This window comes from Gymnoscopelus braueri (genome assembly GCF_963280865.1).
Source record: "Gymnoscopelus braueri genome assembly, chromosome: 2".
NCBI classification, from domain to species: Eukaryota; Metazoa; Chordata; class Actinopteri; order Myctophiformes; family Myctophidae; genus Gymnoscopelus; species Gymnoscopelus braueri.
In genome coordinates, this window is record NC_137604.1 from 57992103 (window position 1) to 58064191 (window position 72089).

Genomic DNA, 72089 nt, shown 5'->3' on the forward strand with positions numbered 1-72089 from the left:
ACGCACGCACGCACGCACGCACGCACGCACGCACGCACGCACGCACGCACGCACGCACGCACGCACGCACGCACGCACACAAACATTCATTTTACTTCTATATAACAGACTTGGCCACACAGTTCTTCATTGTATGTGGTTATTTACATGTAACACTGACATATCTGCAAATTGTTGCTGTCGGGCAACAGAAACCTTTTATCTTCATATTTCAACTTTTTGTGGGTCTCGTGTCAAAAGTAGCGAAAATAGCCGACCGACAAGCTCACAATTGCTATTTTTGAAAACTTTTGAAAGTGACAGTGGTTAAGTCTGTCTTTGGGTGTTCAAAATATGCGCTCACACGCACAATATGTGCGTGTGAGTGTGTGTGCACGACGTGCACATCTCCACGCACGTACCTAAGCGCGTGAGGGGTGGCCCAGTCTCTGTCGTCTTTCCAGGTCCATGTCGTCGTTCAAGAGGATCCGAATGGCAAACAACTGTATCAATGCTTGCTGCTATTCCTTCCCCTGTGTGTGTGTGTGTGTGTGTGTGTGTGTGTGTGTATAGGTCGTGAGTGCGGACCATGCGTGTCTTCTAGTTCCTCTGCAGCTGGAGTCCTCTCTGTGGCGTCTGGTTCCAGGGGAAGAGACCCTCCTGACCCACCCCCTCCACTGGATGGTCCGGAGGGTCAACCTGGAGTACTTCCCTCGAGGACGCAGCTATTGGGACAGGTACGTGTGAAACCAGCCCCGTCTGTCTGTAAACAGTAACACCGCTCTGTCATGAAGCACGGTTTGTTGTAACCGTTGCCCTTGGAAACTGGTAACTACATACTATCAGAGAAACAGTTCAGTGTTATTATATCATTCATATTGTTGTCGTTGTCAAGGCAGAAACCTAGCTCCATATTTAAATGCATTATTAAACGGGTTATTTTTTTTCCATTTCCTGACAAGTATGTATTTTTTACATGAAAGGTTTCTACCCAACAGAGACGATGTATGTTGTCGCTGTCGGGCAGGAACCTCCAAAATCCATATTCCAACCTTTTTTGTTTCTTTTCGTCAAACATCAAAAGCAGCAGATCTACAAGCTCGAAACGCAGAGCGTTTCGAGCTTGTAGATCTGCTACTTTTGCCATTTTTTTTTTATTTGAATCCCGAAAAGTTACGGTTTTGGACATGAGGTTCCCACCCAACAGACAATATATATCTGCTAGTGGATGTTGAAACAAGGATGTTTGCATGTCTCCTAGCAACAGATGAATCCCTAAAAATCCAAAATGTGGTGTACAGTAGCGGCCCAAAAAGTTGAGCTTCACTGAGATTCTCTTGTGTATTTCCTCTGCGTTTTGTTGTGTGTTGCGTACAGATTCCTGGTGGGGGGTTACCTGTCTTCAGAGGCCCTGGTGAACATGTTGAACAAGGCTATCATACAGACCATGAACTGGCCGTGTATCAGCAGCACCATGGACTGTCTGGTCAGACCCGTACCTGGAGTGCCAGAGCTTCACCTTGAGATACAGTATGTATTATTATTAATGTGCTTCTGTTTGTGTTGTCAGAGGTAGGCAAGTAACAATTTATCGTAAATCGATTCAAATCAATTCAAATTGGTGACAATTTAAATCGATTTAATTAAAAAAATATCGCGATGCAAACAGCAGAGGACATGTAAAAAAGAGAAGAAAATATAGGATCTTTGTAAGAGAATTGATAAAAAAAAAAATGTCAGTCATTTGCTACTGTATTTAAAAGAGGATATGAGAACACAGTATTGTCAAGAAATAAAAGAGAAGAAAATACTGGATTTGTGTAAGAGAAATAATAATTCAATTGTCTGGAAAATAATTTAGTGTTTTAATCATATTGAAAAATTGTATCATGAACCTAGTATTGTGATTCGCATCGTATCGTTGGGTGACTCGTTACATGCCTAGTCAGAGGGGAGTGCATTTGGCTTGTTTTACATGCCTAACAAAATACCTCTCAGAGTTATGATGGTCCTTGAAATTAAAAATATATACCCACAGGTATTGCATTTGTGTAGTCCACATACCAGCTCTGACAGTGTAGATAAAACCGCTTCCAGAAACGTCTTTTTTTTTTGGGATGGAACAGATTCCGTGTTCTTAACTGCCAGAGTAATAGTGTTACACTACTGTCAGCGAAAACGAGCGATTTTATCAACCTTTGATGAAAAATCATGGAATATTTTCTGTGAATGCTATCCGCACGGTGATCCCCTCATTACACACACAGGGGTCTCGTAGAATGGGGGAAAGATTTTCCGATAACGGTAATCCGTTCCATAGTTGTGGCAAGTTGAAAATAGCAGGTTTTGCCAAAAAATATATACCGGTAGTGTAAAAAAAAAGTACACAGGAGCCGTTTTTTAGGAGCAATTTTAAGCAATAAGTTAACCAGGGAGTGAATGGAGCAGCACATCTTTGGATTGTGTTATCTCTGGTTCTGTGTGAAAATAAATAAATAAAAATAAAAAAAGCAGAATTTGACGAATTAATTTGTACATGGCAGGCAATGAGTTAATGTTGGGATCCAGTTCCGGATCCCAACCCTAAGCCGTACTGTACTCATGGGTTAAAGTTCTCAGTCGCCACGACTGATTTCAGTCATTTGGATTCCATAGAAGCCAGCATGTCTTCTATGGAAGCATGTTGCGCAGCGAAAATAGCCGATCTACAAGCTCTCAATGCGCTTGTTGATAGGCTATTTTCAGTTATAATTTTAAGAGAGCATTTGAAGTGGTCAAACTAGCAATATGTTCAGAAACATCTTTCATAAAAAATTAATAGTCTCGCTTTTATATTTAATATAAAAGCAAAGGTTAAAGCCTCAATCTGTGATTTCTTCACCTGGTTGGCAGTATGTAGAACAGCAAGAACAATATTACTAAAACATCATCATTTTACATATTGTGTTAACCCATTTTGGGCGGTAACTCCTATACGTAACTATACCTTTCAAGACGGGAACCGCTTTTCGGGTTGTTGCTATGTACAGTATATAGCAACATAATATTTTATTTTTTTTGAATAAATATTTGTGTTTTTCAGAAAAGTTAGGTCAGGATTTAGAAGGCGTTTTTAGAATTGGCCTCAGGTCTAAATGGGTTAATTGTTAACACATCCACCGCCAGAGGTTAATCTCATAATGTACTCACCAGTGCCAAGGTGTTTTTGTTGTTTTTTTGTTTTTTTCATGTCGCCATAGATCTTGTTAAAATCCTTAAGATTGAGCCGTGAACGGTCTGTTTACATCCGCGAGATCTCCCTGTATCTCCCAGTGAAGACCGCATGTCAAACGGACTTCCATGACTGTAGTTAGAGCGGATTACGTTAAACAGTGAAATGCGAGGAGAAAAAACTACAGGAAGAGAATTGAGTTTCAGTTTCGTCTGTAGAATGGGAGCGGGCGTGATCGTCGAAACCGGATCCCAAATAATTCTATTTCCTGTCATCAAACCGGAAACGGAAGTGGATCAAAAAAATTCCGAAAGTGCACCCGGACCGCGCATGCGCGAAAAGACCGCAGCCCGTAGGACTACGGGCTCGGCGCTTAACCGTTGGATTTAACGGCCCGTAGAACTACGGGCCCGGCGGTAAAGGTGTTAAGGAATCGGCGCTCATACAAACATTTTCAGTCGTGAGATTTTATTTTGCTTAGTTTAATGATCCATGTTATGGGGCGGCCATAGCTGAGTGGTTAGTGAGCCCGCCTAGGGAGCCAGAGGCCCTGGTTGCCCCAGGTACGATTCCAGGCCAGGCCAGCAAATGTGTCGATGAAATGAAATTTGTCCCTGAGCAAGACTCTTAACCCCTAATTGCTCACAGGCCCCCATTGGAAACAAGACCGCGAGGACTTTCATGAACGGACCTGTTAAAGGAATTATCCTTATCCTTGTTGTATACTGTGGTTTGTCTTCTAGGCCCGGAGAGGAAGGGAGCGGCGAGCAGCCACTGTTCATCTCCATCCTGCCCCTGATCAGAGAGGGTGACGTGGTGCTGACGGGCCAGCCCGAGCTCACCTCGCCCTGGGTCAACGCGTGGCACCTGTCCCTCTACCCGTGGGAGACCCAGCGCCTGGCCCAGCTGGACGCCGCCGACGACCACAGCGGCTGCCGCCAGCACGTGCTCAAAACCCTCAAAGCGGTGTGCCGCCTGAACCCCGCGCTGCGCCCGCTCCCCGCCGCTCCACTGGCCAACCTCATCCTGCACCTCAGCGACAGCGAGAGCGACTGGTCCCGCGGCGCCGTGGACGTGCGCTTCCAGCAGTGCATCACGGAGCTGATTGGCTACCTGGAGCAAGGCGCCATGCACAGCTACTTCAAGCCGGCCGTCAATCTGTTGAGCGGCCTCTCGGAAGAGCAGGTGGACCAGATAGGCTTTATGCTCTACTGCGCCGTGTCGGAGCCCGAAGTACTGCTCATATAAACACATACACAACACACACACACACACACACATCAACATATCACGCAAAGTAACGTGTACACACACACACCTGAGATCAAGTAAAAAAGGGAGTTTTGTGTTAACCACTTTCAAGTTAAACCTGGTGTCCATATTTTGGGACACCCTTAAGTGGTAAATAAGTGTCATCAGAAGATTTGTGTTAAACAAAATTATTCAATATTTTTCAAAACTTCTCAAAAATAGATGATTTACAAGTGACGCGCTTCAAGCTTGTAGATTTGCTATTTCTGAATAGCCAACACATAAATGGATAAAGTGGTTAAAATGATTGTGGGGACTGAAGATTGCATATTTGCTATATACCAGAAGAGACGTGACTCTCTTCTTATTAAAGACACTTGAATGTGGTTTTTATTTTCTCTATGCTTTTCGATGGCCTCCTCCTTGCTTTTCCTTCTCCCCTCCCACTCTGATCTGAGGGTGCAGGATGCAGCAAGGTTATAAAAGGGTGAGAAGAGAATGGCAGTCGCACCGTGCACTTTACTCTACCCTCCCAGTTGGAGGAGGGGAACACAAGGGAGACCGGGAAGGCATTTTATTTTACCTAATAATATTGGGATACAGCTCGAGGTTGGTGACACTGATAAGCAAACTGGACTGAGGAAAGTCAAACACGTGCCAATGGGAAGGAGGTGAGGAAGGGTTTATTATATAACCCAAGTTGTTGGAAATGCTGTCTTTTTGTTTCTTCTTTTTTTTTTCTTCTGCAGGATGTGCAAAATGATAATTCCTCCCACACACACACGGACAACCTTCTGGGTCTGTTTTATACGGACTGTGGTGAGAAGAAGAACACTTGTGTGGGATTATTGTGATGGATATAATATATAGTGTATTGATTGCTAGCGGGTAAATGTTTTTGCGTGGAGTTCATTGAAGGTCCACAAGGCCATATTACTGTATGTACTTGCAAATGGAAGCGGATAAGTAACAGAATTTGATGATGCAAAATAAAGTTCTCGCACCAGCCAACAAGTTTGTCTCAAGCCTATTACAGTATACTCTGTGTGTGTGTGTGTGTATGGGGGGGAAATGGGGAGGGCGCATGCTGGTGCCCAATACCGCAATACTAACCTTGTGTCACCAGCCTTTCAACCGCGCAGGAAAGCCTGGTATTTGTTGTAAATTGGCCTGTGTGATCCGGTTTAGAAAAAAGGAAAAAAATTATAATGTTCCGGTTGGCGTCGCATTATTTTTGTTCCCCACATAATGCGAATCAATTAGTTCAGTCTCGCTATAGTCGTGCCACGAGTTAGAATAAAAGATGGACATACCAAACGATTATTTTACCAAACGAAACGATTATACCAAACTAAATGCATTTTAAACTACTGGCGAATCATTTTGGAGGTGCACGGCACCGCAGGTTCCGGTCGTCGGTTCCGGCCGCCTGATGACGTAAAGTTATTTCCACTCCAACCGGATCAGAAACCCAAAAATGGTATTGATCCCCAGGCTACCACAATACTTCTGATTCCTTCTCTTCTTGGAGTTTCAGCACCTCGGTTTTATTTAGTAATTACGGGGGCAATTTTTTTTGATTTTTTTTTTATCAACAGCAGCTGAAGTCCTTGTCATGTCTGTCTATCAGTCCCACCTGGTACACTCAACACCACTGACCACTCTCTTAACACGCTGAGGAAGGCTTGACGCCGAAATGCTATTAACTCATTCACTGCCACGGTCGACTTTTAAGGCTTTTTTTCCCCAAAGGCCCAGACTGCCAAATACTAAGGTAAGGAAAACCAAAAATGGCTGTAGGTGGGTAATTTATTTATTTATTCTGGCAGTGAAAGAGTTTATTAAAAAGTACCAGAAGTTTTTTTTTTTTAAACTGGCAGTCTTGACTTAGGGGCTGAGAAGGTGCCGCCCGTGACGCCGGGCCTGGACTGAGAACGTGAGTGGTTGACTACTAGGTGGGCCCTGCTGGTGATTGGCTCCTGTGACCAGGCTGTGGACTATAAAGCAGTGGTTCTCAAACTTTTTCATGTCAAGGACCCCCAAATTGATACTTATTAGCCCGCGGACCCCCATTTGAAAAGATATGCCAGGACCCCCATAAGAGAAGAGTTATTATGGCTCTAGCAGTGATTCTCAATCATTGTAATTTAGGACCCCCCCCAGTTTGACATGCATTAGGCTACGGACCCCCATTTAATGGCATTTCTATCTCTGGGACCCCAATTCATATTGTAAAATCAATGTTAATTTAACTCTGAGAGTGTACAAATGGAACCAAATTGACCCTCTCAGAGTTACAGACCCATAAGGGTCCATTTGGTTCCTATAAATCATTTAGCTGGGGACCCCCTGGTATCCCCTCAAGTACCCCTGGGGGTCCCCGGACCCCACTTTGAGAACCAATGCTATAAAGAAGGCTGTCACCAGTCCTCAGACGTCTTCCTCCTAGCAGCCAGCCTCCAACCACACCAGTTATCACTGTGTGCCACGGCCCACGGTTTTTAGATTTGATAGTTTGATGTCAGTGTTAACATGGGTTACAGTCCTGGTTGGGTAGGGGTGGGTGGCCTTTCTTTTGTTCATTACATTACATTACATTACAGTCATTTAGCAGACGCTTTTATCCAAAGCGACTTACAATAAGTGTATTCAACATAGGTAGGGAACGAAAACTACTAATCACCAGAAGTCTTTAGTGCATTATCTGCAAAAACAAGCAACCAAGAGTATACCTAGCGCTAAGGTAAAAGTGCAATATATCAGCTACCTATTTCCTTAAACAGATGAGACAAAATAGCTAAATCAAATGAGCATGAGCTAAAACAAATAAGTGAATCGACTAAACAAGATCCAATAAACAATCCAATAATCCAATAAACAATACAGCAATAGAAAACAAGCGTTCGTACAACTAGTTAACAACAAGTAGGTCAGGCAGAGAGGAAGGGTAGTGTTTCCTGAAGAGGTGAGTTTTCAGCCTGCGGCGAAATATGGGCAGTGACTCTGCTGTCCTAACATCAGTAGGAAGTTCATTCCACCACTGTGGGGCCAGAACAGAAAAGAGTCGTGACCGTGTGGATCGGCCAGAAGGACCCTTGAGTGACGAGGCAATCAGTCGCCCCGAGGTGGCAGACCGAAGTGGTCGGGCAGGGGTGTAGGCATCGACCATAGCCCGGAGGTAGGAAGGAGCTGTTCCTTTCACTGCCCTATAGGCTAGCACCAGGGTTTTGAACTGGATGCGAGCCGCTACGGGGAGCCAGTGTAGAGAGCGGAGAAGGATGGTTGTGTGGGAGAACTTGGGGCGGTTGAACACCAGACGAGCCGCAGCTTTCTGAACAAGCTCCAGGGGTTTGATGGCAGATGCCGGAGCACCAGCAAGGAGGGAGTTGCAGTAGTCCAGGCGGGAGATGACGAGAGCCTGGATGAGCACCTGGGCTGCCTTCTCCGTGAGGAAGGGGCGAATCCTCCTGATGTTGTAGAGCATGTTGTTCGTGTTGTCCTTTAGTTAAGAATAGGTAAGATCTATGTACTATTATTTGTGTTAAAATTAGGTAATTTTTTACATGAATGTTCTCTTCTGGGGGTCCCTGCCTGGCACAAAACCTTTTCAGATGGTTGTCCTCGGCCTTAATTTATATATTAATTTGGGGGTCCTTGACTTGAAAAAGTTTCATAACCACTGCTCTAGACTTGGTGAACTGGACCCTGAGTTGGCTCTGTAATGCGTTGTACCAAAGTGTCGCTCTCTACTGGAAATAGTGATGCACTGTATGTGAGCTTGCTTGTATATCGGCTGTGAGCTTAATAATAGATAGGCTATATTCGGCACCACGTGTGACACCGTGGTACGTGGATGTATAGCCTAAGCATAATCTTGGAAAGATGCCCAGACTTACACACACAACAGGACATGTGATGCTGTGAGGCAGCAGCCAGACTTAAATCAATGCATAGTCACAGATCAGCTGATGCAATGGATTTACAGTGCTAGTAGAAATGAAAGGATTGTTGATTCCCTTTTCTCATTGCTTTTTGATATCAAGTGTTATTAACACTAAAATCCTACATTTTCAGCGTGTAGTGTCAGGAACCCACAAGTTAAAACAGTCTCATATTCTTTAATGTTGGCTGACGATACAATCAGTGACATTTCATTACACAACAACTGCTATTTAAAAAATAATAATCATTATGATAATATTAATATATATTAATATAATAACAATAATACAAGTTCATGCATGTTTCTCTTTACGTAATGCACGGCACATTAGCTATAGTTTATAATTGTAATGGCATTTTTACCATGTGTTTTACTTAAGTAAAAGTATCAATAATGCAATGTAGAAGTACTGTTTAAGTAAAAGTCCTGAATTCAAAATGAGTAAAAGTACAAAAGTATTGGTATCAAAATGTACTTAAAGTAACAAAAGTAGAAAGTACTCATTATGCAGAATGTTAAAATACAAAATGTATAAGATCTTTTGAAAATAGCAGATCTACAAGCTCACAATTGCATCACAACACATTGTGAGCTTGTAGATCATATTTTCAAATGGCCTATAGGCTGAAGTGGTTAATGTATGTTTTGTAATAATAATCAAAATACCTCAATTGTACTTAAGTACAGTACTTGAGTAAATGTACTTAGTTACTTTACACCACTGCGTTTATCACTAAATAACCGTGACGGTAGTTTACTGACGGCTGAGGAATTCATTCATAACTTAACCCGCCCACTTTGGTTGTAGAGCGAACTGTTACACCCAGATCGGTGACCTATCTAATACTGTGGAGTCAAGTTTAGTTTAGTTTAGTTTAATTGTTACAAGGTAACTATTGGCTGAAAAGGTATGGGCTGAAGCCAAATCTTATTATGCCATCCTTGTTATTTAAATTCATTGTCACAATAGAAATAAGGAAACAAAGAGCAAAATTCAAGAAAACCAAGTATCAACGAAGCTGCAATTAAGTCTTAAACTTCAGAACAAACTAAACAGAATGAATAGAAACATTTGGCTTTGCATCAATTACACAGAGAAAATAGCCTTATACTAATTATATTATTACTTATATAGCATGTATACATCACTTTTTTGGTGTACTATTTATAATCAATACTAATTAATGTTTTGATTATTTATAATAACTATCATTAGTCCCAGTTATCGTTGCTTTACCTAATAAGAAAATAATGTTTCTCACAGGATAAAAGGCCTTGAGAAATAACTGCTGTCACTCTCACTTCCTCGATGACAAAATTGAGGAAAATCAAAGCAAACCACGAGAGCTTTGGAAGCTATTCAACAACCTACTAGGCTGCAGCAAGAAATTGAAAACCAGGTTTACAAACATAAGCCTCAAGGTGAATGACACTCTCATCACATCCAAACATGAAGTGAGTAAAATCCTCAACATATTCTTCACGACCATAACCTCAGATTTGGTTGAAAAACTACCCCCTCACTCTGGGTGCTATGGTGAAGAGTATGTTGACTCATTTTACGAAAAACAGGGTGTACGCAAAGATGATTTTAAACTCTCCCCTGTGAAAACAGAAGAGGTGTTTAAAAAATGTAGTGCTCTTCATCAACACAAAGCCACAGGCCTCGACAATATCCCCGCCAAATTTCTAAAAGACTCAGCCGCCTCCATTGCTCCAATCATTACCCACATAATAAACCTCTCCATCATACAGGGACGGGTCCCTAACGATTTCAAAAAAGCAAGGGTGACCCCTCTGTACAAAAAAGGAAACAAATTAGACCCTGGCAACTACCGCCCTATTTCTATTCTTAGCTCCATCTCGAAAGTCATGGAAAAAATAGTCTATGAACAGGTCGATAAGTATCTTGCCGAGAAAAATCTAATCTACAAATTCCAATCTGGTTTCAGAACAAACCACTCCACTGACACATGCCTTCTCTATTTGAACGACTCTATCAAACAAGATGTCGACAAGGGCAAATATTGCGGCATGGTCATGCTCGACCTCCAGAAGGCCTTTGACACCGTTAATCACCCAATTATGATCAATAAGCTCAAAGCAATAGGATTTGATGATACGTCAGTGAACTGGATGAGATCCTACCTGGAAGGGAGGGAGCAGGTGGTGGAAGTAAACGGCACCAAGTCCCCCCCCTCCCTGTGACTTGTGGTGTCCCACAAGGAAGTATACTAGGACCTTTACTGTTCCTGATATATGTGAATGATATGTCATCAGCCTGCGACTGCAAACTGTTCCTGTTCGCAGATGACTCGGCCCTGCTAGTCTCGGACAGGGATAGGCTGCAGGTTGAGAAAACTCTCAGCTCCGAACTCGACAAGATCTGCATCTGGCTCTCTGACAAACTTTCATTACACCTGGGTAAAACTGAATCCATCCTCTTTGGGTCCAGTCCTAACCTTAGCAAGCCAGAGAGTTTCACGATCAAAGTGGGTGATGATGTCATCAAAAGAAAGGATGAAATTACCTACCTGGGCTCCATCTTGGAGGCAAACCTCTCTGGCAACAAAAACGCAGAAAAAGTGATCAAAAATGTCAACCAAACAACACGCTATTTGTGGAGGATTGATCGTCTAGTCAGTAAGAATACTCTGAAGATTCTTGCAGGGGCCCTCATTCAAGGTCATTATGATTATGCATGCACTTCATGGTATCACAACACCTCCAAGGCCTTAAAAACAAGGCTCCAAACATCCCAAAACAAACTTGTTTGACAATGTTAATGAAGTCCATGATCATAACACCAGAGGCAGCTCCACAAATCATGTTCAACCCAGATTTGGCTCAACTAAGGGAATGAACTCGTTCTCATGCTATTCATCAAAAATGTGGAATGCCCTACCAAAAGGAGTAAAGGAGTGTAAAACCCTACTCACTTTCAAAACTGCCCTAAAGATACACCTTCAGGAGGCTGCAATTCGAAAGTGGCCCCTGTCCAAGTCTTAACCTACCCCCCCTCCTTCATTTTCCTCTTTTGTATATATATATATATTTTGGGCGGTGAAACCGCCCCTATATGTGAGGTTTGGACATCGACATCGATTGCACCCCCCCAACCCTGCGCTGTGATTGGCCACCAGTGTACCCCCCTAACCCTGCACCGTGATTGGCCAATCACAGTCTATTCAGGACTGTGATTGGCTAGTGAAACATGACACATGTGCATAGCCCTATAAATAGGACTATGCACTTAAAAAAAAACACATTTATGGTTTTAAAAAAAAAAAAAAACACATTTATGGTTTTTTTTAAGTTAGGGGTGTACAATGGTTGGTCCACAATATTACTTTTCTTTAAGTGAACTTCCATCACTGTGATGACCACTGTGACCACACCGCCCACTTCACACTGGGTGTGATTTTTTTCTCTTTTCATACCAGTAACCTGAAAGCTGATTGTATGACATTCTGTATAGTAGTGTGTATATCTGTCTGCCTCTTATATATCATCATGATTTGTGTGCATGGGGTTCTCATCTTAAAGGTATCATGACATTCATGTTTACACCACATTCAGAGTCTTTGTCCTGGTCCTTCAAACGTGTACAAAAAGTTTTAACTGAAAATTCCACTCCAGTGATTCACTGTAGGTGTTTTTGTCTCACATTTCTAAAGCCTTTTCAACTGCAATGAAAAAATAAATCTTTGCCTGCGGGTGTCGCTGGTGAGGGATTTTGCCTGTCAATCATCGCCTCTGCTCCGCCCCCCCCAAAGGAAAGGATAGGGGAGGGGAGGGGCGAGGAGGAGAGTGGGCGGGATTAATCGACTGTGACCTCACTGTCGAAGGGCCAAGCTCAGATTACTTTTCAGCCTAATTATTCAGAAAACCCCAGACCACAGAAAATCCACTGAATGTTCAAAGTTCAGATTTTTTGGGTGTAATTGAGGTCATAAAACCCCCAAAAAAACATAACAAATTAAAAAAGTGAAAATGAATGTCATCGAACCTTAAAACAAGCTTAGTGCTTAATGAGAGTTCCAGTTTAGTAGACCTTGTATTGTGAATTTGTACTTCCATGTACTGTCATGTACTATTCTCATGTCTTACTAAATAAACTACATCAATCAATCAAACTCTGTTGAAAGAAAACAAACAGTGACCCACAGAGTCACCCAATTCTCCAGTCCACCAATGTCGGCGTAATACACCAAAGCACCTCTTGAAGATAGCCGAAGCAAGTGTGTGTGTGTGTTTGACCACACCATGTCTTCAGCGGACGGACGGACGGACGGACCACCACGGACCCCCAGCCAGCCAGCTGTCTGTCACATGGCTAAATATGGGTGTAGAGGTGGTCTCTGACTTGCCGGTCGGACTCACATAATATTGGAAGAAACTGTTGTTTTGTCCAGTTGAAGGTTTATATTTATAATGGACAGAGTGGAAACTAAAAGAGGAAACTAAAGCCCGTGTGACCGTGTGGTCTGATCTGGTGACGGTGGACTTTCTCTACTCGGATTACTTTAAGTCCGCATTGTTTACGACTTATTGGCTGTTGTTACACTTCTTGGAAGATCAGTTCAAATGAGCCACAAGGTTTGTATTCTATTGATTATAGTTACTTGGGGGGGGGGGGGGGGGTAGATCTTTACTTTGCTGAAGTGGATTACAAACTAAAGTGATCTTATAACAAGGTCCATAGTGAACTGAACTGAACTGCGCAACAAGTTTAATTCTCTATTCTATGTTATAGCGCGGTTGTAAACAGCTGACTCACTACAGGATCAGTGGACTGACTGTAAACTGTACATTTAACTTGAGTATCCTACTACTCAGCCTACTACTTACTCCGTAATAGGCCTACTTTTTTGGAGTTTTGTAGCCTATTAAATATGTTTTTCAACTAGAAATATTGTACATTTGACTACATTTGCAGGGATGCACCCATGGGACCTAAACTTAAAGAATGTTGTGAATTCGCCAATTTAAGCCCCTCTTAATTCACTATTATAATTGTTTTACCATTACTATCTTTCAACATTGTTTTTGGAAATGTTCTAAATTTCAATACAGCAATCTATTGACATATTTATATATATATATTTTTAATGTAAATTGTACTTCTGAATACTCTTTTCCACCACTATACAGGAGCTGTGTGAACAGAACAGAAGCTGCCAGGACACACACAGGACCACCAACACCCCCACATGGTACTGAGTCACAGCCCACAGGAAATGATCAAATGAGTTGGTTTCACTCCATCATCACTCAATTCTTTTTTTTTTTTTAAACCAAAATCTTAAACCGGCTGTGGTGGGTTTAGATCAACGGGATTGATCTAATATCCTAAAATCAAACTCTAGATGCTCCAAAAGCTTCACCAAAGAGGCCTCCATGTGTAACACTCAGGATTTGAACCCTGGTCTCCTGTGTGGAAAGCCAGCGTCTTATCCACTAGCCTAAAGGGCAATTCCCCCTTTGCTGGGGGAGATATTAGGCTTTTGGTCATCAGGCACATGGATTGACCCTTCATCATCATCACTCTGACTGAAGAAGGATGATCGGGTCGCCGGACCTGCTGGCGTTCACCGGTACAGAGGGGTTTGGGGACGACGTGGTGGTGGTGGATGACGCTCTGCCAGAGGAGCTGTCCGTCCCTCTGTTCCCCCCGGGGGACCCCTGGAGCACCGCCTCTCAGTTCCACAGAGACTTCATTCTGGTGGCCGAGTTCTCAGAACAGGTGATGGAAGAAGTACTCATATGTTTTATTTAAGTAAAAGTATCAATACCCTATATTGTAGAAATACTCTGTCACAAGTTAAGTACAAGTCCGGTATTCAAATGTACTTGAGTAAAAGTACAAAAGTATTTGCATCAAAAAAAATTTGCACCCCAAAATGACTTTTTTCTATTGATTAGTCACCCCATGGAGACTTGAATTCATGGATATTTTTTTAGTTTTTGTCGCATTCCTAAGCCAATAACTTGATGACCAGCGGACCAGTAGGCAGCGGTTCCGGTAGGAGACACAAAGGAGACTCTTTGTGTCTCCTACCGGAACCACTGCTGGTCATCAAAGTATTGGCTTAGGAATGCGACAAAAACAAAACAATATCCATGAATTCAAGTCTCCATGGGGTGACTAATCGATAAAATAAAAGTCATTTTGGGGGTGAACTATCCCTTTAAAGTACCAAAAGTAAAAGTAGCAGATCGACAAGCTCAAAACCTGTCGTTTCGTGCTACGTTTCAAGCTTGCGTACCTGCCACTTTTTACGCTTTTGTGTGACGCTGTAGTATGATCAAATAGGGCGTTAATTTACCCCCAAAAACGCAAAAAGTTATAATATGTAGATACTGTAGGAGGTTTCTGCCCCGACCTCTAAAACGGTCATTGTGTGTGTGTGTCCCTACTACCAGGTGGGACCCCAGCCGGTGCTGACCATCCCGGACGACCCCAGGGTCCTCGGCGACTTCGACCTCAATCACTTCTCCGTGCGCCTCATGTCCGTGGACTACCAGGCGTCCTGCCCCGGTCCCACCTCCCACTACTCCACGTCGTCGTGCACGGGGGGCCCCCGCCTCAACTTCAGCGAGGACTCCCGGGTGGTGCTGGGAGACTCTGCCGACGGCGCCTTCGCCTACGTCCACCACCTGACCCTGTACGACCTGGAGGCGCGCGGCATGGTGCGCCCGTTCTGCATGGCCTACGTGTCCTCGGACCAGGACAAGCTGATGCAGTACTTCGGCGAGCTCTCCGCCTGCTTCTCGCGCGCCTCCGACAGCCTGAAGACGGGCAACCGGCGGGCCTTCGCCAAGGAGCTGCAGCGGAGACTGCAAGAGCTGGAGTAAGTAATAACACACACATAGAGTAGATACACACATAGAGCAGCACAAGATGGATGTATACATCATAGATCACATATCGTTGCTGTCGAGGCAGAAACCTCTATTCTAACTTTTTGTCTTTGTAACTTAACACATTGACTACCAGGAATTCATTCATTCATTCATCCGCCACCGCCAGTGTTTTTACTAATCTTCCGAGACCCACAGAATAGTTTTTTTCCAAAGAAGATGTAAACAACAGATGTCTGGGGGTACAGACGAGGGTCTCTTCTATCATCTGGAAAATAAAATTCTAACCGCGATTTTCCGCTCTTTAGTTAGTGAATATAGCTTGTTCTCACCAAAAACGCAATCTGGAAAAATAATTGATAACGTTAGACCGGACTGGCTGAATTTTTTTTAGATCAGGTGATTTCCGGGTGTATTCTTCTCCGGGAGTCCCAGGATCGGTCACCGGTTGCGGAAGAGCGCCTTCTATCGTAATCACTGAAGACACCAAATGATGTCAATAGCAGGCAATGTGTTAATGACCTACTTGATCATACTACAACGTCGGCGTCGCGCAAAAGCATCGCGCCGCGTTTTGGCTATTTTTTTTTTATCCTGAAAAGCAACAGTTTTTGGACGTATGCACAAGAGACGATATGCACAAGATGGATGCATACATCACATATCGTTTGCTGTCGGAGGCAGAAACCTCCATATTTTCAACGTTTGAAAGTGAAAGTGAAAGTGGTGAAGTCTGTCTATGGGTTTTTATGAATATTGAACCTCTGACAAGAATTAACAAGAGCTTGTGACCAAATACCAGCTACATTGGATCCATTGGAACATTTTCCATTGGAAACATTCCTGATAAGCGGCGTGCGTCTTATTTTTTGGGGACGTACGACTTTTCTGCCTGACAGCGACAATAAATAACCCAGTTGGCAGTTGATAAAGATCCAAACTGGCTATAAAAGAGGGTTCATTATTTGGGCAAGGACAGAGGGAGCTTCAGTCACACAAAAAAACCTGCTCCTGGCTACTGTTTCCATAGGAACAGAGACTCAAGTAAATAGGGCTGGGTAAATTGTGGTTGAAAGCAATTTTTTTTACGTGACCTTGATTCACATGTATTAAGGGCAATAAGTAAGGAGAAAGAAACAGAAGAGAAACTCTTCCTCAGGTGACTGAGAGAATGCAGGATGTGATCAGGCTGTCAACAAGAACAGTCTGTTGACAACAACAACGTAGAGAGGGATGTTATCCCATTCAATCCGGGAAAAGCATCCGTGTCATTTTAGATGTCTTTGGCTATTAAAAAAATAGCAGATATACAAGCTCATAGTGCAGCACCGAGTGCCACGCAACGAGCTTGTAGATCTGCTATTTATTTTTAAATCGCGAATTTTTTTTCTTCAAATCTTTGAATATATCTTTTTTTTTTTAAATAACATTTGTAACTAAAATCTTTGCTTCTTGGGGGAGAAGTGGGCAATGAGAACCACTGATAACCATATATATATATATATATATATATATATATATATATATATATATATACACATCAACATATGTTTTAGTAGAATCCCTTGAAGCAAAGATTTGAGTTACAAATGTTTGCTTTAAAAAAATATATATATTCAAAGATTTGCACAAATGTTCATGGTTTTTCTAAAATAGCAGATCTACAAGCCCATCCGCACTATGAGCTTGTATATCACTTATTTTTGAATAGCCAAATAAATCTAAAAATGACACAAATGCGTTCCCGGACTTAATGGGTTATAGTAGGGTTGCAGTGTACAGTATATCAACCCCCCCTCAGGCTCATTACAAAGACAAATGCACATTTGTCATAGGCTCTTCTCTACAGAGATCTGGGGGAAATCACTCATGGTCACATGAGTGATCCTTCACATTGCTCTACCACAAGGGGGCAAGTGCATGTGTGATGCATGGTGTACACCAAGAGAATGGGCCTGAATACTTGACCCTAGGGTGAGGGGGTCCGGTGGCTCTGTTATGCCGTGAGTGAGGGGCATTTTCCTGCCATGGTTTGGGTCCACTTGTCCCCTTAGACTCAGAGGAAAGGTTTACTGCTAAATGCATCTATGCAAAGTGATCAGCTTTATGCTGTGATTATAAACCTTTCTGTCCTGATGGGAGAGGTCTCTTCCAGGATGAATGAGGGGTCACTGAATGGTTTGATGAGTAATACAATTATGCCCATATATGGAGATTCCTGATGTCATCAGTATAGGCCCCTTTTGTGCCCATATATGGAGTGCTAATAAATCACTTCATGCAGTAGTAAATTGTACTTCTTCCATCACTGATTGAAGCTGTTCTGTTAGAATGGAGTCTATGTAGGATCTACAGATACAGATATGTCACTGTGTGCATAGATTAGAAGCTGTTCTGGTGGCTCGTGGTGACCCTGCACCTTACTGACACACTTTATGACTGTTGTTTTTTTCCTTTTTTTCACCCTTCTGTATGTAGGCTAACATGCGCATACTTGTGTACACACACACACACACACACACACACACACACACACACTGTAAAACACACTGAGGCGCAGCCAATGTGGAACGTGTGACCTTTCTTGTGTACAAATGGAACCAAATGGACTCTCAGAGTTAAATAAACACTGAGAGATGTAGATTGGGGTCTGTGGCCTAATGCAGGGTTTCTCAAAGTGGGGTGCCGTGATGGCACCCTAGGGTGCTATGATGGTAGTTCAGGGGTGCCGCGAATACTTTGATAACATTTGGAATGTACAACTATCACTTGTAAAATTATTAATATGACTTTAAACCTCAAGTTCAAAGTTAGTTAGTTCTAACTGAAATTCTCTCAAGTCCTTAGCCAAGTCCAAAGACATTGAATATTTTAAGTGAGAAAAACGCGATTATGCTCATAATTATGCGGGGTCACTTTTTTTAAAATACGAATAGTTATACCAGGACCTGTCATGCTGTTATGTAAAATGTCAAAGTAGTAAAATATGCCATGACTATAATGAGGTGGTAAAGTAAAAAGTAGCGATGTTACCTTAGGGGGTTCTGTGGATGAAAAAGGGGGGTGGGGGGGGGGGCTACCTTAGGGGGTGCTGTGGATGAAAAAGGGGGGTGGGGGGGGGGGGGGGTGCCCTGAGCTCCAAAAGTTTTGAGAACCAAAATATCGTGCATATCGTGTCCAATACTGTTACTTTTCAGGATTCAAATTCAAAACAGCAAAAGTAGCAGATCTACAAACTTGAAACGTGTACTGTAGATCTACTACTTTTGATGCTTTTATATGTAACGCTGTAGTATTCAATCTTTATTTCAGACTCAAGGTCCAAATCCCATACCAAATGAAAAAATACACAAACAATAAATAAAAATAAAAAAACATAAAATCAGTCCAACCTACTGACAGCCAGTCCACATAATATGCCCACTGTCTGTAGAGGCTGTTGCGCCAACGTTTCCCATCATGGAAGAGAACCGATTACAACTCTTCACAGATTAAAATCACAATAACACAGTTGTCAGACTCTTCTAAACGACACATGAATTTGTATGATCAAGTAGGGCGTTAATTTACGGGAAAAAGTGAGGTTTCTGCCCGACAGATATCAAACTGGGCGTCCGTCTTTGAAAATCCAAAAGGTTGAGTCATAATTATCTTAATGTTTGGTTACAGGTATAAGCGTTTGACGCTGCAGAGAGCAGCTGAGCTCCAGGCTCCGTCAGTAGCAGAGGAGTTCATGGAGGTGGGAGAGGAGCCCTCTGAGCTGGCTGCAGTGGAGCACTCCATCCTGGACCACAGAGAACTCCTCCGCCAGGTACTGTAGGTCCTTTACACTCAGTTATTGGGGGCGGTAGTGAGCCCTGGTTGTCCCAGGTTAGAATCCAGGTTAGGCCAGCAATGTGTCCCTGAGCAAGACTCTTAACCCTCCCCGAGCGCCGTAGAATGGTGCTCACTGCTCCTAGTAGTTATAGTTATACAGTGGAGAGTGGAAACAGGAGCGAGACAGGGAGTGACATTTATTGTTTATTGTTTATTACGGATCCCCACTTGTCCTCAACACAGTGAAGACTACTCTTCCTGGGGTCCAAACATTCACACTTCACAATCCAATTAAAACATAATGCAATGGAATTCTACTGTACCAAAACAAAACAACAAAAATTATGATGATTTCGGTTCACACATTCTATAGTATATTTCTCTTTCGTTTACAAAAAAAATATCCAATTACTCATAGTTCAAACATTAAACAAGCTAATACTAAACAACTTCTTTACTAATCACTGCTTAGTGATTAGTAAAGAATCACTAAGTAAAGACATGCTGTCATTGGGCTCGGGAATAAACCTGCGACTCACTGTCAGGCTGCTGTGGTATGCGCCTTAACCACCAGGCCATCAGCACCCCCAGAGATGCAGGTTTTTAAAAGTTTAATGACATTTCTTTGTATATCAACAATCTGTGAACCCATTCGTATTTTGTTTAGTTTTTTAAGGAAAGGAGAGATTCTTCGTGCCGCATTTCAAGACGCATTTCAAGCTTGTAGATCTGCTACTTTTGATGCTTTTGTGTGACGCTGTAGTATGATCAAGTAGGGCGTTAATTTATGAAAAAACACAAAAAGTTAGAATATGGAGATAAGAGGTTTCTGCCCGACAGCAACGATATTAGTGAATCGATTAACCACTAAATCCATATTTTGCGCTTTGTCTTACAACTGTGTTGTACAAAAAATATGAAAATAGCCCATCTACAAGCTCACAACACGTCGCGATATGACGAGTTGTGAGCTTTTAGATCGGCTATTTTCACTATTTCTGAAAGTTTTTGCCTACATATCCCACCTATCCCACAATCCCAATCGATCCCACAATTGGGATCGATTATTCATTGATTATTGTTATTAAATAATCGATTATTGTTTATTATTATTAAATCATTGATTAAATCACTTAGTTTGATGAACTGTTTGCGCCCCTGCATGCCGCCAGGTCACTTCCTACCCCAACAGGAAGATGAAGCAGCCTGACTTCCTGCCCTACGACCCGGCCGACAGCCTGGCCGACCCGCCCGGGTCGCTGACACCCTCGCCCTGCCCCTCCACCCCAAGGTTATTAGAGATTTTACATTTTGATTTTAGTTTTAATGATTTCGGTTAGTTGTAATTCTTTTTATTGAAGAAGTTTTTCTAGTTTAGTTTTGTATTAGTTCTTCTAGTGTTTCAGTTTTTTGTATCATAATATGCAGTGGTGTAAAGTAACTAAGTACCTTTACTCAATTTTGAGGTATTTTTACTTTACTGGAGTATTTGCAATTTTCCACTGGGTATTTGTCAGGGGAGAAATTCAAAAAGGACAGAAAAAGTATTGTGTAAATAGAATACAACCACCCAGATATACGTTATATTGTAATAACATACTCTACCATACAAAGTGGACTTTTTGTAATGTATTCATTACAAAAAGTTACGTAGTGCCGCATTTATATGCAACCAAAATACAAAAATGCTTTTTTTTTATGGTGCCATCTTATAATGAACATTACTGAGGACCAGTTATACGAAGATAGGTCAAAAATGGTTGAAGTGCTCCTTTAACTATAATAACCTTGTTCCAAACCCCCCCCCCCCTCCTTTCTCCTAGCTCCTCCCCTCCCCGCAGGTTTGAGCGGCGCCTGAAGCCTCTGGAGGAGCTCAGCGACGCCTACTTCCTGTCTCTGACCCTGGAGCAGCTGATGGACACGGAGCGCCGCCTGCGAGGCGCCCGCAGCGCGCTGCACACCGCCCGCCTCACGCGCACGCTGTCCCGGAGGCTGGCGCTCACCAACTTCCTGTTTGAGCTGTGGCCCCGCCCCGAGCAGGACTGTGAGGAGGAGGACGAGAGGGACAGAGACGCAAGGTTGTCATTATAGTTTTGTATTATTCGTTACTTTTTTAAAAATGTTATTTTCGTTTCGGTTTTTTTCTCCATTTCGGTTTAGTTTTGATTAGTTTTTCTTTCAATGGGGTTTGCTAGTTTAGTTTCCTTTTGTTTTTTGGAAAAGGCTTAGTTTTAGTGTTAGTTTTTGTCGGGCAGAAACCTCTTATCTCCATATTCCAACTTTGTGTTTTTTCGTAAATTAACGCCCTACTTGATCATTCTACAGCGTCACACAAAAGCATCGAAAGTAGCAGATCTACACATTTTTGAGCTTTTAGATCTGCTACTTTTGCTGCTTTTGAATTTGAATCCTGAAAAGTAACAGTTTTGGACATTACATTTTACATTACATTACATTATATGTGACCATTTACAGTGGTTTGAGACAGAAGGGGGGGGCCTTGGTAATTTTTCATTTTTTTACAGGGAAGTACAGAATGTAAGCTTTCATATGATGTATCATTCATTGAAATTGGGAAATGTTTGAAGAAGATATGACCATTTGAAACTTCTTGAATCAGAAACCCCAAAGCAGAGAAAATGCCCTGCAAATATTCTAATGTTTTTAACACCTCCGGGGCCCAGAAATGGGTGTGACAATGGGAGGGACAATATATACTTAACTCCACCCCTAATCACTCACCTAATCAACTTCTTCAACATTCAACTGTGTTCATATGGCTAAAAACAAAAAACATGCCCAAAAAAAAGGTTTCCACCCGACAGCAACGATATAAAAAAACTACTTTGATCTAATTGGACACAGTGACACAGTATGACTTCAACATACAATAATATCCCTGCAGAGAGTTGTCGTCGGATCCACGGGGGTCGAGAGGAGCCAGAGAGTGCTTGGAGGTGACGCTGGCCTCTGGGGCGAGTCTGGAGTCCTTCCACTCCTGTGTGGAGGAGATCCCCATCAAGATGGAGGCCGCCGAGGAGGGGGAGGGGTCGGTGTCGGTGACCCCCGACCCTGAGGTGGCCATGGAGATGACGGGGAGCGTGAGCAGTGGTGACAGCATCGAAGTGCTCGGTACAGAGAGGTCGTATCGCACACAGCAGGGTGTCTTCTTAGCGGCCGATGCCAGAGGTATATGACCTGTCCCTTGGTGTCCCATGTAAATGGCCAGCATGGATGGTGTCACATTCTGCTTAGTTATGAATGCTGTTGGGCAACGTTACAGTCACTGCTTTCATTTTTCAATTGCGGCCAATGTTACGACCCTGTTATGAGTCTAGGGCACAGGGAGTAACAAAACACGGTGGTATGGTGCAAAGAAAAGTGCATTTGCATAGAACAGGACACAGTCAGTTGCCTGGCATCACACACTAAACTTGCATAAGACAGGACACATTACATACAGTACATACCATGGGATGTAACATCCCCACCCTTTAAAGAACAAACTTCAGTTTGTTTACCAAGTTTAACAAGTTTAAGTTAAACACGAGACAAAGCATCGGCTATTACATTTTCAGATCCCTTCTTAGGTTTAATATCAATGTTGTATTCCTGTAGTACCAGAGCCCAGCACATTTGTCTCTGGTTGTGGTTATACATGCGTGACAGAAAGAGTAAGGGATTATGATCGGTGTATACCGTAACAGGAGGGGGACTGGATCCAACATACACATCAAAATGTTGGAGAGCCAGCTAAAGAGCTAAGGCTTCCTGTTCGATGGTGGCATACTTCACCTGATACTTGTCAACTTTGCAACTGGCGGCATCCCCACCCTTTAGAAATTCTCCTGCAAGGGTTGGACACTTACAAATACCTAGACATAACTTAGACATAACTAGACATAACTAGATCAACCGGAGGCATCCCCACCCTTTAGAAATTCTCCTGCAAGGGTCGGACACTTACAAATACTTAGACCTAACTAGTATCCAACATAATCACCATAACAAACAAGTAGGCTAATACTATCACTACATTATCACACCCGAGTAATGATATAGCACCTACATACGAGTAGTGAAATTGCTACATAACACAGAACACAGAGTAGTTAAAATCATCACATAATACCACCGAGTAATGAATATTTACTACATACCACAGAGTAGCAACTACCACCACATAACAGTAATGCTACCACTACATATAACACCCGAGTAGTGATAACACCACATAACGAGTAGTGATATTTCTACGTAACACAGAGTAGTCATTTCTCCACATCATTACATAACACAACACAATCGGGTAATGAATATGACTACATAACACAGAGTAGCACCATTGTGATGATAGTACACAACCAAGTAGAAAACACTACATTTAGAGACTCAACGAGTAGTACTCACTACATTTCCAAGAACCTGCACAGGTGTTCCGTGGCTGATCCATACCTTGATGTACCAATGATTTGTTTTTACTGAGCAATGAGGTTAACATGTGGAGTCGTGCTATATGCATCTTGACCCGGAACTAGAGAAGAGCGAATCTAGGCAGGATCTTGATCCAGGAGTAATCACCTTGGGCCTTGCCCTTGTGTCACCCTCCCGATCAACCGGAGTGCTCACACCACTCGGTTTAAATGCCACATCGTCTCCCCCCATAGCACTAGCTGCCCCCCCATTAGAGTTCACCAGATTGGCCTGTGTTGGCAGAACCAACAACCTCCAAGTTCACTTGCCTAGTGAATGTTCTTGGTTTCACACTTCACCATCCCCTGTGAAACCGCAGCACTGAATCTGTCCACTGTTAACAAATCACCCATACCTTGCTCAAATTTACCAATTTAGGGATCAGCCACATAACACCCTCCCAATCAAAAGTTGCCATTTTTCTCTCTTTACTATGACAAAATCAGGTTCCACTTTTCAACATAAAAACGAGCTCCCATTTATGCCACTGGAGAGCGGCCGCAATGCGCTCAACACACTGAAATATGAGTCCACTTCATTTTCACAAAATAGTGGCACCAACGAAATGTTCTTACTCACATTAAAAGACTGTGGAACTGAAGGCAAAGGGTTGGGAAGACCAGAACCAACAGAACCCGGAGAGGTGGTAGGACCAACTGGACCAGAGATGTGGTCCACGGACCACCAGAGAATGTGGTCCACTGACCACCGGAGAATGTGGTCCACTGACCACCGGAGAATGTGCATTATCTTGTTTAGCAGTAAGTAACTTGTAGTAAGCAGCTAATTGCAACAGTTCATCTTGAAGACATTTGTCTAGCACCTCTAATGTTGGTTTAGCTGCAAACTGGTCAATATCGAAGGTTACCATTATCCCTCAACCTGATTTTCAATGGTAACGCACCCGTTATTACTGCACCACTAGTCAAATCACCGATGACAATAAATTCACTTTACGGGAAAAATGGATCCCGGACGAGCCCCCATCTGTTACGACCCTGTTATGAGTCTAGGGCACAGGGAGTAACAAAACACGGTGGTATGGTGCAAAGAAAAGTGATTTATTTACATTACGGTGATTTGACAAGATAATGGAATTTCAGAAAGGACCAAGACGTAGGGAGGCAGGGCAGTGCCAGTGATTACAAAAACCTTTAAACTAACTCAGGTGTGTTAAAGCTTACCTAACTAATCTAATACAGAAATAAGGGAACAACCCAAAATAAACCTAACTTAACTTACTATACTAAATAAACTAACAAAATACAGAATTGGCACATACCCTCTTACTAGTGTTTCTAGACAGCATATAGGTACCCTACATGTGTGCAGAATGTAGCCTCCCCAATCTTACCTTGCCTACCCTTGCCATAAGGTCAAACATGGTCTGAGAGAAATAGCATGTCCAAACCTGGACCTGAGAGAAACAGCATGTCCAAACTGGACATGCCTAGATGCAAAGAGAGAGAGTCAGAGTCAGACTACATGTGCACAACAGCCAGCTTATATACTGAATCAGACACGTCATGATTGGTCCACAGTAGCTTGAGGTGTCCCCACCAATCGACCACATGGTAGCTGAAGGTGCTCTTTGATTGGCCCACCATGCTGGAGAGCCACGGACCAATGGAATGGACAGAGAAACTGGATGCCATCAGCCAATCATAGGTCGGGAATGGCACACTAGATTTGCATAGAACAGGACACAGTCAGTTGCCTGGCATCACACACTAAACTTGCATAAGACAGGACACATTACATACAGTACATACCATGGGATGTAACAAGGATGTATTTGTAAACAATGTACTGGTGAATGAATGATTGGATGCCTCTGAGTGATAAAGTCCAAATGAGAGCACAGGGGGGCTGCGTGGGTGTGCCTACCACGGAGGGAAGACAAGGAGAGAGAAAATACAACCCATAAATTCTTCTGCCTACACATACGTCATGTCCTAGTATGAGCGAATAGGGGAAGGGGATCAACGTCACGTGATTCCCTTGTTTGACCCGGCAAAATCCCTGATGTGTGTCTCAAAGAATATGATTATTGTCAGAATCGCAGAAAGTTTAGAATATTTGGCGGTCCCGTTTTCATTTTTCACAAGATCGGTGGTTGTTGCAATTACCTGCACTACAATACTTCACCTATGACGAAAAAAACGTGTACGTTCCGTAATAGAATTCCAATGGTGAAAGCTGTGTTGTTTCACCGGGTGAAGGAATGGTGGATTCGGCCACGCCCCGAAATACCTGTACGTGTATCTCAAAGAATTCATTTAAATAAACGTGACTCAAAAGCTATCATTATAGACACCTAGAGGTACCATCAGGAACAAAACGACAGCAAAAATCATTAAAGTCATTAATCCCAACTTTGACACCTTCTGATTCAACTCTTTACAGAGAATTTGAACTAAACTATAGAACTAATAGACTTAAAGTCTACTAGGTAAACTCTTCCAGGACACGGCCCCTGTGTACAGGAATGAGTTTATCCCACTATCAGTCTTGAACTTGGAGGGAACCACACTATTAGTGGCGCTCCCTCTTATAGCATGTCCAGTTCTGTGAAATATAGCACTTGGCTGATACTCAGTTAATACCAACACATCAAATGAGCTAGTAGTAATATCTGCAGTGGTGGAAAGTAACTAAGTACATGTACTCAAGTACTGTACTTTAGTACACATTTTTGGATTTTTTTTTACTTTACTGGAGTACTTTACATTTTCAGTACTTTTACTTCTACTCCACTACATCTCAGAGGCAAATATTGTACTTTTTACTCCACTGCAATTATCTGAAAACTTAAGTTACTAGTGACTTTGTAGATTTTGATTTGTTGATTTTGATATTAACCAATTCATCCCTAGTATACTTTGGCTATTTGAAAATAGCTGATTTACAAGCTCACAACGCGTCGCAAAACTTGTAGATCTGCTATTTTCAAAAGATTGTTAGACATTTTGAACACTTATGAAATGGGACATTCTACCTAATTAGAGTACTTTTACTTTTGTTATTTTAAGTATTGATGCCAATACTTTTATACTTTTACTCGAGTAAATTTGGCATACAGGACTTATTCTTGTAACAGAGTATTTCTACATTGTGGTATTGATACTTTTACTTGGGGGAAAAAAAGTGAGTTCTTTGTCCACCACTGAATATCTATCCCTGGTGCAAAATCTATTCAGATGGGGATCTGCTGGCCAAATAAATAAATATCAATTTGGGGGGTCCTTGACATGAAAATGTTTGAGATCCACTGCCATAATGTCTCATACAACAAGACAAACTGACCGTGTCTCCCACTTTCATTTTACCAGAAACATCAGCGGGGATGTTCGACACCTCCTCGGTGAGGCGCGTGCCTGAGGCGGGGACGGTCATCAGGCGCGTGGTACGTGCGTCCGCCAGGCGCTCCTGCAGCGAGGACAGCATCGAGGTCCTGAGCACCACGGAGTCCATCTTCCCCGACGACCTCACCGCCATCACGGAGGAAGAGGCGGAGGAGCACCAGCTCAACGACGACGACCGCGGATTCCTGGACGCGGACGTGCTGCTCCGCGAGGGCGAGGAGGAGGAGGAGGAGTCAATGAAGGAAGAAACGACTATGGGAAATGAGAGAACGGAGGGTCCGGCTGAGAGAGAAGAAGAGTCCGTGCAGCAGCAAAGGACTATGGGTAATGAAGTCCGGGAAGAAGAAGAAGAGGAACCACCGGTCGGTGGAGTGGAGTATGGGAAGAGAGATCAAGCCCACGAGGAGAGCCGGGTAGAAAAGGTGCCCAGCAAGGTTATAATAGTTTTGGATTTTTCATTTTAGTTTAGTTTTAGTTCATTTTGAAAAAAAAAAAGTCTGATTCAGTTTGTTTTAATTACTTATTAGAGCGGGTTTGCTAGTTTTTATTAGTTTTTATTTTTGTGACAATGCTTAGTTTTAATCTTTATTAGTTTTAGTGTTAGTTTTAGTTTTTTTCACACTTTGGGTTATTTGTCAGGTGCAGGATTCGAAAAGGTCAGAGTAAGTATTGTGTAATAAAAACTCAACAAAAGATACCATTCAAGAAATATATATCCAGTTACTGTTGGACAATCAACAAGAAAAACGAAAACTAAGGGCATTTTGTCTATAATTTCAGTTCGTTTTAGTTAGTTTTGTAAACACACAATACAGTTTCAGTTAGTTATCGTTTTTTTGTATTATTATAGTTTTTATTTAGTTTAGTTTAGTAACAAAAACGTTTTTTTTTATTTTAGTTTTCGTTATTTCGTTAGTTTTCGTTAACTATAAATAACCTTGGTGCCCACTCCACAGCAGGGTAAAGGAGACTCGGTGGATTGTGACGGCTGCCAGAGGGTCCCCACGGTGGTGCCTGACCTCCATGTGAACGTGGCTCCTCTTTCAACAACCGTCCTGCCAGAGGTGAGCCTGTGGCCTCCTCCTCGCTTCGCTCCTCCACCACCACCTCCTCCTCTAAGGCTGCTGAGCGTGGACGAGGAGGCGTCCGACTGTGCCAGCTTCACCTCCTCCTCGGAGCCCTCCTCCCTGTCGTCCCACAAGCTGGGCCACCACAGAGGAGCCCAGAGGACGGGCAGGAGGCGCAGGGCGGCCCTCAGAGCGCTGCGCTTCCTGCAGCAGAACTCCTTCTCGCAGCACGCCGTCTTCTGCCTGCTGAGCGGCCGGCCGCTGGTGGTGATCGGCGGGGACGAGGGCGCGGTCCGCAAGCATGTGGGCGCCCTGGCCCTGTTCGTGCCGGCGCCCGGCCCCGAGGGCACCGACGCGGTGCTGCCCTACCTGACCGCTCCCCTGCAGATGACCGACCTCCTCGCCTGGCGTCTCATAGGCATACACAGGTACGTGTATCGTCATTAACGTCGCTGTCGGTGACAGAAACCTCTTATCTCCATATTCTATCTTTTTGTGTTTTTTTCATAAATTAAAGGTAGGGTAAGTGATTTTCTTTGGTTAAATTAAGTGTTAAATAGCTCTATATTCTGATAGTACTCATTGCTATAGAGTGTTTGTTCAGTAACAGAAGTCTCCATGTCTCTCCAGCTCTTTATTAAACAGAGAATGCATTTTCAGGTCAGGATACCAATTTTATCCAATCAGGACAGAGAACTCAGGCAGGATACAGATTAAACAAGTGGAATTGGAAGTGATGACACAAAGAAATGAGCAGACACAATTGGAACTGGAACACTATAAAAACGAAGCTGATAAATGGGTACTCTCACCTGATTGGCTGAAATGGTGTCACCTACCTGAAAATGTGTCTCCTGTTTATTAAAGAGCTGGAGAGACATGGAGACTGACTGCTACTGAGTAAACACTCTATAGCAGAGGTCTTCAACAGGGGGTCCTGCAGGGGGTCCGCGAAATTGTTGCTTGATTAAACAATATTTTTGTTTGAAAAGAAAAACTTTTTTTTCCCCCCCAAAATGTCAAATTGTCTTTAAACATAACATGAATCCATAGCAAACAGATAAATGGAGGCACAATGCACAATAACATGGTATGTTTATACATATTTTGTAGAGAATTATTTTGCACACCTACTGGGGCAGGTGCGTATAGGAGCAGGCAATATAAAACACAATTGTATACATAAATATACAATATATGTGGTATCCCCCCCTACCCTACGAGGTAGGGGGTCCCTGCTCCATCTCCCCATCAGTTTGGGGGTCCCTGGCCTGAAAAGTTTGAAGACCCCTGCTCTATAGCAATGATTACTATCAGAATATAGTGCTTTAACCTTTTAACAAAAACCTTTTTGTTTTGACCAAGAAATATCACTTACCCTACCTTTAACGGCCTACTTGATCATACTACAGCATCATCAAAAGTAGCAGATCTACAAGCGATGCGTTTTGAGCTTGTAGATCTGCTACTTTTGCTATATTTTTATTTGAATCCTGAAAAGTAGCAGTTTGGACATGTGAGGTTTCCACCCGACAGAGATGATATTATCATAAACATTAGAGTAGAAGAAATGTAGGAATTAATTCTGGCTCTGCCTCACGCTCCATGTATCGCTCTATGTGTGAACAGGTCAGCCTCTACCTCGTCGTGCAGCGTGCTCAACTCTCTGGCTCGGTATGGACGCTACCTGGCCGTGTTGGACCTGGACCAGAGGACCCTGCGCTGTCCGCCATACCAAGGTTATTACATACAGCTTTTTATTTTGTTTTTGACTTTTTGTTGTTTCTACTTTGAAGACTAATCAAGACTAAAGTTTAGTCTTGATTAGTCTTGATTAGTCTTCAAAGTGGGTTTGCTATTTCATTTTATTCTTTCGAAAAGGATTAGTTTTAGTTTATTTTTAGTTTTAGTTTTATTGTAAGTTAGTTGGCTTTAGTGTCAAGTGTGAGATTTAAAACGTTCAGAAAGAATAGTGAAAATAGCTGATCTACACACTCACAACACATTGTGAGCTTGTAGATTGGCTATTTTCACTATTTTATTTTTACAGATTTTAGAAAATATTAGGCTTATGTATGAAATATTGACAAAATCAAAAAATGTAGGACATTCTAGTTAGTTTTACTTAGTCTTGTAAACACACATTTAAAGTTGGTTATCTTTTTTTTGGAAAGCCTCATTTTTTTGTTAAAGGTACACTGTAGGGTTCGACATTCTGATAGTACTCATAGAGTGTTTGTTCAGTAAACAGGAGTCTCCATGTATCTCCATCTCTTTATAAACATAAAATGCATTTTCAGGTTGGGATACTGTTCGGAGACTGGCTAAAGACAGCAAACAAATTGTGCAATGTAATAATTTGTAACCCTTCAGATCACACGTCTCCGCGCGTCCGTTGAATTGGTGAAATTAAGAGCAGACAAGACTGTTAAAATGAAGTGTATTTAATAATAAAGCAGTAAGTTAAAATAATTACAGATTGAATATAGAAATGTACTTAACAGAGATCTCTGGGCTCCCACTAACTAACTGTCCTTAACGGCAACAAGTTGCTTCGAGTTCAGTTCATTCAGGTCTGAGCTCCGCTATGTCTCCCTGGAGCCTTTATATACTGTATGTCCTATGTTATAATAAAAAGTTGTCAATAGAAGTCATCAACAGGAGTCGCTGTTGGTCCATCATAGTTCTTCATCAGGGCGTGCAGATGGGCCTCATCCCTGTGCTGATTTGCGAGCTGAATCATGACCTTGGATCCCACGGGTCCAGCCACCTCCCACAGGTTCTCTTCCCAGGGTGTGCGAGTGGCCCCCCTTGATTTACAGGTTCAGCCGAAGACCTTGGGTTCTCACAGGCCGAGTCCCTCGCACCTGCGGAATGCAAGCACAACCTCCCTAAAAAGTAGATGCTGATACCATTGTAATCCTCTCTTTCTCACAGTGTCGGCCCAGAGTGGGAGTGAATTTTGTCTACTGGGAGATAACACACAGAGTTCCGCTATGCGAATAGATAATATTTATCACCATAACTGTACTTCTAAGAATATAATACTAACAGGGCTATAATGATTTCATAGGGTAATAATGTATTTTCTTTGGGTGTATATATGAACAACAATGAAACAACAGTATTTAGGACACACATTATGTTCTTAGTCTAATACCAACTGCTAATAACTAAAGCTTAAAAGGATATAAGTTGCCATCAATACCATTGTATCCAATCAGGATAGAGAACTCAGCCAAGTGAAATTAGAAGTGATGACACAAAGAAATGAGCAGACAAAATTGGAACTGGAACACTATTGGGTACTCTCTCCTGATCAGCTAAAATGTTGTCACCTAGCCTGGTAAACCCTCCCTCCGGAAATCTCAATTCCATTTCATTTCAGGAGTGAGTCTGGCCTGATCCGCCTGTCTGCAATATTGGCTGTGCTGGAGTTGGGCGGGAGTAATACCGTTGACTGACAACCCCTTCAGCCAATGATAATTTTTCCCCTTCAGCCAATCAGCAGTTCACCAGTCTTAATGTGACGCGACGGGACTTTTGAGACAGCCATACCCAAAATGGGTTGCCTTTTTCGGGTACAATGGTGTCACTGCCCGCCCCTACCGGTTCTCTAATTATTATTTTTTAAATAGGCTTTGTCATGATTAATTGACCACATATATGAAGTTAAACAATTAAATTCTATCCAAACGATATCTTATAAGTAAATTCCGTGCCTCAAAATAGAAGTTAGAGAGCTTTTTGAAGTAAAAAAATAGCGGAGAATTGGCCGCACATGAAAAAGATGGCTGCCGTTCGTGTTTTGGGCTCACTCGAACTCGCCACCTGATTGGCCAACGTAAGCTGTCAATCACAGAACAATGAGCGACGACGCTGATAGGCGCGTCCGTTTGGCATACACAGCCAATATTGCAGAGAGGCGGTTCATGCCAGACTCACTCCAGGAATCAAATAGAAATTAGATTTCCGGAGGGAGGGTTTACCAGGCTAGTTGTCACCTACCTGTACCTGAAAATGTATTTTCTGTTTATTAAAGATCTGGAGAGACAGGGAGACTTCTGTTACTGAATAAACACTCTCTAGCAATGATTACTATCAGAATATAGAGCTTTAGAACCTTAACCAAAAAATATCACTTACCCTACCTTTTCTTTTTTTTACCAGTTTGAGTTATTTCATTAGATTTGGTTATAATTCTAACCTTCCGCTCTACTGTACGTTGGCAGGCTCTGTGGTCAACCGCCTGGCTGACCCTCACAGCTCTATCTACAGGGGCAGCACCTACCTGCTGCACCTGGAGAGCTGTCTGACCGCGCTGGCCCAACAGGCCCTGCTCTACACCTTCACCTCCGTTGACCTCCATCCTCCTCTCCACCAATCCGGGAAGGAGGGCGACGGCGTCGCACAGGGGAGGAGGAGGGGGAGGAGCCAACTCCTGGAGTGCAGTGGCGGCTTCTGCAGCAGCGATGACGACCTGAGAGTGATGCACTTCCTGTCTGACCTCATCAAGGTGCGCCACGTGGGGAGCGGTCCGCCCATCCTGAGCTTCTCCTACGCTCCTGTGCACCTCCACAGAAACACAACCGCCGCCACATAGAGCAGCGGTTCCCCAGCCTTTCTTTTGACTTGGAGCTCGAAACGCGTTTCGAGTTTGTCGATCTGCAACTTTTGCTATTTTTGAAATTTGCATCCTGAAAAGTAACAGTTTTGGACATAATGAGGTTTCCACCCGACAGAGACGATATGCTTCTCATACGACGAATAGCGAAAATAGCCGATCTACAAGCTCACAACGTTGTGAGCTTGTAGATCGGCTATTTTGGCAATTATTTTAAATTAAGAACATTTTTGACAGTTTTTGACAATATAATGACCCCAAATACATGTCCTATAATTTATGAACAAATACATGATTTTATACAACATGTTTAAAATGTTGGACTACCTCCAAGCAGCCACACTGACATAGAGTAAGTAACCCTTGCCGAGTCATGTGGCCCATAGGGCAGCTTGATCTACAGGTATACCCCCTGAACCCCCTGGACATGACGCTAGTATGTCACAGAGGCGTATTACCCCCAGTCCAACCCTTGATGCTGAGTGCCTTGCAGGGAGGGTGCCTAGCATTGGGTCACCAGCTTCGGATGCTGTCAATGCACTGAATGGGACATTATCACGTTTAATCCATTAAGGCCTGAGTTCGATTCTTAAAATGTTTTCTAAATCCTAGCAGATTTTTGAAAAAAATATAAAATATATTATTTTAGGATTTTTCAAAAATAGCCAAAGAAATCTAAAGTGACACAGATGCGTTCCAGGTCTTAATGGGTTAATCAGACTATTGATTGGTCTAAGTAGGAGAGATACTGACCTACCGACGGGGCTCAGTAGGTGTTTTGTCGTTATTCTGTGGGTTGGTGAAAGTTGGGGCAAAACGCTCACCCCAAAACATGATTTACCATTCTGTGCCTATGGGTACATAACTCGGACGGAGCTGTGATAATGTCCCATTCAGTGCATTGACAGCACCCGAAATGGGTGATTGGGTGCCATTTTGTATAGTCTTTCAACCCCGACCTCCAAATCTCAGGGCGGACACTCTTAACCACAAGGCCACTGAACTGACATAGAGGAGGGGTATAAGGTTATGGTGTTAAGGCCCTCTCGTGCGCTGGCCGCATTTTACTGTCTACTTATAGCTCAGTTTCCCTGCTGTGACGCTATGCTACGGTTGTTGTGTTACTGAACAAGTGAGGAGCTGTGTTCCTGAACACTGCCTTTGGTCATCTGCTGCCACGACAAATCAGTTAGCTTTTAGCATGTACTACTACTGAGCCAATTACTGTATGGTTTGTTCAAGATTAAATGAATGTTATGTTTTGCGATAACAAGAAAGGGAATCTTCTGTACTGTACTCACTGTCATATCTGCTGTTTCATGTCCATGAGCCTATACTATAGCATTGGTTCTAAAGTTTTCAAGATAAAAGAAACATTTGTGAGTGAAGCTCTGAATATAATTAATTTGGGGAATATTGTCAGTCAAGTCAACTAACTGAATTGTTGTCCAATAGCTTAGTAGCCAATAAATAGCATGCATACTAAATTTGAGCTTGTACATCTGCTATTTTTTAAATATTTAGAAAAATCTCCAAAATGTTGAATAATTTTGATATTCTTTGGACATAACTTTTGTTTCTGTTTAACAGAGTTGTTTGACAAATCATTTTCTACGTTATGCCATGTTAACCACTTGAACCCTAGCATCCATATTCTAGGGGAATAAAACATTCTGTAAATGTCATTGTAAAAATGGTGCAAAGGTCTTTTCAAATGACATGAAACCAACATGACTAAATACAGTTAACATACTAACATACAAATTTAACAAACCTGATACCTGCCTTTAAAATATTTCTTAATTTGTCACTGACCCATGGATTTCACCTCGAGTGCACCTCGATGTCAAAAAAAAGAAAAGAAAAACATGTATGCTTTGCTTTGGCAAATTGGTCTACATAATAATACGTATTCATGATATGAACATGCTTGAACATTTGACATTTTGGCCTAAACTGACAATCAGTACCATGTCAGTGTCATGGTCAGTGTCATGGTCAGTATCATGTCAGTATCATGTCAGCACCATGTCAGTGTCATGGTCAGTATCATGGTCAGTATCATGTCAGTATCATGACTGTGTCATGGTCAGTATCATGGTCAGTATCATGACTGTGTCATGGTCAGTATCATGTCAGTATCATGTCAGTATCATGACAGTATCATGGTCAGTATCATGTCAGTGTCATGGTCAGTATCATGACAGTATCATGTAAGTACCATGGTCAGTGTCATGGTCAGTATCATGGTCAGTATCATGACAGTATCGTGACTGTCATGGTCAGTATCATGTCAGTGTCATGGTCAGTATCATGTCAGTATCATGTCAGTGTCATGGTCAGTATCATGGCAGTATCATGTCAGTACCATGGTCACGGTCAGTATCATGTCAGTATCATGACTGTGTCATGGTCAGTATCATGGTCAGTATCATGACAGTATCATGACAGTATCATGGTCAGTATCATGGTCAGTATCATGTCAGTATCATGGTCAGTATCATGGTCAGTATCATGTCAGTATCATGTCAGTATCATATCAGTGTCATGGTCAGTCATGACAGTATCATATCAGTATCATGTCAGTGTCATGTCAGTATCATGTCAGTATCATGTCAGTATCATGTCAATATGACAGTATCATGTCAGTGTAATGTCAGTATCATGTCAGTACCATGTCAATATCATGTCAGCATCATGTCAATATCATGTCAGCATCATGTCAGCGTCATGGTCAGTATCATGACAGTATCACGGTCAGTATCATGTCAGTATCATGGTCAGTATCATGTCAGTATCATGTTTTTACTATTCAGTGTTTTTTGTGTTTTATTTTAAAGTTTGGAACACCCTAAAAAGAATTGTCTGACACCATAAATAGTTCACTTTATACTGAACGAGTGATTAGGAAAACTGGCTGGGCGGAACCATAGACCAACCAGGAACCTGCAACATATTGTACACACAACTTACACTGCTTTTGCATTTGTAAATCAATGCGAGAAACAAGGAAATGGTGGTATGAGCAACATAGATGATTTTCCTTACTGTGGTCGTTCTTCTGGGTGGTAAGTACTATATATTACACGCCACACATTCAACCCAATTTTGTAACTTATTTTCAAAAACAAATAGCTGATCTACAAGCTTGTAGATCGGATATTTTTGAACAGCCATAACTGAAAGAGGACTGAAGTGGTTAATGCATGTTTTGTATAAATAATCTAAATCTGCAAAGTCACTATTAACTAAAGGTGTCAAATAAATATACTGGAGTAAAAAGTACAAATATTTGCCTCTGAGATGCAGCCTACCGGAATAGAAGTTGAAAGTATTACGAAATGGAATTACTTTTATTAAGTAAAGTACATGTAACTACAAAATTTTACTTATGTACAGTACTTGACTAAATGTGCCTTCCACCTCTGACAAACACACAACAGTCTCTTTCCCGTAACTCTCATGTACTGATTGTGATCAGAAAATAAAATGTGTGCTGAATCTCACATTGTCCATTGTCTTTTAACAGGGTTCTGTGGTGTTGAGTCTAAGGATGTGAGACTGTTAGGGGTAGAGGGAGGTGAGGCCAAAATCACTTGCTCCTATAGCAATGCAGTTAATTCAGTCAAATACTTCTGCAAGGAACCTTGTAGAGATGAAGACGTCCTAATAGGACTCCTAATCAATAACAAATTGGAAGGAGTTGGAGCTGCTTCAAATGGGAGATACCGCATCCAGGGCGCAGGAAACACTTTCTTCGTTACCATTACTGATCTGACATTGGCTGATTCCGGCGGGTACAGGTGTGGAATAAGCAGATCTGGTCCTGACAAGTTCATCAACGTGCAACTCAGTGTTTGTGAGTTTATTTGGTACAGTACTACTATTCTGCTATGTTAAGTTAGGTAGGACATTGTGTAATTTCCCTTTCATAATATCGACTATAGTTACACAATTGAGTTTGCATTGAGCTTCCCTATTTCTTGCAGCAGACACTGTAAGGTATGACATTTTTTTCCCCCGTTTTTGTAATTTTTGTATTCCTGAATGAAGAATCCAAAAATGAAGAGAATATTTGATTAATTGAAGTAATCAGGGCTCCAAGCTTAAAACAATATAAATAAATCATATTATAAACTCAAAACAGCTCTCACAGTTTAATCCAAGTGTTGGAGGTTATAAACAAATTCGTTTTATATATAGTTTTGCTGTTGTTAAAGGATGACTTCACCCATTTTCAACCTATCTTCATATAATTGGTCCTCACCAATGCTCATGATAAAATGATTTAAATGATCTACTCGATCTGTGAAGTTTGGACCCCCTATTTTCTTCTATTCATCAAATATTCTCTTCATGTTTGTATTGTGAATTCAGGGTAATGTGACAAAAACCAAAACAATTCTCCATTAATTCAAGGCTTCACGGGGTGGGTGAGTGACTGATAGAGACAGTATTAGCATGCATTTAGGTGATGCATGATGATGCCTAGTGACGGTCCACCTTTTCCCTCTGACTCCCCACCATAAAGTATCTCCTGGTGGTCCTCCTCGTGTTCCTCGTCCTACTCCTCCTCGTGTTCCTCGTCCTACTCCTCCTCCTCCTCGTCCTACTCCTTCTCCTCCTCGTCCTACCACTACCACTACCACTACTACCACTCCTACTCCTACTGCTACTGCTGCTGCTGCCATCACCAAAGCCACTACGACGGCAGGCAAGACCTGGTGGTACACAGGGGAAAGATGTGAACACAAGCTCTTGTTCTTTTGTTGGCTTCCAATCTCTTTCAGAATTGATTTTTAAAATTGTATTAATTTTCTCCGCCAGGCCGAAAGGCATGGCAGAGACAATGTTTTGCACCCTGTCTGTCCGTCCGTCCGTCCGTCCGTCCGTGTGTGTGGGTGGGTGTCCGTCATTCTGTCTGTGTACAGCTAATCTCCGGCACCGTTGGCTTGATTGCAGCGAAACTGTGCACACACACTCCCTGGATGCCAGAGCAGAACCTTTGCCCTGCATTTTTCACATCTGCCTTTTGTAGTGCCACCAGGAGGCCAACTTATGTAAAACATTTTTTTTATATTACTCCTTCAGATTTAATCCAAATTTCACACATGATCTCTATAGTCATGTGATCAAGACAAAACTGTTTGATTCTTCATATTCCATCCTGATTGTCATGTAAAGTTTGCAGGAGTGGCCAGTTTTGAACAAAATGAACCAAGCACGCACATTCACACAACGTTTAGGAACAAATGCCACCCTTTAACATTGCCCTATTATAGAGCCACCAGGAGGCAGATTTTTGCACTTTAAAAAAAAATATTACTCCTACAAATTCTGTCCAAACATCACGCAAATCGGTACACATTATCTTTATAGTCAAGTGATCAAGACGGCTCCGTCCAACTTGCATTCCCAGTATTGCTGGCCCACAATAACCTACCAGACCTGTGCTCCTGTGCTTTTTCTAGTTCCCCAAATGTTTTAACCTATGGTGTCCTACTGCATTTGCTGTGTCATGTTTTTTGCTCTATTTCTTTTTGTGTGATGTGTTTTTTATTCTCTGTGAAGCACTTTGTAACTGTGTTTTGAAAGGTGCTATATAAATAAAGCTTTATTATTATTATTATTATTATTATTATTATTATTATTGTTGAGTACAGTATGTGTGCAACTGGTGGTGCATGAAGATACAGTATGAACTCAGCTCAGCTCTTTGGATGTCTCTCTTGTTCATTTGATCATTCGTTCATCCCTTTCTTTCTTTCTTTCTTTTTTTCTACTCCACTCTTCATGAAGGTACACCGGGAGCAGATGAAAATGATTCAACCGATGGTAAAAGCAAGTGTTTGTTTATCTCTCTCTCTCTCTCTCTCTCTCTCTCTCTCTGTGTGTGTGTGTGTGTGTGTGTGTGTGTGTGTGTGTGTGTGTGTGTGTGTGTGTGTGTGTGTGTGTGTGTGTGTGTGTGTGTGTGTGTGTGTGTGTGTGTGTGTGTGTGTGTGTGTGTGTGTGTGTGTGTGTGTGTGTGTGTGTGTGTGTGTGTGTGTGTGTGTGTGTGCGTGTGTTTGAGAGAGAGAGAGAGAGAGAGAAATTGAACATATTCAAGTTGTAGTAATTGTCTTGAATAATATTTTAATATGCTGTAATTTCCCTGCAGTTCATCTTGTCATCCTTCGTGTTGGTATTGGAGTCAAGGTGTTGGCAGTGCTGCTGCTTCCTCTGGTTATGCTGTGGGCCTGGTCAGTTTCCTGTTATGAGAATTCATTCAATCTAAGTAGAGTATACTCTATTAAACTGTGCATTGGAAATTACATAAAAAGTGTTTTAACTTGTGTTTTAAAATCGTATTTCTTGTCTTTAAAGGAAACAGGACTTTGGCATGGATGAAATGGTGAGGAGAGCTAAATAATTTTCAGTGATTGCACATATATTAATTAAATACATTATGATGTATTGATGATTCTAAATGCATGTGATTAATATTGAAGTGTCATGTTTCAGGAGGACGGTCCAGATTATGTGAACGTCAGTGGAAGTGTTGGTCGTGGACGAGGCTTCATGTCCTCTGCTCATCAGGATAGCAGGGTTGTGGAGGAGGAAAGCAACGTGTGAAGAAAGATATTTTCTAAGGTCCAACTAAAGGGATGGATCATGGACAATCAGACATGTGAACCTTTTTAAATTGTTTTAAATGAAGGGTTTTTTCTTTTTAGTTTTCCTGAGTCTTTGGTATTTTAGGTCAAAACTAGGCCTTTTTTACTGTTGTTTTTTTCGTTTCTGTTTGTACCCTTTTAGTAATGTTTATGTGCTCTTCTTTGTAATGTTGCTTGTTTTCTGTATGGGGACTACGGTGGTGTTCATTAATGTTCCTCCTAAATAAACAAAAAAATGATTTATAAAAAGAAGCATGAAGACTTTCCTTTACATTTACAATAGACCAGCTGTTTATCACTTATGTCTGCTGCCTGGATGCTGGAATACAGCTTGAGAAGACCAGATCAGATACTGTAGCTTGTTATTGAATAGCAGAATGTACACACTGCTGCTGATGCTGTTAATCCATTGAGACCGGGAACGCATCTATGTCATTTTTAAAAAGACTATTAAAAAATAGTGAAAATGTGAGCAAATCTTTGAACATATATTTTTTCCCTATTACAAAATATTTTGAGATGGGGGTCCGTGGCCAAATACATATAATTTTTGGGGGTCCTTGACATGAAAAACTTTTAGAACCACTGATATAAAATATTTTGTTCCAGGGACCCCCAGAAGCAAAGATTTGAGTCAAACTTTTTCCGTTTAAAAATATGCTAAACAAGTCACTTTTTGCATCACACAACTGAAGCTACAGTACATACAGTACCAATGGCCAAAAAAGGAGCAATTGTGTAGCTTTATAACTTTATCTTCTAATTATTAATTAATGAATGTTTATTTCAAAACCTAATAATAAAAACAACAAAGCACACTAAATAATACACAATAAAAACAAAATTGTTCGAAAAGTGTTATTCTTATAACATCGATGCCGTTTGGGACACCCTACAAAAATGGCTGAAATATATCGTCTCTGTTGGGTGGAATTGTGTCCAAAACTGTAACTTTTCCAGGATTCCAGGACGTTTCCAGCTTGCGGATCTGTATACTTTTGCTGTTTTTGTGTGACGCTGTAGTATAATCAAGTAGGACATTAATTTGTGGAGGAAAGAAAAACACAAAAAGTTAAAATATGGAGATGAGAGGTTTCTCACTGAATGTGTGGAAACCTGCTATACATACAAATACTACCTCTTATGTAAATGAGTGTGAGAAACGAAGAAATGGTGAGAAGAGCAACATGAATATCGTCCTTGTCATGGTCGTTTTTATGGGTGGTAAGTATTGTATATTACACTTTACATCCCACCCAATACATTCTCTCTCTCTCTCTCTCTCTCTCTCTCTGTCTCTATTATTGATTGTTAACAGAAGACTGACCATTGTTCCGTTATCTTTCAACAGGGTTGTGTGGTGTTGAGTCTGTGGATGTGACAGTGGTAGGGGTAGAGGGAAGAAAGATCACAATACAATGCGCTCACATCAATGCGTTTATTAATGCCAAATACTTCTGCAAGGAACCATGTAGAGATGAAGACATCCTAATCAACAACGAAGGGGAGAAGGGGAGACATGTTTCAAAAGGGAGATACAGCATTCAGGACGAAGGAAACGCCTTCTTTGTTACCATTACTGATCTGACAGTGGACGATTCCGGCCGGTACAGGTGTGGAATAGACAGAGTTGGTGTTGACACATACAATGAATTTCAACTCAGAGTTTTGGATGGTGAGTTTATTTACAATGGTACTATTTTACTAAGTTAGTTAGGTAGTACTTTGTGTCATTTCCCTTTCATAAAAGCATGACTATACTGTAGTCTGCACTGAGCTTCCTTATTTCTAGTAGCAGACACTGTCTCTAAGGCGTATGATGAGTAGGCTGGCAGAATAGACTGATAAGGCTTCAACTACTAGGCCATGTGGTTGACATCTGTGAAATGGATCATACATATGTTTTTTTTGATGTTGAGTTTGTTACAACAATGGTACTATTTTACTAAGGGCCCTATCTTGCCTTACCCCTTATGCCTAAACTTTTTTTAGCAATTTGTACTATTCTGAAAAACATTTTAAAATAGTAAAAATAGACGATCTACATCGACACATTGTGAGCTTGTAGATCGGCTATTTGAAGTATATATATATATATATATATGTTTTTTTAAATAAGTAAAAAATGCCCAAAATGTACAGTATAAGGGCTACCTTGGGTGTCATTTCCCTTTCATATAAGCATGACTATAGTTACACAATTAAGTTTGCATTGAGCTTCCCTATTCCTTGTAGCAGTAGCAGACACTGTTTAAGGTATATGATGAGTGGAGTGGCACATTGAGGCTTCAACTAGGCCATGGTTGACATCTGTGAAATGGAACATATACAACACTGACAAAATCAAGTCATCTGTTGTAGCAACTGTCTTGAAAAATAACATTGCAATTATATCATTAATCTTGTGTGTTTGTCTTAAGATGATATTAAAACAATATATTGTGTTGTTAGTACTAACAGAAAGCAGAACACAACATAACAGAAAATAGAATAAAGAAATAATATATTCACAGACATTTTTTAAATGGGAAAACAATGAATACTATGTCATACATAAAACTACTATTATTATCTTTAGATTATGGCTAAACTAATCACTCTTTCTGTGCCTTTCTTGACTTTGTACAGCGAGGCCCTCAGTATCAGTGAATCCACCAGGAGAAGTTGTTGAGGGCAGTAACGTGACTCTGACCTGCAGCAGTGATGCCAAGCCACCAGTCCACAGCTACACCTGGTACAGAGACAGAGGAAACAGCACTGTCTCCACTGGTCCTCAGCTGGTGAAGGACAACGTGTCTCCTGCAGACTCTGGACAGTACACCTGTCAGGGAACAAACACACGTGGATCCCAGATGTCACCACCCTACTCTTTAGACGTTCTGTGTAAGTTAAAATAACTAAAACCAACGTAACAGTTTTTAAAATATATATAATATGTCTAATAATGTGGGGATTAGGCACCCCAGGGTGGTCCCCAAATTATTTTGGGGGGTCCCCAGATGATTAGCTAAATGTGTAACATTGTTTTCTCACTCAACAGTAAACAAACCAACATACAGTAACAGTATAAGTGTATACAGGGTATATCTGTACATTTCTAAAGTTATAATTCAATGACTTTTAAGACCTTTTTAATACCAAATTGGCCAAATTGTCAAATATTACATTGTGAAAATAGCAGAGTTTGTAGTTCGGCTATTTTCACAATATTAGTTATTAAGTGCTTGTCGGGGGGGGGGGGGGTGTCCTTGTTCAAATAAGAATATTTTGGGGGGGTCACAGACACGGCACTGAAAATTTTGGGAATCTTTGGTCCAATATATGATCAAATGTTATTTGTCTTTTTGATGTGTAATGCATGCAGATGCACCAGTGAGTGTGTTGGTGCAGGTCAGTCCAGCAGAGGGCAGCAGTGTGAACTTGACCTGCAGCAGCGACGCCAACCCACCAGCACACAACTACACCTGGTACCAGAGGACCGGGCCTCCTGGTAACAGCTCCCTGCTGGTCCAGGTAAAAAAAAAAGTCTGACAGTGACGATCAGACTTTTTGTTTTTGTTTTGCTCTTCTTCATGGACCTACCTGCGGATTATAGTCAGTTTACCCTTTCTTTTTTATGGAAATAACTAAAACGTTGGAGCTTATGCACAAAAACTAATTTCAGCCACTGTTTTACACCTGTAAACCTGTGATGTGACAATAAGTTGATTCTGATTCTGTTCCAGGTAGGGTCAGGACCGCTGCTGGTCCTGACCTCTCTGCAGCCCTCCCAGACTGGACCGTACTTCTGTCACGCCAGGAACTCTGTGGGAGAAAACTATTCTACTGAGGTGCTGCTGGACATAGTAGACAGTGAGTAGAAATCTACTACAGCAGGGGCCTTCAACGTTTTTCAGGCCAAGGACCCCTTAGTTGAGAGAGATGAAGCAGATACCCCCATTATTGTATAAAATTGTGTTGCAGATTCAACTTTTTCATAGATCATATAGATAGCTTCATTGACTTGTTTGACGTCACTGTCAAGTTGGATTCATGTTAATGTGTGTTTTCAGACATTTAACCACGTAACCGTTAATACTTAGTAAACTTGACCTTTCACTCTGTACTTGGTCTGCTCTTTTTTACCCATCTACACCAAACCTCTTGCCAAAAATAGCAGATCTACAAGCTCACAGCGACTCGCAGCGCGAGGCGTTGTGATCTTGTAGATCTAATGTTCTCCTCAGAATAGGGATCCTGAGGTTCAAGTGGTTAATGTAAAAAAAAATCTTTGTGTGATAGGAAAAAGTGAATGTCTGAAAATACATTATGAACATGAATACAATATATTGTTTGCAAAGATAATGTGTAAAACAAACCAAAATAAATTTAACACTGATCATGCAGTGAAAAACAACATTCAACAAACACATGTTGCATTCTCCACACCTCTGTTGCATAAGGCTTCTTATTTCCCTGACTCATATGTGTGAGGCAGAAATTATGCAGTTTGCAACTTGGTGGCTGCCTTTTAATAGGTGGCTGCCTTTTAATAGGTGGCTGCCTTTTGAGGGGCACAAAGAAAATAGAAGGAAGGATCCTTAATGTACCAAGATAGCCACACCCACACCTCCACCAGTATGAAAAATGGTACACAAGTGGGCATGGTTGCCTTGAAAATTTGGCCAATTTGGTATTAAAAAGTTCTTAAAAGTCATTAAATTGTAGCTTTAGAAATGTGCAGATACCCTGTATATACTTATACAATCTGGGAACCCATCGCCAAATGAAAAGGAAAAACAGCGCCCTCTGCTGTTTTTGACTATCTCACTTGGCTCTGGGAGGAAGTTGACGTAGCACACGTGCGCAAGGAAACCAGGGTTTTGGTCTGCCTTCAAACTTCCACTTCCGGTGGTGCGACTATGTTTTCATTCCCACTAACAATATTTCTACACGGAACACTAACACCACTTCTCCCAGAGAACATGTGTCGTTTTGGTTTAAGCCCACTTGTTTCTATGATGAAAGAGCAAGTTAAAATGTGAATATCTTTCCGTGGTTTTGTCTGCTCCGAGGACGCTATTGTTAAATGAGTTTTGGTTTGTTTCTAGTGGGGAAAAATCGGCGGACACATAAATCCCGCCTACTACATTTGATTGGTTAAAGGGCGGCCTGCTTCCTGATCTGAAGGCACGCCCACTTGTAGGCCAGTGCGTACGCGATATGACGAACCCCCCCGACAGATTCAAACGCAGAGCAGAATCTGTTCTTGAGAGATTAATACTTATACTGTATGTTGGTTTGTTTACTTTGAGTTGAGTGAGAAAACAATGCTGCTAATGATCTGGGGACCCCCAAAAATAATTTGGGAACCCCCAGTTTAGGAACCACTGGTCTATAAGCTGACAGCTGCCAAATCAACATGTTTATGTATAGTCTTCTACGTACTGTAAATGTTGTCAATATCAAACTATCCTGTCCTCTTCCTTCAGCTCATCGTCTCATCCTTCGTGTTGGTATTGGAGTCAAGGTGTTGGCAGTGCTACTGCTTCCTCTGGTTATGCTGTGGGCCTGGTCAGTTTCCTGCCATCATAACGCATACAAAATTGACACTTTAAGTCCATTTCTCTATTTAATATTCTGTTATTGCTATTGCCTTGACCAAAAAAAACTAAAATAATATTTATTGTCTTTAAAGGAAGCAGGACTCTGGCATGAACGAAGCAGTGAGGAGAGCTAAATAATATTCATTGATTGCACATATTCATACAGATTAATTTGATACATTATGATTTATTGATGATTGTGAATGTGATTTATATTGAAGTGTGTTGTCATGTTTCAGGAGGACGGTCCAGATGATGTGAACGTCAGTGGAAGTGTTGGTCGTAGACGAGGCTTCATCTCCTCTGCTCATCAGGACAGCAGGGTTGTGGAGGAGGAAACCAACGTGTGAAGAAAGACAGAAAGCATGAAGACATTCCTTTACATTTACAATAGACCAGCTGTTTATCACTGTCTGCTGCCTGGATGCTGGAATACAGCTTGAGAAGACTAGATCAGATATAGCTTATTATTGAATAGCAGAAGAACATTTTTTGCAAAATAACCACGTAGAAAGTATAAGTGTAAATATATGATAGGTAAATGTGAGGCAAGTCTCATGTGCAGCATGTTGTTTGTGTTTTGCTAACATTAACAGCCAACTTTAGTTGATACGGCAAGACTGATTCCTTGTTACAATTGTTTGTGTTTCTTAGTTATTTATTATTTAACAGGGGGCAGAGCTACTATGAAGCTCATTTTGCATCTGTGGTCCAATATATAATATCTCTGTTGTCGGGCAGAAACCAGCCATGTCCAAAATATTAACTTTTCAGGAAATGAAAAAAAAAAACATGTTTTTAGCACAACACAATAATGCCTCTTCAAAGTTGGTATTATGACTTTATACATTGTCAGATACTTGAACGTGTCATTATACTATCATCACTTTACCCAAATACAGCTCAAGTGGAGTTTTTTGACCATTAATGTGGCGATTTTTCCGTCTGACTTAGACCAGATCATTTTGCTACCACCATAAAAGAGCACCTGTCTGCATGTTGAACAGGACCTAGATAAGTATTCTCGCCAAGACAATGCATTGATCCTCGCCACTTTCTCAGAATGTGGAAGGAGGTGGTATACTGCTGCTGGTCTGAATTTGGCGTGAGAACTTACAACTTAGTAATTAAGCTGGAACTGTACTGTAAAAGGAAGCCTTGTTTCCATATTACCATGTTCATCCTTTGTCTGTCAGTAAAATATTTGCTTTTGCCTGATGAAGACCTAATAAGGTCGAAAAATTGCACCATTAATCAAATACGTTTTGGGAGCTTTAAACCAGTGTGCAGATGTTTTACCTTCTCCTTGATTACCATGTTCTTTCTTACCATAATCTGTCGGGTGGAAACCTGTCCAAAAATAGCAAAAGTAGCAGATCTGCAAGCGAATCTTTTCTGCTACTTTTGCTGCTTTTGTGTGACACTATAGGATGATCAAGTAGGGTGTTAATTTATGAAAAAACAGAAAAGGTTAGAATATGGAGATAAGAGGTTTCTGACCGACAACAACGATATCCTTTATAATGTAATATTCCACTGTCCATGTACTGTCATAAAACATTTTATTTAACTGCACTGAGAACTGTAAAAGAAAGTAACACTTTGGGGGTTACGTGGTACGTGTTTTCGTGGGGGGGGGGCATTTGCACCCGTGGTGAGAAGCCTGCCGATGTTGCTCAACATCGGGTCTCTGTGAACCACAGCACATCCTCCCATCTGTACATCAAGTTCAAGTTCAAGTTCAAGTTTATTATGTCCCAAATTGGGCAACTTATGTTACAGCAGATAGTGAGAAAGTAAGAAACTCCAACACACAGTAAACATACATACACAAGACACACATAGACATAGACATAATCACAAGATCCAGATAATAATAGCTACTCATAGCTACCTCCTCCTGCTGCTGTTATTGATGGCACGAATAGAAGTAGGTACAAATGAGAATTTGTACCTATTGTTTTTAGCTACAGGGGTCTTTAACCTTTGGCCGGAAGGCAAGAATTCATATTCAGGATTTAGGGGGTGAGAGCTGTCTGCCATAATAGAAGATGCTTTCTTAAGCACCTGCTGGTCATATATATGACTCAGACAGCTAAATTGTGCCCCCACAATCTTGCTGGCCCCCCTCACAACCCTGTTAAGGGCATTTTTCTGTTTTATGCCAAGGTTTCCATACCAACAAATGGCAGCAAATGAAATAACAGACTCTATGAAAGCTCTGTAGAACAAAATCATCAGTGACTTGTCCACCTGAAATTTGGCTAGCTTCCTTAAACAGAAGAGGCGCTGTTGACCTTTCTTACACACCATTTCAGTATTGAAGTCAAATTTCAGACGATCGTCAATAATGGAGCCGAGATATTTATGAGTGGTTACCAAATCCACTGTCTGGCCATTTATGACACTACTCTGAGGAGCTGGTGGAGATCGTCTAAAATCAATACACATGTCTTTAGTCTTTGTGACATTCAGTTGTAGGAATGCATCTTCACACCAAGAAATAAAATCATCTACAACTGGGCCATGACTGGCTTCACTAGCACTCAAAAGACTAACAATTACAGAATCATCTGCAAATTTAACAATGTGTCTATTGTCATGTTGACTCCTACAATCATTTGTATACAGGATGTACATCTGTCTGACAAACCAGGATGTGGCAAAGGGGCCCTGCCGATGTCTTCGCTTATCTCATCTGATGAACTTTTGCACTTCACTCACTTACACACATAGGCATAATTTATTATCTGTGTAATAGCTACGCCCATACGAGACCGCCTCGGTGGGCTGTCCAACACAAATTCTGTCAATGTATATATGTGACTGCCTGTCTTTCAATAAATTAGAACATGTTGACTTGTTTGAGACTCAATGTGTTCCCTATGCATCGCTCTTCTTCTATGCTGCTATAAATGAGACATCACCTTGTGTTCTCAAATGAACTTCTCTCATCCACATCATCTGACCAGACTTTGAATGACCTATAGAATAAAAATCATTACACTGACATAATCAGTACCATGTCAGTGTCATGGTCAGTATCATGTCAGTATCATGATAGTATCATGTCAGTATCATGGTCAGTATCATGACAGTATCATTGTCAGTATCATGGTCAGTATCATGTCAATATCATGTCATTATCATGGTCAGTATCGTGTCAGTATCATGGTCAGTATCATGTCAGTATCCTGACGGTATCATGGTCAGTATCATGGTCAGAATCATGTCAGTATCATGATCAGTATCAGGTGAGTAACATGGTCAGTATCATGTATTGTCTCTGCTGTCATGTTTGCGGTATGGGACATTTGGACAAAAGGGTACAGCATTATGTTTACAACATATGGAGGTGCATTCTTGGTCATTTGTAATGGACAATGCTGTGTTTTTTGAACAAGCAGGAACCTGCAACATACAGTACTGTACACACAACTTACACTGCTTTTGCATTTGTAAATCACTGCAAGAAACAAGGAAATGGTGGAATGAGCAACATGGTGATGATTTTGCTTACCGTGGTCGTTCTTCTGGCTGGTAAGTACTATATATTACACACCACATATTCAACCCAATTTTGAAACTTATTTTCAAACAGCCAAACTAAAAGAGTGCTGAAGTGGTTAATGCATGTTTTGTATTAATAATCTAAATCTGCAAGGTCACTATTAACTAAAGCTGTCAAATAAAAAATATAGTGGTGTAAAAAGTACAAATATTTGCCTCTGAGATGTACCGGAATAGAAGTTGAAAGTATTACGAAATGGAATTACTTTTCTTACGTAAAGTAAATGTAACTATAAAATTGTACTTTATGTACTTGACTAAATGTACTTTCCACCTCTGCCAACACACAACTCTCTCTGTCTCTCTCACTGTAACTCTCATTTACTGATTGTGATCAGAAAAGAAAATGTGTGCTGAATCTGACATTGTCCATTGTCTTTTAACAGGTTTGTGTGGTGTTGAGTCTAAGTATGTGACAGTGTTAGGGCTAGAGAACGCTATGTCAAAATCACTTGCTCCTTCAGCAGTGCAGTTAATTCAGTCAAATTCTTCTGCAAGGAACCATGTAGAGCTGAAGACGTCCTAATCAATAACAAATTGGAAGGAGCTGGAGCTGCTTCAACTGGGAGATACCGCATCCAGAGCGTAGGAAACACTTTCTTCGTTACCATTAATTACCATGACCTCCAAAATGTGTCAGGGGTTGGTCAACACACGAACACTCCATTTGCCCCAAAACTTGCCCCAGACTGTTGATCAGAACTCTGGCTATAATAAAGGCTTCTTTCCCCGCCTTCAATGTACTTACATAGTGTACGGTTAATAAAAAACTTTTTCCTACTACATCCCAACATTTTAGCAGCTTTCCTTTTATCTGGCCGCAGTATCTTTTGATCGGGCCTAGATGTGAGGGCCGCGAAGCGGCCCAAACCTCGAGTTATTATTTGTAGTTAATATTGATATTAACATTAACATTAACATTAACATTAACATTAACATTAACATTAACATTAACATTAATATCATTACTGCATTCCTGAATGAAGAATCCAAAAATGAAGAGAATATTTGATTAATTGAAGTAAAGGGGATCCAAAAATGGGATCCAAGCTTAAAACAATATAAATAAATCATATTGTAAACTCAAAACAGCTCTCACAGTTTAATACAAGTGTCGGAGGTTATAAACAGATTCATTTTATATATAGTTTTGCTGTTGTTAAAGGATGACTTCACCCATTTTCAACCTATTTCCATAATTGGTCCTCACCAATGCTCATGATGAAATGGTAAAAAAAATTAAAATAATAATCTACTCGATCTGTGTCTCATATAGGAGGGCTGTGGACACTTCCGAAACCCGCCTACCAGTGACATCATCATTAGGCAGATTATTTTTTATTCAAGATTTCAATTTTTTTATTTAGATTTTTATTAGCACGAGAACAATGGCTGAATACAGAGTGAATAGACAAAAATGTAGCATATTATAATGAGTATTAGAGAGGACCAATTATAAAGATGGGTTGAAAATGGGTGAAGTCGTCCTTTATGCTTGGACCCCCTATTTTCTTCTATTCAACAAATATTCTCTTCATGTTTGTTTTGTTAATTCAGGGAATGTGACAAAAACCAAAACAATTCTCCATTAATTCAAGGCTTCACGGGGTGGGTGAGTGACTGATAGAGACAGTATTAGCATGCATGTAGGTGAAACATGATGTCTAGTGACGGTCCACCTTTTCCCTCTGACTCCCCAAGCACCATCTCCTGGTGGTCCTCCTCGTGTTCCTAGTCCCCCTGGTCCTACTCCTCCTCCTCCTCGTCCTACTCGTCCTCCTCGTCGTCCTACTCCTCCTCCTCGTCCTACTCCTCCTCCTCCTCGTCCTACTCCTCCTCCTCGTCCTACTCCTCCTCCTCGCCCTACTCCTCCTCCTCCTCGTCCTACTCCTCCTCCTCCTACCACTACCAGTACTGCTGCCATCACCAAAGCCACTACGACGGCAGGTAAGAACTGGTGGTACACAGGGGAAAGATGTGAACACAAGCTCTTGTTCTTTTGTAGGCTTCCAATCTCTTTCAAAATGTTTTATTTGTATTAATTGTCTCCGCCAGGCCGAAAGGCATGGCAGAGACAATGTTTTGCACCCTGTCTGTCTGTCCGTCCGTCCGTCCGTGTGGGTGGGTGTCCGTCATTCTGTCTGTGTACAGCTAATCTCCGGCACCGTTGGCTTGATTGCAGCGAAACTGTGCACACACACTCCCTGGATGCCAGAGCAGAAGCGCCACCAAGAGGCCAACTTATGTAAAACATTTTTTTATATCACTCTTTCAGATTTAATCCAAATTTCACACATGATCTCTATAGTCATGTGATCAAGACAAAACTGTTTGATTCTTCATATTCCATCCTGATTGACATGTAAAGTTTGCAGGAGTGGCCCGTTTTGAACAAAATGAACCAAGCACGCACATTCACACTACGTTTAGGAACAAATGCCACCCTTTAACATTGCCCTTATTATAGAGCCACCAGGAGGCAGATTTTTGCACTTTTAAAAAAAATATTACTCCTACAAATTCTGTCCAAACATCACGCAAATCGGTACACATTATCTTTATAGTCAAGTGATCAAGACGGCTCCGTCCGACTTGCATTCCCAGCATTGCTGGCCCACAATAACCTACCTGACCTGGCGGAGACCTGTGCTCCGAGGAGCACTTTTTCTAGTTCCCCAAATGTTTTAACCTATGGTGTCCTACTGCATTTGTTGTGTCATGTTTTTTGCTCTATTTCTTTTTGTGTGATGTGTTTTTAATTATCTGTGAAGCACTTTGTAACTATCAGTGTCTGCTGCCTGGATGCTGGAATACAGCTCGAGACCCAGATCAGATACTGTAGCTTGTTATTGAATAGCAGAATGTACACACTGCTGCTGATGCTGTTAATCCATTGAGACCGGGAACGCATCTATGTCATTTTTTTTTTTTTTTTAACAAAGACGTTTATTTGCATATCTGCAGAGAAATTGCACATTGTAAAATTATTATATTTTCAGCAACAAAAAAAAAAAAAAAAAAAAAAAAACAAAAGAAAAACAAACAGGACAATTGGGCAGACATACTAAGTAACAGATCAAATCAGATTTAAATATCAGGACATTCACTTGGAGACCAAATATATCTAGTTACAACACAAAAATTATCATGACACATATATGAAAACACAGACATATGCTTTCATATAGGCAGATTAAAGTACCCTATAACTGGGGCACATTTTTTTAAAACACATCATACTTCATCTGGAGCTTGGCAGTAATTTTTTTCCATAGTATACATTTTCAATATCCTCTCATGCCACTGGCTGGTCGTAGGTGGTAAAGGTCTCAGCCAGGATAGGGTAATCATCTTTTTCGCAATCAACAAAAGAATATGCAGGATATAAACCTTCCGTATGTCCGCCAGCCCCTCCGGAACCACTCCAATAATATAATTTTTTGGGTCTAATGGTAAATCTATATTAAGAATAGCACGGACTTCCATGCGTATTCCCTTCCAGTAACTCTCCAATTTAGGGCAATCCCAGAACAAGACTATTCAAAAATTGTGAAAATGTGAGCAAATCTTTGAATAGATATTTTTTCCCTATTACAAAATATTTTTAGATGGGGGTCCGCGGCCAAATACATATCATTTTGGGGGTCCTTGACATGAAAAACTTTTAGAACCACTGATATAAAATATTTTGTTCCAGGGACCCCCAGAAGCAAAGATTTGAGTCAAACTTTTTCCATTTAAAAATATGCTAAACAAGTCACTTTTTGCATCACACAACTGAAGCTACAGTACATACAGTACCAATGGCCAAAAAATGAGCTATTGTGTAGCTTTATAACTTTATCTTCTAATTATTAATTAATGTTTGTTTGTTTCAAAACCTAATAATAAAAACAACAAAGCACACTAAATAATACACAATAAAAACAAAATTGTTCGAAAAGTGTTATTCTTCTAACATCGATGCGGTTTGGGACACCCTACAAACTGGCTAACAGAAATGAGCCAAAATGGCTCGTTTCTGTTGGGTGGAAACCTCATATTATATCATTCATTATGTCCAAAACTGTAACTTTTCCAGGATTCCAGGATGTTTCCAGCTTGCGGATCTGTATACTTTTGATGTTTTTGTGTGACGCTGTAGTATAATCAAGTAGGACATTAATTTGTGGAGGAAAAAAAAACACAAAAAGTTAAAATATGGAGATGAGAGGTTTCTCACTGAATGTGTGGAAACCTGCTATACATACAAATACTACCTCTTATGTAAATGAGTGTGAGAAACGAAGAAATGGTGAGAAGAGCAACATGAATATCGTCCTTGTCATGGTCGTTTTTATGGGTGGTAAGTATTGTATATTACACTTTACATCCCACCCAATACATTCTCTCTCTCTCTCTCTCTCTCTCTCTCTCTCTCTCTCTCTCTCTCTCTCTCTCTTATTGATTGTTAACAGAAGACTGACCATTATTCCGTTATCTTTCAACAGGGTTGTGTGGTGTTGAGTCTGTGGATGTGAGAGTGGTAGGGGTGGAGGGAAGCAAGGTCACAATCAAATGCTCTCACAGCAATGCATATAATAATGCCAAATACTTCTGCAAGGAACCATGTAGAGATGAAGACGTCCTAATCATCAACGAAGGGGAGAATGGGAGAAATGTTTCAAAAGGGAGATACCACATTCAGGACGAAGGAAACACCTTCTTTGTTACCATTACTGATCTGACAGTGGACGATTCCGGCCGGTACAGGTGTGGAATAAAGAGAACTGGTGTTGACACATACAATGAAGTACAACTCAGAGTTTTGGATGGTGAGTTTATTTACAACATTGGTACTATTTTACTAAGTTAGTTAGGTAGTACTTTGTGTCATTTCCCTTTCATAATAGCATGACTATAGTCTGCACTGAGCTTCCTTATTTCTAGTAGCAGAGTCTCTAAGGCGTATGATGAGTAGGCTGGCAGATTAGACTGATAAGGCTTCAACTATACTAGGCTATATGGTTGACATCTGTGAAATGGATCATACGTATTTTTTGGGGATGGTGAGTTTGTTACAATGGTACTATTTTACTAAGGGCCCTATCTTGCCTTACCCCTTATGCCTAAACTTTTTTAGCAATTTTTACTATTTTGAAAAACAGTGAAAATAGCCGATCTACATCGACACGTTGTGAGCTTGTAGATCGGCTATTTGAAGTATATAAATATATATATATATATATATATATATATATATATATATATATATATATATATATATATATATTTAAGTAAAAATGCCCAAAAGGTGCAGTATAAGGGCTGCCTCCTTGGGTGTCATTTCCCTTTCATATAAGCATGACTATAGTTACACAATTAAGTTTGCATTGAGCTTCCCTATTCCTTGTAGCAGACACTGTTTAAGGTATGTGATGAGTGAGGCTTCAACTAGGCCATGGTTGACATCTGTGAAATGGAACATATACAACACTGACTAAATCAAATCATCTGCTGTAGCAACTGTCTTGAAAAATTATATTGCAATTATATCATTAATCTTGTGCGTTTGTCTTAAGATGATATTAAAACAATATATTGTGTTGGTAGTACTAACAGAAAGCAGAACACAACATAACAGAAAATAGAATACAAATAGAGGAATAATATATTCACAGAAAATGTAAAAATGGGATAACAATGAATACTACTGTATGTAATACATAAAACTACTATTATTATCTTTAGATTATGGCTAAACTAATGACTCTTTCTGTGCCTTTCTGGACCTTATACAGCGAGGCCCTCAGTATCAGTGAATCCACCAGGAGAAGTTGTTGAGGGCAGTAACGTGACTCTGACCTGCAGCAGTGATGCCAAGCCACCAGTCCACAGCTATAGCTGGTACAGAGACAGAGGAAACAGCTCTGTCTCCACTGGTCCTCAGCTGGTGAAGGACAACGTTTCTCCTGCAGACTCTGGACAGTACACCTGTCAGGGAACAAACACATGTGGATCCCAGATGTCACCACCCTACTCTTTAGATGTTCTGTGTAAGTTAAAATAACAAAAAACAACTAAACAGTTTTATATATATATATATAATAGTATAGTGTCTAATACATGTGAGGTGGTCCCCAGATGATTAGCTTAATGTGCAACATTGTTTTCTCACTCAGCAGTAAACAAACCAACATACAGTAATACTTACAGGGTATCTGCACATTTCTAAAGTTACAATTTAATGACTTTTAAGAACTTTTTAATACTAAATTGACCAAATTGTCAAATATTACATAAGAAAGAGGCAAACATTGTGAAAATAGCTTGTAGTTCGGCTATTTTCACAATATTTATCTGTGGAACCGAGTCAAACTAAATGTAAGGCCTACAATTCCAATTGCTTGTCAGGGTGGGGGTCCCCAGTTCAAATATGATTATTATTATTTATTTATTTAGTTTTTTTTACTGAAAAGTTTGGGAATCCTTGGTCTAATTATAATCAAATTTATCTTTTTGATGTGTAATCACAGGGGTCATCGCCATGCACGGCTTGTGGTGGACATTTGTCAAAATTCAGTTTTTGCCATGGACATACAAAATGAGTAAACATAACACATAAAGAGCTAGCCCTAAATTACCATTACAGGTCTGTAACTCTGAGAGAGTACAAATGAAACCAAATGGACCCAGGGGGCCATTTGGTTCCATTTCTACACTCTCATAGTTATGGTGGTCCTTGAAACTAAAAAGGTAGAGAACAACTGTCCTCGTGGACTAAAGTGCCATACATAGTGTCATAGTAAATCAGAGTCATACATATTCTGAAGAAAACCTGGAGACTGACATTCAGTAATTGGGTCTTATGATAAAAATAAGAACATTATAATTGTGTGTAAAACTATATCTAGAATTTGCCACGGACCAGGACAAGTCTGCTGTAGCATAAATGTCCCAGTTTGGGAAATGTTAATAAACTTGACCTTGAAGTCTTGCCACGGACACATTTGTCCATGTACAGACATATTGATGACCCTGTGTGTAATGCATGCAGATGCACCAGTGAGTGTGTTGGTGCAGGTCAGTCCAGCACACAGGCCAGCAGAGGGCAGCAGTGTGAACTTGACCTGCAGCAGCGACGCCAACCCACCAGCACACAACTACACCTGGTACCAGAGGACCGGGCCTCCTGGTAACAGCTCCCTGCTGGTCCAGGTAAAAAAAAGTCTGACAGTGACGATCAGACTTTTTATTTTTTGCTCTTCTTCATGGACCTACCTGCGGATTATACCAGTCAGTCAGTTTACCCTTTCTTTTTTATGGAAATAACTATAACGATGGAACTTATGCACAAAAACTAATTTCAGCCACTGTTTTACACCTGTAAACCTGTGATGTGACAATAAAGTTGATTCTGATTCTGTTCCAGGTAGGGTCAGGACCGCTGCTGGTCCTGACCTCTCTGCAGCCCTCCCAGACTGGACCGTACTTCTGTCACGCCAGGAACTCTGTGGGAGAAAACTATTCTACTGAGGTGCTGCTGGACATAGTAGACAGTGAGTAGAAATCTACTACAGCAGGGGTCTTCAATGTTTTTCAGGCCAAGGACCCCTTAGCTGAGAGAGAGATGAAGCATGCAGACATTTAACCACTTAAACCATTAATACTTAGTAAACTTGACCTTTCACTCTGTACTTGGTCTGCTCTTTTTTCCCCATCTACACCAAACCTCTTTGTATTGCCAAAAATAGAAGATCTACAAGCTCACAACGATTCGCAGTTAATGTTCTCCTCAGAATAGGGATCCTGAGGTTCAAGTGGTTAATGTAAAAAAAAAAAATCTTTGTGTGATAGGAAAAAAGTGAATGTCTGAAAAAATACATTATGAACATGAATCCAATATATTATTTTCAAAGATAATGTGTAAAACAAACCAAAATACATTTAACACTGATAATGCCGTTAAAAGGTGCTGAAACACAACATTCAACAAACACATACTGCATTCTCAACACCTCTGTTGCATAAGGCTTCTGATTTCCCTGACTCATATGTGTGAGGCAGACATTATGCAGTTTGCAACTTTGAATGTGGACCGGTGGCTGCCTTTTAATAGGTGGCTGCCTTTTAATAGGTGCCTGCCTTTTAAGGGGCACAAATAAAACAGAAGGAAGGATCCTTAATGTACCAAGATAGCCACACCCACACATCGCCACCAGTATGAAAAATGGTACACAATTGGGCATGGTTGCCCTGACAATTTGGCCAATTTGGTATTAAAAAGGTCTTAAAAGTCATTAAATTGTAACTTTAGAAATGTGCAGATACCATGTATACACTTGTACTGTATGTTGGTTTGTTTACTTGTTGAGTGAGAAAACAATGCTGCACATTAAGTTAATCATCTGGGGACCCCCCAAAATAATTTGGGAACCCCCAGTTTGGGAACCACTGGTCTATAAGCTGACAGCCGCCAATCTCCATTTTTATGTATAGTCTGTAAATGTTGTCAATATCAAACTATCCTGTCCTCTTCCTTCCTTCAGTTCATCTTGTCATCCTTCGTGTTGGTATTGGAGTCAAGGTGTTGGCAGTGCTGCTGCTTCCTCTGGTTATGTTGTGGGCCTGGTCAGTTTCCTGCCATCATAACGCATAAAAAATGACACTTTAAGTCCCATTACTCTATTTAATATTCTGTTATTGCTATTGCCTTGACCAAAAAAAACAAAAATCATATTTCTTGTCTTTAAAGGAAACAGGACTCTGGCATGAACGAAGCAGTGAGGGGAGCTGTATAATATTCATTGATTGCACATCATTTTATTCAGATTAATTTGATGCATTATGATTTATTGATGATTGTAAACATGATGAATATTGAAGTGTGTTGTCATGTTTCAGGATTATGGTCCAGATGATGTGAACGTCAGTGGAAGTGTTGGTCGTAGACGAGTCTTCATCTCCTTCATCTCCTCTGCTCATCAGGACAACAGGGTTGTGGAGGATTAAACCAACGAATGAAGAAAGGCAGAAGCATGAAGACATTCCTTTACATTTACAATAGACCAGCTGTTTATCACTGTCTGCTGCCCGGATACTGGAAGGCTACAGCTTGAGAAGACCAGATCAGCTATAGCTTATTATTGAATAGCAGAAGAAAATAATAATAATAATAACCGCGTAGAAAGTACACAATAAGTGTAAATATAATGATTGTAAACGTAAGGAAAGTCTCAAGTGCAGCATGTTGTTCATGTATTGCTAACATTAACAGACAACTTTACTTGATACTGAAAGACTAAATCTCTTCTTTGTTACAATTGTTTGTGTTTCTTTAGTAATGTATTATTCAGAGTGGCTGGTAGAGCGGCCGGATGGGAACCGTGAGGTATTGCCTTGACAAGCTCATAGCTTGTAGATCTGTAGATCTGCTCTCACTGCCACGCCATGAGCTTGTATATCTTGCTATTTTTGAATAGCCAAAGTATAAAAGGTTAAAGTAGTTAAAGAGGTGGTGCCATGGTTTTGCACTTTTTCTGTTTTTCATGTGTCTATGAGGTTGATAGAACTTCATCAAGCCCCCTGGTGGTGTTTTTATGGTGTTTTATGTCTTCTCTGACTATTTTGAGTTTCTACCTGGAGGCTGAAACCTTGAGGGTCAAACGTGCCAATAGAAAAACAGCCCTTTAGTGACATAGTAAAAATATACCCTCCCCCTCATTATCATAACACAACAGGTGTGGGCATGAGGAGGAGGAGGGACTAGGACAGGTGGGTGGTGCTAAGGTGGTGGAGGAGGTGCTAAGGTGAGAACCAGGTATACTTAATGAACCAGAGGCGTGTCCACATAAAACATAATTTTAACAATTTCTGTACACTTTTTTGAAAAAAATCTTCCTCTTAGTATAACCATAATACCTGATGATTATGTTTTAGGGGGGGGGGGGAAATCACTGAAAATCACGGCACCCCGTCTTTAAGATTATTGTGATTCTATATTAACACATTTTGCTGGGGACCCCCTGGAACCCCCCCAAGGACCCCTTGGGGTCCCCGGACGCCACTTTGAGATCCAATGATTTAGTCTAAAGTGTATTATTGAGCACCTTGCAACAGTGGTTCTCAAACATTTTGCCAAGGACCCCCAAATTGATGTATTTGGCCACGGACCCCCATCTGAAAAGGTTTTTTTTTGCCAGGGACCCCCAGAGGAGAAGATTTATGTAGAAACAACTTCAAAAGTATTCAAAATGTTCCAAACATTTTCAATATTTTTCAAATATCCAAAACCCTCAACTTTTGTGATTGTTAGTAGGCTACACTTTGGGTGTTCTATATACACTGTAGCAGTTTGTTTTACTATTTTGATTCTATATCTAGAATTTGCCACGGACCAGGACAAGTCTGCTGTAGCATAAATGTCCCAGTTTGGGAAATGTTAATAAACTTGACCTTGAAGTCTTGCCACGGACACATTTGTCCATGTACAGACATATTGATGACCCTGTGTGTAATGCATGCAGATGCACCAGTGAGTGTGTTGGTGCAGGTCAGTCCAGCACACAGGCCAGCAGAGGGCAGCAGTGTGAACTTGACCTGCAGCAGCGACGCCAACCCACCAGCACACAACTACACCTGGTACCAGAGGACCGGGCCTCCTGGTAACAGCTCCCTGCTGGTCCAGGTAAAAAAAAGTCTGACAGTGACGATCAGACTTTTTATTTTTTGCTCTTCTTCATGGACCTACCTGCGGATTATACCAGTCAGTCAGTTTACCCTTTCTTTTTTATGGAAATAACTATAACGATGGAACTTATGCACAAAAACTAATTTCAGCCACTGTTTTACACCTGTAAACCTGTGATGTGACAATAAAGTTGATTCTGATTCTGTTCCAGGTAGGGTCAGGACCGCTGCTGGTCCTGACCTCTCTGCAGCCCTCCCAGACTGGACCGTACTTCTGTCACGCCAGGAACTCTGTGGGAGAAAACTATTCTACTGAGGTGCTGCTGGACAACTTTACTTGATACTGAAAGACTAAATCTCTTCTTTGTTACAATTGTTTGTGTTTCTTTAGTAATGTATTATTCAGAGTGGCTGGTAGAGCGGCCGGATGGGAACCGTGAGGTATTGCCTTGACAAGCTCATAGCTTGTAGATCTGTAGATCTGCTCTCACTGCCACGCCATGAGCTTGTATATCTTGCTATTTTTGAATAGCCAAAGTATAAAAGGTTAAAGTAGTTAAAGAGGTGGTGCCATGGTTTTGCACTTTTTCTGTTTTTCATGTGTCTATGAGGTTGATAGAACTTCATCAAGCCCCCTGGTGGTGTTTTTATGGTGTTTTATGTCTTCTCTGACTATTTTGAGTTTCTACCTGGAGGCTGAAACCTTGAGGGTCAAACGTGCCAATAGAAAAACAGCCCTTTAGTGACATAGTAAAAATATACCCTCCCCCTCATTATCATAACACAACAGGTGTGGGCATGAGGAGGAGGAGGGACTAGGACAGGTGGGTGGTGCTAAGGTGGTGGAGGAGGTGCTAAGGTGAGAACCAGGTATACTTAATGAACCAGAGGCGTGTCCACATAAAACATAATTTTAACAATTTCTGTACACTTTTTTGAAAAAAATCTTCCTCTTAGTATAACCATAATACCTGATGATTATGTTTTAGGGGGGGGGGGGAAATCACTGAAAATCACGGCACCCCGTCTTTAAGATTATTGTGATTCTATATTAACACATTTTGCTGGGGACCCCCTGGAACCCCCCCAAGGACCCCTTGGGGTCCCCGGACGCCACTTTGAGATCCAATGATTTAGTCTAAAGTGTATTATTGAGCACCTTGCAACAGTGGTTCTCAAACATTTTGCCAAGGACCCCCAAATTGATGTATTTGGCCACGGACCCCCATCTGAAAAGGTTTTTTTTTTGCCAGGGACCCCCAGAGGAGAAGATTTATGTAGAAACAACTTCAAAAGTATTCAAAATGTTCCAAACATTTTCAATATTTTTCAAATATCCAAAACCCTCAACTTTTGTGATTGTTAGTAGGCTACACTTTGGGTGTTCTATATACACTGTAGCAGTTTGTTTAGGTACATTAAGTCTCTTAAGCAGTTTGTTAGGCAGCAAAAATGGCACTTAACAAAGAAAACATTTAATGCATTTATCCTGCAATTATTGTGTTATTTTATTTGGTAAACTGTTTTAAAAGCTACAGTTGAGATGAAGATGAACACCTAACGCCTAAAAGGAGAAGTTGAGGTGAAAACCTCCAAAAAGTGTTGTTTCCCCTCCCTTCACACAATAGTAATTTAGAGTAGGCTTCATGTCATATATGTCCTAACTACTGTACTACTTACACCCTACACTACTTTGTTGTACAGTACATCAAATGGGGAAAATAGCAATCTACAAGCTGAAAATGTTTCCCTATTTTACACCGAATATTTACCAATTGTGAGTGACCTGCCCAGAGGGTTATGGTTAGGATTAGGGTTGGGGTTGGGTTAGGGACACGTTTGCTAGGGTTCATGCTTTACTGTATAAAGTACACGGTTATGAATGATCACAAACACAAAAATATTAAATATTAACATTTCTAAATTTTAATGTTGTTGAAATCACATGAAACAGTTTAACATACGTACATCTATTTCTTTGGATTGGCCACGGTGACACACATATATCAACTTCTCTTGGTCACACACAAGACTACATTTATATTTGTTATACATGTTATACATGTTTTATTGTTTTAACAAAATGTAAGCATTATTATTGGTAGATCTTGCACACAAGGCCATTTAAATGGTCACCTTTAACCTTTTTATTGTTTTAATCATCATCTCACAAAGGAGATGGTGAAGCTTTACTTGGGCAATAACAATGTGTTCTGAAGGTTGAACTGTAACATGTATTAATAATGTGTCAGTAAATGATGGTCATAATGTCCACTTTTGGATGGATACACTTTTTTAAGGAGTTTATTGGTTTTCACTTTGTCCATGCTGAGCCAAATCAAAATGACACAATACTGAGCTATCTAGACCAGTGGATCTCAAACTTTTTCAAGTCAAGGACCCCCAAAAGTATATGTATATTTGGCCGCGGACCCCCATCTGCAATTTTCAGGGACCCCCAGAAGACAAGATTTATGTAAAAAGAAAAATCAGAATTATTCAAAATTGTTTAAACATTTTCAATATTTCCCCAAAATTTAAAAGAATAGCAGATGTACAAGCTCACAGCACAGCACGATGTGACGCACTGTGAGCTTGTAGATCTGCTATTTTTGAATAGCCAACATATAAATGGATAAGATGGTGGTTAAGATGATTGTTGATTGTGACGCTACATTTACACATTTTGCCCCCCCCCCCCACACACACACACACACACACGCACACACACACACACACACACACACACACACACACACACACACACACACACACACACACACACACACACACACACACACACACACACACACACACACACACACACACACACACACACACACACACACACACACTTTGTAAGGTGAGAACCAACGCCTTACAAAATAGACACCCAAAAAAGTCCACTTTATAAAACAAGTGAGCGAATGAGAACACAGCCTATAGAGGAAACTGAGTTGGGGCGGGGTGGAGCAGCAGAGATGACTATACAGTATAAGAAACCTGCAACATCCTGGAACACGGTGGAATGAGCAACATGAAGAGGACTTTCATCACCATGGTTATCCTTCTGGGTGGTAAGTACTATTTATTTCACACCATAGCTATCCCACCCAACACACACGCAAACACACACACACACACACACACACACACACACACACACACACACACACACACACACACACACACACACACACACACACACACACACACACACACACACACACACACACACACACACACACACACACACACAGTCTCTCTCTTTCTTTCTTTCTTTCTCTCTTTCTTTCTCCCTCCCTCACTGTCTCTTAATTAATGATTGCTATCAGAAAACTGACACATTTTCCGTTGTCTTTTGACAGGGTTGTGTGGTGTTGAGTCTGTGGATGTGGTAGGGGTGGAGGGAGGCGAGGTCACGATCAAATGCTCTCACAGCATCGCATTTTATAATTTAAAATACTTCTGCAAGGAACCATGTAGAAATGAAGACACCCTCATCGATAACAAAGGGGAGAAGGAGAGAAATGTTTCAAGAGGGAGATACCACATTCAGGACGAAGGAAACACCTTCTTTGTGACCATTACTAATCTGACAGTGGACGATTCTGGCCGGTACAGGTGTGGAATAAGCAGACCTGGTCCTGACACGTTCACTGAAGTGCAACTCAGAGTTTTGGATGGTGAGTTTATTTACAACAATATACTATTCTACTAAGTTAGGTTAGGTAGGACTTTGTGTCGTTTACCTTTCATAATAGCATGACTATAGATTGCACTGAGCTTCCTTATTTCTAGTAGCAGACACCTGCTCTAAGGCGTATGATGAGTATGATGAGGATGAGTAGGCTGGCAGATTAGACTGATAAGGCTTCAACTACTATAGGCCATATGGTTGACATCTGTGAAATGGATCATACATATTTTTTGGGGATGGTGAGTTTGTTACAACAATGGTACTATTTTACTAAGGGCCCTCACCCCTTATGCCTAAGTGTTTTTTGTAAAGTTTACTATTGTGAAAAACATTTTAAAATAGTGAAAATAGCCGATCTACATCGACACGTTGTGAGCTTGTAGATTGGCTATTTGAAGCTAAAAAAAAAAAAAATCTAAATAGTAAAAAATGCCCAAAAGTATACACCTTGGGTGTCATTTTCCTTTCAGCATGACTATAGTTACACAATTAAGTTGCATTGAGCTTCCCTATTCCTTGTAGCAGACACTGTTATATGATGAGTGGAGTGGCACATTGAGGCTTCAACTAGGCCATGGTTGACGTGAAATGGAACATATACAACACTGACTAAATCAAGTCATCTGTTGTAGCAACTGTCTTGAATAATAATATTGCAATTATATCATTAATCTTGTGTGTTTGTGTTAAGATGATATTAAACCAATATATTGTGTTGGTAAATACAGAAAATAGAATAGAGAAATAATATATTCACAGAAATTTAAAAAATGGGAAAACAATTAATACTATGTAATACATAAAACTACTATTATTATCTTTAGATTATGGCTAAACTAATGACTCTTTCTGTGCCTTTCTGGACCTTATACAGCGAGGCCCTCAGTATCAGTGAATCCACCAGGAGAAGTTGTTGAGGGCAGTAACGTGACTCTGACCTGCAGCAGTGATGCCAAGCCACCAGTCCACAGCTATAGCTGGTACAGAGACAGAGGAAACAGCTCTGTCTCCACTGGTCCTCAGCTGGTGAAGGACAACGTTTCTCCTGCAGACTCTGGACAGTACACCTGTCAGGGAACAAACACATGTGGATCCCAGATGTCACCACCCTACTCTTTAGATGTTCTGTGTAAGTATATATCTATATCTATATCTATATCTATATCTATATCTATACACACACACACACACACACACACACACACACACACACACACACACACACACACACACACACACACACACACACACACACACACACACATATGCAGTATATACAGTATGTAAGGTTGGAAAGTGGTTGAGATCAAGTTATATCGGTGAATGCAGTTCCCAGTGTTTCATTATTTTGACAAAACCTGGTGTAGGCTGGGATCAACACCATTTTCGGGTTTCCGATCCGGTCTGCATGGAGCGGAAATAACTTAAGTCATCAGGTGGCCGGAACCCACGAGCGAAACCTCTGGTGCAGTGCACCTCCAAAATGATTCCCCTAGTTTAAAATGTGTTTAGTTTGGTATAATCCTTTCTTTTGGTATAACAATGGTTTGGTATGTCCATCTTTTATTCTAACTCGTAGCGTGACTAGTGAGACTAAACGAATTGATTCGATTTATGTGGGGAACAAAAACAATGCGACGCCAACCGGAACCCCCCACCGGAACACATTTATTTCTAAACCGGATCACATACAGCTCAGTTTTAGAATGAATCCCAGGCTTTCCTCTGTGATGGAACGCCTGGTGACGCGAGGTTAAACCTGGTGTCACTGTCATATTAGACACATCACAGCCTGTTCACCAGAGACGATATTAGCACTGCAGCCTACCCAAATGGTACCGAGTCGGCAGCAGCCGGCTGCACATCACTCAAGAGCGGCCACTCGCTCGGCTAGTGCCTTGCTCGGTGGCACCAGCGTGATCTAATTTGAGAGTGACGACACTATAGCGTTGACTTCCATTGTAAGGATGGAATGCGGAAATGCTCGTTCTATCTTATTGGTATAGTCATAGATATAGAAACCTAGATACCTCATTGGCCTCTGCAGCTCGTTGGATCAACCGGTATCGCGGCCGCCATTTTAGAGGAGGCAAGCTACCATTCAAAGTGACTACTGGCCAATCACAGCGCGTTGACTACTGGCCAATCACAGCGCGTTGACTACTGGCCAATCACAGTGCGTCTAACTGACTTTTGCTGCGCGGCTGCCTATTACGAAAAGACCCGCCCCCACCTGCCTCTGATTGGCCTACCGAACGCCCCCTTCTGTGACACACGCGGAAGCTTGCCTTCTGTAAAATGGCGCCCGAGATACCATACGAATGCCTCAGAGCCGAAGGAGGCGTCTACCATATGTCTATGGATATAGTTCCAATGTTTGGAACTATAGCCCATGGCGGCCCGCTTTGCGGCGAGATCAAAGCGTGTCATAACTCTCTCTCTCTCTATGGGTCTGGGTGCCACGTCATAGGGCTCGATCCCGCTGCTGACAGCGCACCTGCCTTGAAACGCTGAGCACTTGCGACCGACATATCAGTGGTTTGAAGAAAACGTACAATAAATGGTAATGTTTCTTTCTCTGGCGATTGGGGTTGCATTGCATTATTCAACGCATTTGTGTAATTGTTTATCCCTAATGAAAAATACTGTAGAATATATGCAAATAGTGTCAATTATCAATATTTCTTTCCGCCATAGATCCTCCAAAAACAACCTCAGTATCAGTGAATCCACCAGGAGAAGTTGTTGAGGGCAGTAACGTGACTCTGACCTGCAGCAGTGATGCCAAGCCACCAGTCCACAGCTACACCTGGTACAGAGACAGAGGAAACAGCTCTGTCTCCACTGGTCCTCAGCTGGTAAAGGACAACGTGTCTCCTGCAGACTCTGGACAGTACACCTGTCAGGGGACAAACACACAGGGATCCCAGATGTCACCACCCTACTCTTTAGACGTTCTGTGTAAGTTAAAAACAACTAGTTGTGTGTGTGTGTGTGTGTGTATATATATATATATAGCTAGTGAAAATAGAAGACTTACAAGCTCTACAAGCATCGTGAGCTTGTAGATCTGCTAGTTTTACTACTTCTTAAACTATTAGATTGTTAGATTGTTTTTCTTTTTATTCATGAAATACTTTTGAAAAATGTATGTGCAAATATTGTGAAAATAGCCACGCTATTTTCACAATATTTTTCTGTGGAACTGAGTCAAACTAAATCTACAATTCCAAGTGCTTGTCAGGGTGGGAGGTCCCCAGTTCAAAAATGATTATTTTGGGGGGATCACGGGACGGCACTGAAAAGTTTGGGAACCCGTGGTCTAATATATGATCAAATGCTATTTGTCTTTTTGATGTGTAATGCATGCAGATGCACCAGTGAGTGTGTTGGTGCAGGTCAGTCCAGCAGAGGGCAGCAGTGTGAACTTGACCTGCAGCAGCGACGCCAACCCACCAGTACACAACTACACCTGGTACCAGAGGAGGACCGGGGCGGGCATCCAGGGAGTCCCAGCTCCCTGCTGGTCCAGGTAGGATCAGGAGGACCGCTGCTGGTCCTGACCTCTCTGCAGCCCTCCCAGACTGGACCGTACCTCTGTCATGCCAGGAACTCTGTGGGAGAGAACATTTATACTGAGGTGCTGCTGGACATAGTAGACAGTGAGTAGAACTCTGTGGGAGAGAACAATTCTACTGAAGTGCTGCTGGACATAGTAGAAATCTACTACAGCAGGGGTCTTCAACATTTTTCAGGCCAGGGACCCCTTAGCTGACAGAGAGAGAAGAAGCAGGGACCCCCATTATTGTATAGAATTGTGTTGCAGATTAAACTTTTTCATAGATATAGATAGCTTCATAGACTTGTCTGACAAGATGGATTCATGTTAATGTGTATTTTCAGACATTACCACTTAAACCGTTAATACTTTGTAAACTTGACCTTTCACTCTGTACTTGGTCTGCTCTTTTTTTCCCCATCTACACCAAACCTCTTTGTATTGCCAAAAATAGCAGATCTACAAGCAGATCTGATGTTCTCCTCAGAATAGGGATGCTGAGGTTCAAGTGGTCAATGTAAAAAAAACAAATGCTATATCACAAAGATTTGGTGGCCCCCCTGTAGTAACTCTGAGGACATGGACCCCCTGTTGAAGACCCCTGTGCTAAAGCATGCAGGTCTTCAACAGATACAGATACAGATACCCTGTATATACTTATACTGTATGTTGGTTTGTTTACTTGTTGAGTGAGAAAACCAAAGTAATTTGGAAACCCCCAGTTTGGGAACCACTGACTGGTCTATGAGCTGACAGCCGCCAATCTACATTTTTATGTATAGTCTACGTACTGTAAATGTTGTCAATATCAAACTATCCTGTCCTCTTCCTTCAGCTCATCGTCTCATCCTTCGTGTTGGTATTGGAGTCAAGGTGTTGGCAGTGCTGCTGCTTCCTCTGGTTATGCTGTGGGCCTGGTCAGTTTCATCATTACACTCATTAAAATGACACTTTAAGTCCCATTACTCTACCTAATATTCTGTAATTGCTATTGCCTTGACCAAAAAAAAACTAAAATAATATTTCTTGTCTTTAAAGGAAACAGGACTCTGGCATGAACGAAGCAGTGAGGAGAGCTAAATAATGTTCATTGATTGCACATATTCATACATATTAATTTGATACATTATGATTTATTGATGATTGTGAATGTGATTCATATTGAAGTGTGTTGTCATGTTTCAGGAGGACGGTCCAGATGATATGAACGTCAGTGGAAGTGTTGGTCGTAGACGAGGCTTCATCTCCTCTGCTCATCAGGACAGCAGGGTTGTGGAGGAGGAAACCAACGTGTGAAGAAAGACAGAAAGCATGAAGACGTTCCTTTACATTTACAATAGACCAGCTGTTTATCACTGGATGCTGGAATATAGCTTATTATTGAATAGCAGAAGAACATTTTTTGCAAAATAACCACGTAGAAAGTATATGATAGGTAAATGTGAGGCAAGTCTCATGTGCAGCATTTTGTTCTTGTTTTGCTAACATTAACATCCATCAAAATTGGTATTATGACTGTATACATTGTCAGATACTTGAATGTGTCATTATATTATGATCACTTTACCCAAATACAGCTCAAGTGGAGTTTTTTGACCATTAATGTGGTGATTTCTCCGTCTGACTTAGACCAGATGATTTTGCTACCGCCATAAAAGAGCACCTGTCTGCAATGTTCAACAGGACCTAGATCTTCTCGCCAAGACAATGCATTGATCCTCGCCACTTTCTCAGAATGTGGAAGGAAGTGGTATACTGCTGCTGGTCTGAATTTGGCGTGAGAACTTACAACTTAGTAGGCCTAATTACCGATAGGCTGGAACTGTACTGTAAAAGGAAGCCTTGTTTCCATGGTAGCCTATTACCATGTTCATCCTTTGTCTGTCAGTAAAATATGTGCCTGATGAAGACCTAATAAGGTTGAAATGTTGCGCCATTAATAAATACGTTTTGGGAGCTTTAAACCAGTGTGCGGATGTTTTACCTTCTCCTTGATGTTCTTACAATAATATCTCTGTCGGGTGGAATCCTCATACTGTATGTCCAAAAATAGCAAAAGTAGCAGATCGCTTGCAGATCTGCTACTTTTGCTGCTTTTGTGTGACGCTGTAGGATTGTCAATAGGGCGTTAATTTACGAAAAAACTGAAAAGGTTAGAAGAATATTCGAGAGGTATATACAGTAAGAGGTAATATAAGAGGTTTCTGACCGACAACAACAATATCCTTTATAATGTAATATTCCACTGTCCATGTACTATCCTTAAAATAAACGTTTTAATACATTGTATTGAACTGCTGAAACAGGAGAACTGTAAAAGAAAGTAACACTTTAGGGGTGACGTGGTACAAAAAAGAATAAGTATTATTTTATTTTATTATTATTATTTTGATTTTGCATAATCATCCACACACAGTGACCTTCTCTCTGAACACTGGCTGAACAGATCTACAAGCTATAAACAACTCGTGGTGATACTATGAGCCACTTGTAGATCTGTTCTTTTGGGCAGGCGACACTGTCGATTTATATCAAAAGAAATATCAAAATGATTCAAAATGTTTGATATTTTTCAAAGAAATTCAAAAATAGCAGATGGACAAGCTGTGAGCTTGTTAAGATGATAATGACGTTATATTAACTAATTTTGCTGGGGACCCCCTGGAACCCCCCCCCCCCCAAAGGACCCCCTGAGAACCAATGCCGTACAACACCTAAAATAGTCCACTTTATATGAAACAAGTGAGCGAATGAGAACACAGCCTATAGAGGGAACTGACAGGGCGGGGTGGAGCAACAGAGATGACTATATAAGAAACATACAACATACGGAAATACAACTACTTTGTTCATGAGTTAATGAGAAACAACACGGTGGAATGAGAAACATGAAGAGGACATTCATCACTATGGTTGTTCTTCTGGGTGGTAAGTACTATTACATTTTACACCATAGATATCCCACCCAACACGCACACGCACACACACACACACACACACACACACACACTCTCACACTCACACTCACACACCAGGGGTCATCAATGTGTCCGTGGCAAGACCTGTCCTTGTTCCTGGCAAATTTAAGATTGTTTTAGTTTTTTACATAAAATTATAATGTTCTTATTTTGATCATAAGACCAAATTACTGAATGTCAGTCCCCTTTTTATTAGTTTCCTTTTTATTTTCAAGGACCCCCACTTTACAGTAGAGGTATAAGGCCATAGCTCTTTATGTGTTATTGTCCACTCAACTGTATGTCCATAGCAAAAATAGCATTTTGACTAAAATGTCTACCACAAGCCAGCATGGCGATGACCCCTGACACGCACGCACGCACGCACGCACAGTTTCCCGCTCCTTCTCTCTTTTTTTCTCTCTTTCTCCCTCCCTCCCTGTCTCTTAATTAACACCTTTTCCGTTGTCTTTTGACAGGGTTGTGTGGTGTTGAGTCTGTGGATATGAGAGTGGAAGGAAAGGAGGGAAGCGAGGTGACGAGGTCACAATCAAATGCTCTCACAGCAATGCATTTTATAATTTAAAATACTTCTGCAAGGAACCATGTAGAGTCCTAATCATCAACGAAGGGGCGAAGGGGAGAAATGTTTCAAAAGGGAGATACCGCTTTCAGGACGAAGGAAACACCTTCTTTGTGACCATTACTGATCTGACAGTGGACGATTCCGGCCGGTACAGGTGTGGTGACAGACGTGTTGGTTTTGACACATTCACTGAAGTACAACTCAGAGTTTTGAATGGTGAGTTTATTTTCAACAATGGTACTATTTTACTAAGTTAGGTTAGGTAGGATTTTGTGTCATTTCCCTTTCATAATAACATGACTATAGTTTGCACTGAGCTTCGTTATTTCTAGTCTCTAAGGCATATGATGAGTAGGCTGGCAGATTAGACTGATAAGGCTTCAACTACTAGGCCTGTGAAATGGATCGTACATAATATAGACACAAAAACAAAAACATAAGTAATCCGTTTTAGCTACCATCTTGAAAGATATCAAAATTAGATAACGTATATCTTGTATATCTTGTAGGCTATGTTTATCTTAAGAGGATATTAAAACAAGATTTTATTGTATTTATAAGTGTTTTTTAGTCCTGCACAGAATTAGCATATATGTAAAAGCTGAAACATTATGCTCCACTTTTTCCCTCTGGCTCACCAATCCATCACCATCACAAAGCTATGGAGCCCAGTACTACTGCTACTGCCACTGCCACTGATACTACTACTACTGATACTGATACCACTGATGCCTCTCCGGCAGCAGGTAAGACCTGGTGGTGCACAGTGATTTTTTACTTAAGTAAAAGTATCAATACCACAATGTAGAAATAGTCTGTTACAAGTAATAGTTCCGTATTCAAAATGTACTTGAGTAAAGGTACAAAAGTATTGGCATAAAAATGTACTTAAAGTACCAAAAGTAAAAGTACTCATTGTGCAGAATGTCCCATTTCACAAGTTTTCAAAATGCTTAAAAATCTTTTGAAAATAGCAGATCTATTTTCAAATAGCCGAAGGATATATTAAGGCTGACGTTGTTAATAAGTTTTGTAATAATAATGAAAATCCACAAAGTAACTGGAAACTAAAGTTTTCAAATAATCGTATAGTCGACTAAGTAAAACTGCCTCAAAAGTGTACTTAAGGTTATACTAGGTAACTTTTTCCAAAAAACTAAAGTTGAATTGTATATCTTTTGTGAGTGGCACTGCATGAGTTTCACCCCCGAAAGCCTTTTATAAATATATTTTCTATTGAAAGTGGACAGGGACGTGTTTCCCGCGAAAATGACGTCATCTGGCCGGAAATGGAAACGGAAATGCACCGGTTTCCTGTTTGGCCAGGAACTACCGCACCGGTTTCCTGTTTGGCCAGGAACTACCGTGCGAATAACAAAAAAGAATCTCACTGTTTTTAAGACATTATAGGATTTGAAGATGGAAAAACTACAGCTAAATAACACGGTAACTAAAGCTCCACTGGCTAAGAGAAACGATCCGCAGATAGTATAAAACAATTAAAAGAACGCTTTTTGAAACGCTTCCGTCTTCCGGTGAAAACAAATGGAATTCTGGGTAACGCAGGACAACGCTATATCATGCAGTGATGGTAGTGACATGCTGCTGGGGGCTCCTAACTGACAGGTGAGTCAGTAGGATACGTCAGCAGTGACAACACAGAAATGTCTGTGGGGAGGAATCAATTGGCATAACGACTAAATTGGGGGAAAAGGGGTGGAAAATAATTGGCTTCTCTAAATGTAGAAAAACAAATTACACTTTAAGTCCCAATTCTCTATTTGATATCCTGTTATTGACTGTTTTGAAGAACAAATATACATTATCTAAAAAGCTTAAAACATTTATTTAAAAATATTATTTCTTGTTTTTAAAGGAAACAAGATTTTGACATGGAAAAAAAGGTGAGGAGAGCTAACTTTTTTTTTTATTGATTCCACTTACACTGATAGGCTACATTTTATTTCATACAAAAAAATATGTATTGATGATTGTAAATGTGATGAATATTGAAGTGTGTTGTCATGTTTCAGGAGGACGGTCCAGATTATGTGAACGTCAGTGGAAGTGTTGGTCGTAGACGAGGCTTCATCTCCTTCATCTCCTCTGCTCATCAGGACAGCAGGGTTGTGGAGGAGGAAACCAACGTGTGAAGAAAGACAGAAAGCATGAAGACATTCCTTTACATTTACAATAGACCAGCTGTTTATCACTGTCT

At 41.1% G+C, this 72089-nt stretch overlaps 2 protein-coding genes and 2 long non-coding RNA genes across 7 annotated transcripts in view; all 4 read left to right on the forward strand.

The window, feature by feature from the left end:
* mief2 (mitochondrial elongation factor 2) overlaps window positions 1-4919 on the forward strand; it is a 17882-nt gene extending 12963 nt beyond the window's left edge. Inside the window, exons 6-8 of the mRNA XM_080417144.1 lie at window positions 553-716; window positions 1357-1509; window positions 3934-4919. Of these exons, the coding sequence (XP_080273270.1) occupies window positions 553-716; window positions 1357-1509; window positions 3934-4438 (822 nt within the window). The 3' untranslated portion in view covers window positions 4439-4919. The remainder of the gene's footprint in view (window positions 1-552; window positions 717-1356; window positions 1510-3933) is intronic.
* Window positions 4920-12616: 7697 nt separating this feature from the next.
* smcr8b (Smith-Magenis syndrome chromosome region, candidate 8b) lies at window positions 12617-32729 on the forward strand. Of its 4 annotated transcripts, none has more exons than XM_080445823.1 (11): window positions 12617-12983; window positions 13539-14130; window positions 14811-15238; window positions 18918-19059; window positions 20237-20355; window positions 20888-21142; window positions 21970-22253; window positions 26870-27336; window positions 27859-28397; window positions 29599-29708; window positions 32202-32729. In XM_080445823.1, the coding sequence occupies exons 2-11, from the start codon at window positions 13948-13950 to the stop codon at window positions 32570-32572; spliced, it is 2898 nt and encodes a 965-aa protein (XP_080301949.1). In that variant the 5' UTR covers window positions 12617-12983; window positions 13539-13947; the 3' UTR covers window positions 32573-32729. The 4 variants fall into 4 exon arrangements, with proteins under 4 accessions (XP_080301949.1, XP_080301950.1, XP_080301951.1 ...); XM_080445824.1 differs by having other exon boundaries at window positions 27862-28397; XM_080445825.1 differs by having other exon boundaries at window positions 26870-27324.
* A 2851-nt stretch (window positions 32730-35580) lies between these two features.
* On the forward strand, window positions 35581-37302 carry LOC308075775. Its single transcript, XR_013932216.1, has 3 exons — window positions 35581-35661; window positions 36123-36452; window positions 37125-37302. It is a non-coding gene; the product is annotated as an uncharacterized lncRNA (long non-coding RNA).
* Window positions 37303-38327: 1025 nt separating this feature from the next.
* On the forward strand, window positions 38328-39395 carry LOC308098235. The gene is made up of 4 exons (XR_013934275.1): window positions 38328-38428; window positions 38751-38832; window positions 38957-38984; window positions 39095-39395. It is a non-coding gene; the product is annotated as an uncharacterized lncRNA (long non-coding RNA).
* The last annotated feature ends 32694 nt before the right edge of the window (window positions 39396-72089 follow it).

Coding starts and splice junctions, on each gene's coding strand:
- smcr8b (XM_080445823.1), top strand. CDS start 13,948: ATGATCGGGTCGCCGGACCTGCTGGCGTTCACCGGTACAGAGGGGTTT. Junction 14,131..14,810: donor TGGCCGAGTTCTCAGAACAG/GTGATGGAAGAA, acceptor CCCTACTACCAG/GTGGGACCCCAGCCGGTGCT. Junction 20,356..20,887: donor CCCTGCCCCTCCACCCCAAG/GTTATTAGAGAT, acceptor CCTTTCTCCTAG/CTCCTCCCCTCCCCGCAGGT.